Source organism: Rattus norvegicus, chromosome 20 (assembly GCF_036323735.1).
Source record: "Rattus norvegicus strain BN/NHsdMcwi chromosome 20, GRCr8, whole genome shotgun sequence".
Taxonomy (NCBI): Eukaryota; Metazoa; Chordata; class Mammalia; order Rodentia; family Muridae; genus Rattus; species Rattus norvegicus.
This window is the reverse complement of record NC_086038.1, coordinates 29,586,654-29,650,983: the sequence shown is the minus strand read 5'-3', so window position 1 is coordinate 29,650,983 and position 64,330 is coordinate 29,586,654. Positions and strand designations below refer to the sequence as shown.

At 44.6% G+C, this 64,330-nt stretch overlaps 2 protein-coding genes and 1 non-coding gene across 9 annotated transcripts in view; 2 read left to right on the top strand and 1 right to left on the bottom strand.

Moving 5' to 3' along the window:
- The first annotated feature begins 4,315 nt into the window (after positions 1-4,315).
- On the top strand, positions 4,316-4,399 carry Trnas-aga16 (transfer RNA serine (anticodon AGA) 16). The gene has a single exon. It is a non-coding gene; the product is annotated as a tRNA-Ser (tRNA).
- Positions 4,400-13,919: 9,520 nt separating this feature from the next.
- On the top strand, positions 13,920-60,332 carry Sgpl1 (sphingosine-1-phosphate lyase 1). 5 transcript variants are annotated; one of them, XM_008772871.2, is made up of 15 exons: positions 13,920-14,131; positions 15,274-15,343; positions 34,188-34,353; positions 41,874-41,941; positions 45,460-45,607; positions 47,626-47,702; positions 49,106-49,234; positions 51,341-51,429; positions 52,704-52,809; positions 53,368-53,466; positions 54,434-54,583; positions 55,613-55,851; positions 56,256-56,402; positions 57,251-57,371; positions 57,926-60,332. In XM_008772871.2, the coding sequence occupies exons 1-15, from the start codon at positions 13,935-13,937 to the stop codon at positions 58,064-58,066; spliced, it is 1,947 nt and encodes a 648-aa protein (XP_008771093.2). In that variant the 5' UTR covers positions 13,920-13,934; the 3' UTR covers positions 58,067-60,332. The 5 variants fall into 5 exon arrangements, with proteins under 5 accessions (XP_008771093.2, XP_038954394.1, XP_063135058.1 ...); XM_039098466.1 differs by having other exon boundaries at positions 14,010-14,100; XM_063278988.1 differs by having other exon boundaries at positions 14,059-14,191; positions 15,150-15,343.
- A 3,470-nt stretch (positions 60,333-63,802) lies between these two features.
- Positions 63,803-64,330, bottom strand: part of Pcbd1 (pterin-4 alpha-carbinolamine dehydratase 1) — a 13,820-nt gene continuing 13,292 nt past the window's right edge. For 2 of the 3 annotated variants that reach the window (XM_063279085.1, XM_006256414.2), the window contains exon 7: positions 63,803-64,325. In XM_063279085.1, coding sequence (XP_063135155.1) covers positions 64,227-64,325 — 99 coding nt within the window. In that variant the 3' untranslated portion in view covers positions 63,803-64,226. The remainder of the gene's footprint in view (positions 64,326-64,330) is intronic. The other variant, NM_001007601.2, reaches the window with a different exon arrangement.

Here is a 64,330-nt window from a genome sequence, read left to right as displayed (position 1 = left end):
TAAACAGAAACTTATTGTCTCGCAGCTCTTGAGGGTAAAGGTCAAGGTGCCGGGAAGGTGTAGGTGCTTCTGAAGGCGGAGGAGAAAGGTGTTTCCTATCTCTTAGCTCCTGGCGATTTGCCGGTGACCTAGCACTTTTGCCTTATAAAACCCATCAGCTCCATTTCACGTCTGTTCAAATTTCTCCTTTTTAAAATTTAACTTAAATAAAGGATTATTGTGTGTGCACATACATGGGGTATATGTGTGTGTCTGTGTGTGTTAGGGGATGGGGTACATGGAGTCAGAAGACAACTTCACAGAGTCAGTTCTCTTCTTCTGCCTCTACATGGGCTCTGAGGTATCCAACTCAGTCTGTCTGAGTAACACGCGTCTCTGCCTGCTAAGCCTCTAGCTGACCATCAGTTAACCCTTCCTAAGGATGGATATCAGTCATTGGGGCAAGGCACCTAGCCTGTCCAGCGACTACACGATGTCTACAATAATTTTCATTTTCTAATAGTTACAATCTGGGAACCTGAGGGTTAGGAGTTCAACACAGGGATTGTCAAGGGCATAACTCATCCCCAACAGAGACGGTCTCAGCATCAGCACCAGACACCACCTTGTTGGTTACCGGCATACTGATTCGGACTTACGGGAAACCATAAAACCAGAAATGTGTTGGTTAAGGGAGAGGCCCCTATTGTGCTGCAGTAAGTTAAAGGCAGAGCCCATTAGGGATGGGGAGAAAGCTCGGTTGATAAAGTGCTTGCTATGCAGTGTAAGGCTCTGACTGGCGCAGCACTTACCTGTCAGGTGTGAGTCTTTGGATGGGATTGCCAGCATTGTCTAAAATAAAATAAAATAACAAGATTCTGTCTTAGAATAGTCAACTAATAAGTAATATAGGTTAGTAAATAAAATTGAGAAAATGTATGGAGAGTTTCTATTTTGCCTTGGAAAATCTACATACTAATCCTCCTCCTCCTCTTCCTCCTCCTCCCTCTCTCTCTCTCTCTCTCTCTCTCTCTCTCTCTCTCTCTCTCTCTCTCCCCCCCTCCCTCCCTCCCTCCCTCCCTTTTGGTTTTTCGAGACAGGGTTTTCCTGTGTAGCCCTGGCTGTCCTGGACTCACTTCGTAGAGCAGGCTGGCCCTGAGCTCACAGAGATCTACCTGCCTCTGCCTCCCAAGTGCTGGGATTAAAAGTGTGCACCATCATGCTTGACTCCCCTGGTCTATTTAAAGTTGCAGTGTCCATGACCTCTAGCACTAAGCCCTACCCTCTATTCCCATACTTTTCTGCTTTCTTTCCAACAGCCCCAGCACCTTCTAACAGATCATACAGAATCAATAAACATTATTTTTTATGATTTATCTCTCCCCTCCCACCAGAGCAGGAGCAGAGATCTGTCTTACTCAACCATATGCTCCACACCCAAGATGTTGACACCTTGCAGTTTTCGTAGTTGAATGAATGGACAATTGAGTCTGCGGCCTACATTCCCAGATGGCCGGTCATTTGACCTATCTAGGGCTCCTGAAGGCAAGTGCATTGCTCATATATGGCCCTACACATCTGTGGCTGCATGCCAGGCCCTCCTTTGGTCTTTGGCCACACCAACCTTTCTTCCCGGACCAGTGCTGGAACAAGTATACTTTGCTCAGCCAGAGCCTCTCCTCTGCTTGGCTAGTCCTCATTTGTCTTGTGTCCTGGATCTCTGTTCAGATCGATGCCACTCAGCAAGGAGAGGAACGGACTTTAGAGAAGATTCTTCACATATAATTTTGTGGGGTGTGTGTGTGTGTGTGTGTGTGTGTGTGTGTGTGTGTGTGTGTATATACAGACCAGTGTTCAACCTTGAACGTCTTCTTCAACTGTTCTCACAACACTCTATGAGACAGTCTGTTACTGAACCTGGAGCTCACTGATTGTCCTAGACTAGGTGGCTGCCCAGCTCCAGGAACCCTTCTGTTTCTGCTCTACCCAGTAGAGGATTACTCACGCATTACTATTTTCCAGATTTTTTTTAAAGTTAGTTTATTTATTTATTTATTTATTTATTTTTATTTTTTCGGGGTTGGGGATTTAGCTCAGTGGTAGAGCGTTTGCTTAGCAAGCGCAAGGCCCTGGGTTCGGTCCCCAGCTCCGAAAAAAAAGAAAAGGAAAAAAAAAGAATATTTATTTTTTCTTCAGCTGACAGCAAGAGGGTTTATTGTACACGAGTTACACTTGGCCACAAGAGAGAACAGAACTAGTCCAGAATGCCAAAGGTCCAGGGCAGAGGGCCAGCGGGACTGTTTTGGTTGTGAGGAAGGTAGTCATTTTCCCAGCTGATCTCGGCGAGGTGACATTCCGGGTCTACTGAGACTTATTACCGACAGCAGCATACAGTCCAACTACTTGTTCCGGCGTCCCGGGCTTCAGCATCCCTTACTTCTGCTCCCGCAGGCTTCGTGGGTGCACAAGATGGTTTACTTGGACCTCTGCTAATCTTTCCTCTCTTGCGCTTCAGCCTGCGCATTCTCTTCTTCCGCCACTTCGCTCTCATGGCGCAGGAGTCTCAAGGAAGATGGCGCTAAGGCCGAGAGCTAAAGTTTTTTATTTATGAAGAAGTTATTTTATGTGCACGGATGTTTTGGCTGCATGTGTGTGCTGTGTGCCACTTGCTACATATGGAAGCCAGAACAGGGGGTTGGATCCCCTGAGACTGGAGTTAGGAATGGTTGTGAGCTGCCATGTGGGTACCGGAGATCAAACCTGGGTCCTCTGCAATGGCAGCTGAAGCTCTTTTTTTTTTTTTTTTTTTTTTTTTCGGAGCTGGGGACCGAACCCAGGGCCTTGTGCTTCCTAGGCAAGCGCTCTACCACTGAGCTAAATCCCCAACCCTCTAGCTGAAACTCTTAATCTCAAGCCGTCCCTGTGGCTGGTGTCCAGCGTTTTCATATGTGTTGTGGGGAACTGGAGAGTTGAACCCTCATGTTTGTATGACAAGTACTCTACTGACTGATCATCTTCCTAAAGACTGGGTGGCACCATGTAGCCCTGGCTAGCCTGGAACTTTGCTACACAGACCATGCCGGCCTTGAACTTGCGCTGGTCCTTCCACGCTCGGCTTTTGCTTTCAGTCTGTAAACATGATCTTGTAAAGAGGGATGGCTGCTGGCTTTCCTGACCTCTGAACTGGAGAACTCTGCGGTCTTGCTTTCCGTGAGTCCAGTCCAGTCCCTCTGAGTCACCCTGGAAACTGGTTCTACTGGAACATACCAGAAGAATTCATGTGCCCAGGGATCTTAGATAGATGAAGTGACACCGTGAGCAAGCAACTCTTATAAGGGACAACATTTCATTGGGGCTGGCTTACAGGCTTAGAGGTTCAGTCCAGTATCATCAAGGCAGGAGCATGGCAGAGTCCAGGCACGCATGGCAGTGGAAGAACTGAGAGTTCTACATCTTGTTCTGAAGGCAAACAAGAGAAGATTGTCTCCCATGCGGCTAGGAGGAGGGTCTCCAAGTCCACCCCTACAGTGACACACTTCCTCCAGCAAGGCCACACCTCCTATCAGTACCACTCCCTGTGGGTCAAGCATATTCAAACCACCACATCAGGCTTGCAATGATTTTTATTGGTCTGTGTTAACCCAGGACTTAGTTTACCCTGGTTTCTTCGCTAGGCTGTGTCTGTGTGAGGAAGGCAGGGAGCCAGCCTGATCTCTCAGGACATCTGCCCATATGGTTCATGCTCCCAGCAGAATTAGGGCTGGTGCTTCTTTTAGATAACCCTTCCTAGGACGTGGAGTTGTCAAACAGAGACCTCTGGGAAGGGAAACCCAAGTAGCCATAGATAAATCTAGACTACAGACATAGAGAGTCTTCACCTTTCTACCTAATCATTATGTAATCGATTGATGGTTGATTGACTGGCGGTGGTGGTCTTGGTAGAAGGAGTGAGACAGGGTTTCACTGTGTAACTCGAGCCTTCAGTTAGAGATCCCCCTGTCTCAGCTTTCTAAAAGCTAGGATTACAGGCTTGTACCAATACACTCAGTTTTGAGATGAGGGAATTGAAACCCAGAGAGGGTAAATGGTGCATCAAAATCATATAGCACGTATCCATAAAGCCAACACAAGAAACGACAACATTGCTGGGCTCTGGGGCTAAAATATCAGAATTCTGGGTTTAGACTCTGCTGGCTGCAGGACCAAGGCATAGGAAGGGATAAAGCAAACTTTGCTTGCTTTGATCCAGATGTGAACAAGCTGCACATGGCCAGGACTCCATTCTTCATTCACTCCATCTGTAGGAGAATCTCAACAGGTGGACTTTGAAAAGCTCTTTGGAGGGGTTGGGGATTTAGCTCAGTGGTAGAGCGCTTGCCTAGAAAGCGCAAGGCCCTGGGTTCGATCCCCAGCTCCGAAAAAAAGAACCAAAAAAAAAAAAAAGAAAAGAAGAAGAAAAGCAAAGCTCTTTGGAGGCTGGGCATGGTACTCCCTGCCTGTTATCCTAGCACTTTAGAGTAGGAGGCAGGCCGATTCTGGCTACATAGTGCGTTTGGGGCCAGCTTGGATTGTGTAAGAACCCGTCCCCTGCCTGCACCCTGGAAAAAAATGCAATTCTGAAGACTTGTCTGGACTGTTAAAAAACAAAACAAACAAACAAACAAACAAACAAAAAACCCGCCATGGGCTGATCTTCCAGAGGACCTGGGTTCAGTTCCCAGCACCCACGTGACTCACGATCATCTATAACTCCTGTTCCAGGGGATCCGATACTTTCTTCTGACTTCTGTGGACCCTGCACATACATACATGGTGCACAGATATACATGAACTCTAGGCTCCCTCTAGAGCATCCTGGAAATGAGAAAATGCGTGATTACAATTACAGAAATAGTTCCCTTGGAATTCAGTGACAGAATACAGCACCTCACAATGAAGACTTGCGCATCTTTCATTTTGGCCAAAAGACCCAAAATTTTAGCTTCACTTCACCTACAAAAATCAAGGTTTTGTTTCTTTTTGTTGCTTTTGTTTTTGTGGCTGCTATTGTTTTGTTTCGTTTTGTTTGTTTGTTTTAAAGGAGTTTGTTTGTTATAAAGGAGTTCCAGGCTAGCTTGGAACTTACTTTGCAGCCAAGACTGGCCTCAAACTTGTGATCCTCCTGCCTCAACTTCCTAAGTGCTGGGATTATCACGTTCAGAGTGGCAGTCTTTGTTTTGTTTTGTTTTTTCAGAGTGTGGGTGGGGAAGGGCTGGTTTCATTATTTACTCTTCCAGGAAGAAACACAATTACAGTGTTGCCAGCTGTGTTACAGTGTTGCATATGCTGTGTTTGAAATTTTGTCAACTCTTAATTTTTTTTGAAAGATTTATTTTATTTATATGAGTACACTGTCGCTGTCTTCAGACACACCAGAAGAGGGTATCAGATCCCATTACAGATGGTTGTGAGCCACCCTGTGGTTTCTGGGAATTGAACTCAGGACCTCTGGAAGAGCAGTCAGTGCTCTTAACGGCTGAGCCATCTCTCCAGCCCCCAACTCTTAATTTTTAAAGCTTTACTTTGTGTGTGTGTGTGTATGCATTCGTGTGTGCATGCAGAGAGTGTGTGTTTGTGTATACAAACATGCATGTTGGTGTCTGTGGAAACCAGAAGAGGGCATCTGATCTTTTGGGGTAGGAGTTAACAGTTGTGAATTGCCTGTCATGGATGCTTGGACGCCAACTCGTTTTCTCTGCAAGAGCAGCAAGTATTCCTAGCCACTGAGCCATCCCTCCAGCTGAAGAAATTGTCCATTTTGTAGTTTTGAGAAATTACATGCCTGGTGACAAGACTACTCACATAGCAATTGAGTCACCAAGACGCCATTGTCTCTGTCTGGCCTGTCTGTGTGGCTCGCCTCTTGGTGATAATAGCATGTTATTGGTTCTGTGACAACTCTCCTAGAGTCTTTATGGCTTTGACAAGCTGAGCACTTTGAACTGAAGAACAAGGTGCTCCTGCCCTCCATCTCCCCAAAGCCTAAGGAGGGGCTCTATCTTCTGAAGGCTCCTAATCTCCCTGGAGATCCAAAGAAAGACTCAACTGTCACATGCTTCTCCCTCCCCAGCAATACCATCACCTGGGGCAGAAGGAGACTCCAGACATTGTCAGGCTCAGTCACCTGTTCTAATGGATACCCCCAGGCAACTTACATTGCCTGAGCGATCTTTTATGTGCTTAGCCAGACAACCTTCATTGACTGTGTGTTCCCTCTCTTCTGCCACACCGAGCCTTGCCTCACCATCCTTGGGTAACCTCTCAGGATGTTAGGTAAATGTCAATCATCCAGATTTCTTCAAGGATTATATTTGTGGGGCTCCTGCTTGGAATCTCATGATCCTATGGTTTCTCTCCTAATCACCTACCTTCCATCAACTTAATAGGTAAATCATCAAACCTGCAGAAGGTGAGAGAGAGAGAGAAAGAGAGAGAGAGAGACAGAGAGAGACAGAGAGAGAGACACAGAGAGAGACAGAGAGAGAGACAGAGAGAGGGAGGAGAGGGGGACAGAGACAGAAAGAGACAGAGAGACACAGAGAGAGAGACACAGAGAGAGAGACAGAGAGAGGAGAGGGACAGAGAGGAAGAGACAGAGAGAGGAGAGGGACAGAGAGAGAAAGAGCGAGTGAGAGAGAGAGAGAGAGAGAGAGAGAGAGAGAGAGAGAGAGAGAGGCTGTTTTTCTGAATTACTATGTGATTTTGGGTGCCTGGTAAGATGACTCAGCAGTGAAGGGTGTCTGATACCTGAGCGCCATACCTGGGATTCACACAGGAAAAGGGGAGAATGTCTTCCTGGTAGTTGTCTGCACCTCCACATGCACATACTCTGCACGCACATGAACACCGTAGCACACACATGAACATCGTAGCATGCAGCTTCCCCTGCAAAATTATATCAATACGCATCAAACATTGTTTAAAAAGAATTTGACTTTGGAATAGTAAAAAGGAGTTATAATGTTACGAGTATTGGATTTGAGAGGTTTGAGGATTTACTGATCTCCAAATAGCAATACCTAAAGGCCTGGCAACCCACGGGAGCTCTGTAAGGGCTTAGAGAGAGGCTGATGGGAGGGACTGAGCAACTTGCTAAGATAAGGTCCTCAACTGCACTTAGCTCATCTCAGAACTCTGACAGGGATCTGGCTATGGTGGAAGCAGGTGGAATAATGTTTGTAAATAACAACTGGAGAGACCGGCCCTGTGTGGGCACTGGGCACAGCTGTAGGAGAGACGGGGCGGGTGTGGGCGCTGGGCACAGCTGTAGCAATAGGCCCAAGCGTGGCATTATAAACTTTGATTTGAGAATCCTGGAAGCCCAGCTCAGAGAGTTAGATAGAACAACTTGCCTGCCCCTTACCCCATCCGACATATCTGACAAACCCTGCATGGCTGAGAGGAGAACTCTGATAAGACAGAAACAAGAGGAAAAACTCAATGTTTTCCAAAGGAGCAACAGAGTCAGACATGATAGTACACGATGTGGCCCCCCTGGAGGGGGAGGCAGGAGGATTAGGAGTTTAAAGCCTCCTCAGTTACACATAGAATTTAACTATAGAATTTCAGTCTGGACAACATCCTATCTAAAGACAAAGACACACATGAGTGCGCGCACGCACGCACGCACGCGCGCGCGCGCGCACACACACACACACACACACACACAAATAAAATAGCTTGTGAGTATAGCTTAGTTGGTAGAATGCTTGTTAAACAGGTGTGAAAGCCTTGGGGTCAGTCCTCAGCACTTCGTAAACTGAGCATGGGGTCACGCACCCATAATCCCAGCACTTGGGAGGTGGAAATAGGAAGAGATCAGTTCAAGGTTGACTGCAGCTGAGTTTGAAGCCAGCTTGAGATATAGAAGACTGTGTCTCAAAAAAACAACAAAACCAGATAACCAGTGAGTTGAACAAGGTCCACGGTATGCATTCAACAAACGCAGCCCTTCTCCCTTCTTATCGAAGTGTAACGTTAGTGTTCTTGTGACGTCAATTCTCTCTTTCCACCATGTGGATTCCAGGGATTGAACTCAGGATAGCAAGGATCTTTACTTTCTGAGCCGTCTCACCAAATCTCACTTACATAACTTTGTAGCATGCAGAGACCTTGGACAGAGTTTAAAGGATGGTGGTGCAGTCCCTTTCACCTCAAAGACTAGAGAACACATTGGCAACAGACACCACATCCACCCCTTGCATGGACCTGGCTGGCAGTGAGGAGAAGAGCTTGTGTGTTATCAAAGGAGGATGCTGGGTAAGAAGACAGACATCCAGGGTAAGAACCAAGCTATTTAAGCTCTGTGGCAGGCCGAGACGTGCAGTTTAACCTGAGTGTCTTTTATTGTTGTTCAAGTTTAATTATTGGAAAGTTAAAAAAAGAAAAACAAACACTTCTGTATGTGGTGGCGTGGGGGAGGGGCTAGTTTCAAACCTCCTGGTGTGCGGGCGTCTGAGGACAGGCCACCTGTCTTCAAAGTTGTTTTGTTGTGGCTCCTAAATGGTTTCCTTCTGCCAAAGGAAGTTTCTATTTGTTTTACTTTTTGATAAAGTTAGTGTTTTCTTGTTGGTCCACAGTAGGTTTCTTTGGGAAGGGTGGGGCTTCCTTGGAAAATTAGTTTCATGAAGGCTTGGTCACAAGTGTCTTTGGGTTTGAATACCTAGGTAGAACAAGGGGTCACTCAAGCCATGGTGTGTGAGTGTGTGTGTGTGTGTGTGTGTGTGTGTGTGTGTGTGTGTGTGCGTGCACACACGCAGCAACTCACTGCTCCTCTCTGCTGGTCATGTGGCGATGACCAGGTACTTGCTTTGTTCTGGGGCACATCCCTTTTACACACACACACACACACACACACACACACACACACACACACACATGCCTTTCTCCACTGTGTCCATCTGCCATGCCTTTGGATAATCTCCTAGTCAGTGGCCAGTAAGGTGGAACCCAGTCTGCTCCTGGAACTGAATGTTCACTTCTAGCCCCTGTCTGGATTCACTGGCCTTATAACCCCTCTCTCCTTTTTTTTTTTGCGATGACTTCTCTGTATTTCTGTATTCCAGGCTGTCCTGGAACTCACTATGTGTAGACTAGCCTGGCCTTGAACTCAGAGCTCTGTTTACCTCTGCCTCCCTAGTGCTGGTGTTAAAGGCATGTACTAACTGCTTATGGACTTTTTGCTGGATTATGCAAGTTACTTTCCCAAGTTCTTCAAGCCTCATATTTGTGGAGCTCCTTTTTGGAATCCCATGTTATAATTCTGCGGTTTCTGTCCTGTTCCTCTGCCTACTGTCAGCTTATCTGTACCTTTCCAGATTCCTTTCTAGCAGGGTCTCAGAAGTCACAAATCTCAGATCTCCCTTTGTACACACATGCACGCACGCATGCACGGGGGTGGGGAGAGAGAGAGAGAGAGACAGAGAGAGAGAGAGAGAGAGAGAGAGAGATATGTTTGCCTTTAGCCTAGCATTTGGGAGGTCAATTCAAGGTCAGACTGGTTACTACACAGCAGGTTCCAGACCAGTCAGGACTACGTAGCGTAGCGAGACCTGAGACCTCATTGTTGGTGAATCTTTTGTGCTCCTTTATTGGATTCTTATAGCCACCACCCTTCCTACCTTTATTCCATGCTGATCTCTTTCCAAACCCTCAACATTAGGTTGGAGAGAAAGAAGGTTAGTGGGAAAAGGGATGTAGATCTCTTTAGACTACTTCCTGCTAATTAGGGACATTGGGTTCCTTCTTTGCCTCTGTCAGGATATTCAATTTCTTCTTCTCATTTCTTTGCTCACAACATTTGAGAAACTGCAAGATCAGGAAGCAGCAGCAGCAGCCACCATAGACCTTCTCGGGGCTCTCCCATTTATACACTCTCCAGTGTCCTCAGAATTATATTATCTGCTGCTGGCAAAGGTCACGCCCCCTCCTAGAGCACAAGGCAAATCATAATCATCTGCTGTGAAGCAGCCTCTCATCCCACACCTGGGATTAAAACAAAAACATATTTACATAACATAACTGGGTTTTTTAAGAAACCAAAATTGTCACTATACCCTTTCAAGAAAAAAAGAGGGTGAGGTGGGGGGGAATGTGCCTGTATATAGAGTAGATATCACTTATTAGGCCATAGGTGGCTGTCACTTTAAGTAGAACCAGATGTGCTGGTGTGAATACTTTTCCCCAGTTGGAAAGTGCAGACACTGTAGTGAAATCTTCCCAGTGTAAACTGAACACACCACACGATGGTGTGTGTGTGTGTGTCCCAGAGAGGCTTCTTTTCTTCTCTCAAACTCGGCATCAGGGAGACGTCCAGCTATTCAGTGGTTCTCAGCCACATTTAGTCCCTCTCAACCTCTTATTATCTTAGGAGGCACAAAGGGACAGCTTGGGGACATAAGTTCACCCTTCAACACAAATGACCCATGAGTGTTCTTCATTAAACTCCATAAACAACTACAAACAAATACATTATAGTAACACTAGCATTCTCTGCAAACGATGTGTGTGTGTGTGTGTGTGTGTGTGTGTGTGTGTGTGTGTGTGTGTTTTCTCAGATCTTGTTATGTAAAGATCAACATCAGGGGAGCTTGTTACAGTGTAGGTACTGATTTGGGCCTAGATTGGGGCTTAAACCCCCCTGACTTTTATTTAAAAGATGTTTTTGGGGTGATGTCAAAGATGTTTTTGGGGAATGACGATTTGCTCAAGGTGGTTTTAGGCAGCCCTACCACTCTCTCACCAGTCAGCTAAGTTCTCCTGGTGTTATTGTATAGATCGAAGAACTCTTTGCTCCCTATCCTCACTCCACCCTTTCTTTATCACACACACACACACACACACACACACACACACACACACACACACACACACACACACAGAGAGAGAGAGAGAGAGAGAGAGAGAGAGAGAGAGAGAGAGAGAGAGATATGCACTAGGCCGCATCAGAGACTGACAGGAACTGCATTCAAGTCTGCAAGCCTAGACCTGTTTTGTAGTCTCCACTCTGCTGAGAAGTGCTGGGAGTTGTAGCTCTTTCCAGGCACAGTTTTGTCGTGTGTGCTCTCTAGAATCCATCAGACAAACAGCTAAAGGCCCCTCTCACTCTTTGTCATTATAAAAAAGTCTCCCCAGGTTTCTTTGAAGTCTGAAGCCTTGCCCTTCCAGCTAAACTCCACTTCTTTGGAAGATGCCATCTCTTTCTGGTCTCTGTGTCCTTATTTGTCAGTTGCAAAGGAGGGATTAAGAGTCAAGGGACCTAGGCAAGCCAGAACACAAAATGAGCATGCACACAGGGATGCTTACCATAGTATAGTTCTTGCCAAAGAAAAGATCAGTCAAAATGGTTGGCCTATTTCCTATTTTTGGGAAGGATCAGAAGCATGATGGGGAATCAGACTGGAGGATCAGACCCTCCAGTCACCTGGGTGCATGAATTCTAGATTCAACAGTGAGGGGCTAGGGAGTTTGCTTGGCAGGTGCCAAGTAAGAGGACTTCAGTTCGAATCCCCAGCCCCATGCAAAAAGCCAGGCATAGCCATGCTCCCCAGTGTTGGGGTAGGGGTGCAGGGATCAAACAGGTGACCACTGGGTCCTGATTATCCACATATCATCTGCAAGCCTCTGCACAGGTGCATGGTATGCACAGCCACACACATTACGCACACAAAGAGGGGAGGGATATTCTTAAGTATTAAATAATTCTACATGTATCTGACTGCTAAGGAGAGACCTGGAGACAGTACCTCTGATCTGAAGAAGTCCTAAAACAGGGGACCGTGAGTATGCAGGGCGGGTCTTATGTAACTCTTGAATTGCAGGCAATGGAAGGGATGTATGTCCATCAGGAGGCTATCTCAGGGAATCTGGAAGGCGGAGAGAGGTGCCTGGGGCTTTTGGTTGTATACGGGCAAGGAAGGCCCCAGCCAGATTTCTTCAGGGTCTTAACTGCTATGAGGGGGAGACTGGGTGCTGCCAGGGGAGACAGAGGAGGCAAAATATCTGTCCCATCCTGGACAAACCAGATAAAGATAAGGAGTATCATTTGAGTATCACCATTCCCAAGGGGGTGAAGGTGGCTGTCATGGCTGTGATACCTGCTCCAGCACACACATGTAGTCATACCCATTTGAGAGTCGTTCCCCCACCCCAACCTGGTGTGAAGGGCGGGTAACCTTTGTGACCCTGGTGGGCCCTTCCACTTGAATTGTAATGACTACCCAGCTTTGCTTCTGAAAATACCATTTCTGCCCAGTATTTATTCCATTTGCCCTCTATTTATTTCCTTCAGGGGCATGAAGGCTGGGTGGCATTATTTTCCATTAACCAAGATGACATGCTGTTTTTCATCAGACATCTATAACATGGATGGGAAAATCAAGTTTCTAACACAGAAAAGAGATCAAGGGCCAATCCCTTGCTCATTCAGTGAATTTAACACAAGCTCAAGTCATCTGGGAGGAGGGAATACCAATTAAGAAAATGCCTCTATGAGATTCAGGCTACAGGCAAGCCTGTAGGGCATTTTCTTAATTAGGGATTGATGGGGGAGGGTCCGGCCTGTTGTGAGTGGTGCTATGCCTGGGCCAGTGGTCCTGGGTTCAATAAGAGAGCAGGCTGAGTCAGCCATGGGAAGCAAGACAGTAAGCAGCACTCCTTCATGGCCTCTGCATCAGCTCCTGCCTCCAGATTTTTTTTTTTTGATGCTTTTTCTTAAGATTTATTTATTTATTATATATAAGTACACTGTAGCTGTCTTCAGACACCAGAAGAGGGCATTGGATCCCATTACAGATGGTTGTGAGCCACCATGTGGTTGCTGGGATTTGAACTCAGGACCTCTGGAAGAGCAGTCCGTGCTCTTAACCACTGAGCCATCTTTCCAGCCCCTGCCTCCAGATTTTTACCGTTTGAGTTTCTGTCCTGACTTCCTTTGATGATGAACAGTGCTCTGGAAGTGTAAGCCAAATAAAACCCTTTCCTCCCCCAAGTTTCTTTGGTCATGGTGTTTCATCATAGCAACAGAAACCCTAAAGCACTCAGTAAAATCTCAAAGCTTTTCCTTTAAAGACCCAGGTCAGGTGGTTGCTTAACTCAGTTTTGTCTGCAGATCCACACTGGCTGGAAGTGACCAACTGTGTCCAGAATGCAAGGGTTGAGGGGGTAGGGTTTTGAAGCCCTGGTTGGCCTCAGAATTACAGCAATATTCCTGCCTTGGCCTCTTGGATGGTGGGATTCAAGGGCAGTTTATAGCTCACAGGACCAAGTGAGACCCTATCTCAAATGAATAAACACTAACCATCCCCCAAACTGCTGAGCGTAGTGGCTGGTACACCTCTACAATCTCGACATTTGGGAGGTGGCAGGCAGGAAGATTGTGAGTTCAAAGTTATCCTAAGATACACGACCAGTTTGAGGCCAGCATGGCTTACGTCAGAACTTGGCTCAAAATAAAACAGAATTGTTAAAGATGTCGTCCTAGCTTTTTGGAAGGCTGTGGTTGAGGTGGGAGAATACCTAACTCAGAGCCTTGCCTGCCCTAGAGAAAGAGCTCAAAGCCAGTCTAGGCAACTTAGTATAAAAGCCTGCATCATAAAACAACAACAAAAGACAAATAAAAAAGAGTAGTTTGAATAGGTTGTAAAACTGGCTCTAGGCGAGACCCTTATACGCCCTATCCGGCTTAGACACAGCCCCTAACCCGCCAGCAGGCGGCGCGCACGCCTACACTGCTCTCGGCGCTCCGAACTTCGGTGCCGAGCCTCTGAACCCTGGCGCCACTACTCAGTCCTTGCCACAAATTCCGCCCGCGTCTCCCCCACGCCACAGATGGGAACCCACACCCCTCAGCCGGGTTCCCCATCAGCCAAGACTCAGCAGTCTGTGGGCAGAGGGTTACAGGGCGAGCCCAGCGCAGCATGGGGCGTGCGCGCGCCCTACAGCGTCGAGGCCGCGCACGCCAGAGGCCCCTGGAGGCGGGCCGGTACCCCAAGGCCATTTCCGGGAGGGGCGGGGCCGGGGGCGGTGCATCTCCAATCTCTGCGGCGGCGGCGGAAGGGGGAACCCGGGTCCTGCGACCGGCGAGTGAGTCGCTTGCAGAACCGAGGCGCGTGAGGTGGGCGGCGGCCAGCTGAGCCCCTGCGAGGAAGAAGGCGCGGGTCCACGGCTTGTGGAGGTGGAGCCGCCGCGGTGGGCCAGACAGGGCTGGAGCAGTGGGGAACCAGAAGGAGTTGAAGGGATCTGGGCCGGGGCTCAGGGGAGAGGAGGGAGGTCGAGCTGAGGATTGGGGGGCCGAGAGGGAACCAGGTTGTGGAGAGCTCGCGCTGAGGGTAGTGGGTCTGTGGTTCGGGGAGAGCTGGACTGAGGGGAGCGGGTCCCAGGCTGAGGGGGTGCTGGGTTGAAGGGAGCAGGGCCCGGGCTGAGGGGAGCCCAGCTGAGGGGGAGCTGGGCTGAGGGGAGCCGGGCTGAGGGGAGCAGGGCCCAGGCTAGGAGGAGCTGGACTGAGGGGAGCAGGGCCCGGGCTGAGGGGGAGCTGGGTTGAGGGGAACCTGGGTCGGGGCCAAGAGGAGCAGGGTCAGGACTGAGGGGGAGCGGTCTGAGGGTAAGCAAGGCTGAGGGGAGCAGGGCCCGGTCTGAGGGGGAGCGGGCTGAGGAGGAGTTGGGCTGTGGGAGAGCCGGGCTGAGGGGAGCAGGGCCCAGGTTAAGAGAGAGCCTGGCTGGGGGGGAACTGAGCTGAGAGAAGCAGGGCCCAGACAGAGGGGAGCAGGGCCGGGGCTGAGAGGGATCCAGGCTGATGGGGAACTGGGTTGAGGGAAGCAGACCACGGGCTGAGGGGGGTGGGTCCCTGCTGATGGGGATCCGGGCTAAGGGTTGTGGGTTCTCAGCTGTGCCGTGGAGGTGACACAGGCGGGAGTTTGGGGCCAGGGCTGAATAGTGGCGCGAGGGTTCAGAGGCTCGGGGCCGAGGTTCGGGGCGCCGAAAGCAGTCAGCGGCTGAGCGGGGAAGCAGGTCGGGCTGGAGTAGCCCAAGGTCTGGCTTGTGGAGAGGCGGTGGGGCCGTGGGCTCGGAGAAGGGGCGTGTCCCCCGTGTGGACTCTGCTGAGTTCTTCCTGTTCTGGGTTCTGGTCCCGCCAGAGTGCTCACAAACCCGGCAGGGAAGCCCCGAACCTTCCAAGGGGCCAGCCAGGAAGCAGATCCCGCAGAGTGGCAACTCCTGCTGCGAGTCTTAGGGGTCAACAGCTGAGTTTCCCCTTTTCAGACGCAGTAGCAGAGGAGCCCTGAGGAGCCATCTGCAGAGGAAGATGCCGAGTACCGACCTTCTCAAGTTGGTGAGTCCGACCAAGTCTTAGTCAGAAGGTTCTGAGTCATGTGGCCATTTCCCCTCTGATGCTTGCCCTTGCTCAAAGCTGAGCATTCTTGGCCACCTTTCTGAAACTGGATTTAAGGATCTCGGTGAATAAATGGATGAATACATTACATAGAACTTATAAATTTCTTGAGAATCTTTTGACAGCCATTGCTGATGACTTTTCTCTCTTCCTGCTCCTACCACTAGAGCAATTGCTTTTGTTTTGTTTCTGAAACAATGCCTGCCCTTAGAACTCAGGGTGGCCTCGAACTCAGCAGGTACACTTGGCCGTGAACTTTTAGTAATTTTTCCTTCCTTTACCTTCAAGCGCTAGGATTTTTGTTTGTTTTGGTTTTTTGGTTGGTTTTTTGGAGATAGGGGCTCGTTGTGTGTAGTCCAGGCTAGCCTGGAACTTGACTATGCAGATCAGGCTGGCCTGGAATTCTAAGAGATTTACTTGCCTCTGCCTCCTGAGTGCTGGCATTAGATAAAGGAGTAGTCACAAGCTTGTTTTGGTTTTGAGGCAGAAGCTCTCAATGTAGCCTAGGATGGCCTCGAACTAGCAATCCTCCTCCTAACCACCACCTAAATGCACCGTCATGCTGGGTTCTTTGAGACAGCATATCACTAAGTATACAGGATGTCTATGAACCTTAGAAGGATGGAGCTGACCTTGAACTCTGTACAGCAGATGAAAGACAGGAGTACTTGTTTAGTCTTCAGAGCCTAATGAAAAGTACACCCAAAATAGAACTCAGGGTCCCAAATTTCATGAATTTTCAGTAGGTAATAAATAGCCTTAACTTCAATTTTTTTTTTTTTTTTGGGTTCTTTTTTTCGGAGCTGGGGACCGAACCCAGGGCCTTGTGCTTCCTAGGCAAGCGTTCTACCACTGAGCTAAATCCCCAACCCCAACTTCAAATTTTTATTACAAGAGAATTAATTATGCTTAGAAATGTTGGAAACTGGGGACTGGAGAGATGGCTCAGTGGTTAAGAGCACTGACTGCTCTTCCAGAGGTCCTGAGTTCCAATCCTAGCAACCATATGGTGGCTCACAACCATCTGTAATGGGGTCTTCTGGTGTGTGAAGACAGCTACAGTGTACTTATAATAAATAAATCTTTTTAAAAAAATGTTGGAAACTAAATAAAAGGAATCTAATCTCGCCATCCCACTGCACCTCCTCTTTGCCACAATCTGTTACCTAGAGACAATTCCTTGGATTTGGATAGTTAATGGAGAACAGTTCTTACAGTGAGAACTGAGAAATTTTTTCCTCTGATATGTTGTGTGTGTAAATGCTGAATTCCCATACAGAAGTAGAATTTTTTTTTTTTTTTCCGGAGCTGGGGACCGAACCCAGGGCCTTGCGCTTCCTAGGTAAGCGCTCTACCACTGAGCTAAATCCCCAGCCCCAGAATTTTTTTAAAAAAGATTTATTTATTTTATTTATGAGTGCACTGTAGCTGTCTGTCCTTAGACACACCAGAAGAGAGCATCAGATCCTATTACAGATGGTTGTGAGCCACCATGTGGTTGCTGGGAATTGAACTCAGGACCTCTGGAGGAGCAGTCAGTTCTCTTAACCGCTGAGTCATCTCTCTAGCCGCATAATATTTCTTCCTGTGCTTTTTTTGGGGGGAAGGGTTAATACACATTTAAGTTTAGGACTTACGTTCATTTAGTATATTTGGAATTATTTTTGTTCTGAGGAATTTCTCTTACTGTCATCATCATTGATACCTTCCTGGTACTGTAGAATGGAGATTTTGTTCCAACTTACTGCAATAAGGAATTGACACAGATATGAATGATCCTTGACAAGTCATTTGCTAAAGATATCAGAGATTGCATAGAAGTGCTTTCACTAGAAAGGCTATCATCTTTCTTAACTATAGTGTGTTATTGCCTGGGGCTAAGAAATTAAAAAAAAAAAGACCAGACCTAGGTTTTCATAATACATTTTTATTATGATCTGAGTTCAAGGTTCTCTTTCTGCTTTTTACAATACATAAAACTGTTGTGCCAACTGGAAAAGGGGACCTAAGAATGTGAAAAAAAATAACCTCAGTACAGGAAAATATTTCATAATCTTAAAGTGTGAGTGTGTGTGTTTTCAGGGTCTTACATGCTAGGCAAGTACTATACTTAGATCCTCATCACTTCTTTTAATATTTTATTTTGAGACAGGATCTTACTGTCTTAGGTAGGCTTCGAACTTAGAATCTTCCTGCTCACCAGGCCCTGATTAGAAACGATCTTAAAAGTCATACGAAAAAAAGGCAAGAAGAAAAAAAAAGGGGGTAGGGAGTAGTCATACGGTGAGCTTAATATCGTACATGAATCTAGATACTCATCCCTTCTTATTCTGTTAGCAGAATAAGATAGACAGTAGGTAGGAAATCAGTACAAGGTGGATTCTGGTATAATATAGTTCTTACAACTCCCATCAAGAATGTATTAGATGGGAGTTGGGGATTTAGCACAGTGGTAGAGCGCTTGCCTAGCAAGTGCAAGGCCCTGGGTTCGGTCCCCAGCTCCAAAAAAAAGAAAAAAAAAAAAAAAAGAATGTATTAGATGCAGAAAGAGATAATCTATATACTTACTAAATTTTTACCAAAAATCCTGATAAATATGCTGACATCCTCCTTTAATAAGTGAAAAAAAATAGACTCTGTTGAGTTCCACAGCAGTTAAGTAGCAAAGTAGTTGAATGATTTCACCTTTGTAATACTACCTTTGGAGCAGATTTCTGAGAGGTAGAGATTATTGATCATTGTGGCTGACAATGGAGGGTTTAAGAAGAACAGAAATTATAATTATTTGGGGGGGTTCACTTTGGAAATGCATGTGGGGAAAGATTCTTGTCTCCTAGTATTATCTTGCCTTAAAGTCCCTGATGTATTATAAAATTTTGTGTTCCTTTATATTGCAGTTAAAGCAATGAAAATTTGAACTTTGTATCTATAAGTATAATATCAAAACACTGAAGGATGTTACATGTAAAGGGATTATTGAGTGACAGGGCTGAAAACTGCTGTGAGAACGAATGTTGGAGAGAGAGTGTGAAGCTCACCCAGAGTCTGCACATAATCAAGGAGTTTGAGCTCTGTGCTCTTGCCCCCAGTTTTGTCTGTCTGGTCTTTTTTCCATTTAGTCATGTGACGTACCATGGGACTGTAACACTTTCCATCCATGTCTCAGGGAGAATAAATGAGCATGTTCCTCTATAGAGGCCATCTCAAGAGGGAATTGAAGTTAGGCAATTTTGTAGCAGCCTTTCTTAACTCTGGCAACATTTTCATCCATATTCTCCTCAGTTTCACCTACTGATGATCACTTTTCAAGATAAAATATATAATTTTAAAGGCAAATTATTTCCTAAAACCCATATATTTCATAGGTGTCTTTTTTTTTTTTTTTTTTTTTTTGGAGTTGGGGACCGAACCCAGGGTAGGCAAGCGCTCTACCACTGAGCTAAATCCCCAACCCCCATAGGTGTCTTTGAGGGATAAGTTTATAGGTTTCCAGGTAAGACAAGCTTACCTTATTTCTGCTTATTTATTTATGCTTATTTATGCTTATGCTTATTTAGGTAAGTTCTTAACCTAGGCAGTTTCGCTTCTGAGGAACTTTTGATGACCATGGCTACTAGCATCTACTAGATTAAAGCCAGGAATAAAATCAAGTATCCAGTAATGACCATGACCTCCCCAACTAAGGGTGTGTCTTAGAATGTCTGCAGTCCCCAGGTTGAAAACCCCAGTTGCAAGTCTCTAATATGGCTGCCTGCTTATCTGCAGTCTTTATTTTCCTGTGAGTAGGGGAGTGTGCCAGCCTTGTGCAATGTTACTTGGGTTATTTTGCCCATGACTCAAGCCTTGTTATCTTGGGATGTATCTGGATGCTATAGTGCGATCATCTGCAGGAGAAGAGAATCCTGAAGAAATTAATGATTTACTGTTCAGCATTTCTGCAACACTTTGAAATTAAGCTGCCATCAGTTTTTTAAATAAAATAATAATAAGTTAAAATCTTGGGGCTGGAGAGATAGATGCCTCAGCAGTTAAGATTTCTGGCTGCTTCTCCGGAAGACCCAGGTTTGATTTCCACATGGTAACTCACAACTATAATTCAGTTCTAGCAGATTCAATATCTTCTGACTTCTTCCGCACCAGGCATATAAGTGGTACCAGACATACCAGCAGGCAAAATACTCATCGTATTAAAAAATAATAAAATAAAATCTTTCCAGGTCTTTGAACTTGATTCATGACCTTTGACTTTTAAAAATTATTTTTATTATTTTGCATTTTTATTTTATGTGTATGGATGTTTTGTTTTGTGCAGTAACACAGAGGCCTGAAGAAGGCATCAGATTCTTTGTAACTGGAGTTAGAAATGGTTGTGAGCCACCAAGTGGGTGCTGGTGATTAACCCAGGTCTTTTGGACAAGCAACCATTGCTCTTAGCCACTGAACCCTTTCTTCAGCTCTGCCCTTTGTCTGTCTGTCTGTCTGTCTGTCTGTCTGTCTCTTTCTCTCTGGGGGGATACTTTCTGAATCTCAAATAGAGTTTAAGAATAAACTAAAAATAGCTTTTGACCCAGGTTTTTTGATTGTAGGATTAATTGGAAGAAAGGGAAATTTCATTTGATGCAACACTTAAAATTGTGTGGGCACCCTGGAGAAAATTGTAGAGTAGGCACAGTATTTTATATTGTTCCAGTCTTACTCTTAATAATTTATGCAGCCTTTATGCAGAATTCTTAATAATTTCTCCAGCCTTTAGTCTAAAGAAAAGTGGGATTACAAATAGATAAGCTACAAACCCCAATTTTGGCTTAGCTTTGATTCTATGTGCCAGTAATTTTTAGTAACACTTGCCTTCTTAATAAACATAACTGTTACTGTTTGTACACATAAGAGGCAGAATTTAGAAGCAACCTGGGGTTAAGAATTTTCCATGGGGGATTGATTTGTAGTGAATCCGTCTTCATGTATAAATACACAGAGTCTCATTACTGAGAGAAAAACCCATGTAGTGAATGGAATAGCGAGGGCCAAACTGGTATGGCTCTAACAGTCACCTGGCACATTTAGGATGTGTGTTGTGTTCAGGGACTACTTGTTCACCAAGGCAGGGTAGGCTTAAAACTAATGGGGAGTCATGAGTGGTGGTACATACTAGTCAGGTTGATGGTGTGTATTAGTCAGGGTTTTCTCTAGAGGAACAGAACAGAGAGAGAGAGAGAGAGAGAGAGAGAGAGAGAGAGAGAGAGAGAGAGAGAGTGTGTGTGTGTGTGTGTGTGTGTGTGTGTGTGTGTACCTAGCTACCTATCTAAAGAGGGGATCTATAAGAGTTATAAGAGTTCCTTTACAGGTTGTGGTTCAGCTAGTTCAACAGTGACTGTCTCCTACAGAAAGTGTAAGAATCCAGTAGTTGTTCAGTCACGAGGCTAAATGTCTCAGCTGGTCTTCAGTATACATAGGAGTCTCCAAGAGCTAGGTTCTAACTCCAGGGAAGCAATGACTCAGCAGCAGGATATATGAACGACCAAGGAGCATGAGGGCAAGCAGGTGAAAAGCAACAGCTTCTTTCTTTAGATAAGCTTGTCCTTTATATAGGCTGCCATAGAAGGTGTGGCCCAGATTTATGGTGGGCCTTCCAACTTCAAATGATTTGGTCAAGAAAAATGTTTTACAGGTATGCCCAGGTGCTTAGATTTTTAGTTAGTTCCAGATATAGTCAGGTTGACAACCAAGAGTAGGCATCCCACCCATCACCCCAAACTCAAGATAGTTCAACTATCTTCCCGGTCCCAAAAGCTGCAAATCACAATTGTACAGATCAATATTATATGTAAAATAAATATATACTTTATCCTTACTACCTAGATCAAAACAAAAAAGAATTCCTAGTACTCCAGCAGGTTTCTCATGTCCCTGCCACTCCTAGTTGATGTTCATTAAAGGCAGTTATTTCTCTCACTTTAGATTTACTAGGTTGATTTTCAGAATTGTAAGTGGAAACATATTACTTTATGAGTAGCCATTTTGTTGGGTGTTTTGTATCTTTATGTTTTTCTTGTTACTGTGTAGCATTACAATGTATAAATATATTGCAATTTATTCAGTTTATAGTTGATAAACATGTCTCTTGTTTTTGGGTGGTATGAATGACATTGTTACATTCTTGAACTCATATTTTATAAACAGCAAACAAATTTTGTCAAAATGTATAGTGCTAGATTTGTATAGCAAATTTAAACAAATTTACACTTCTATATTGTTTTCCTTGTTTCTTTCTTTTTTTATCCATTAATTTCCATGCCTCCTTTTCATTCTCTTTTGAGACAGGTTCCCTGTAGTCAAGGCTAGCCTCAAACTTCATTCATAGTTAGGACTGGCTTTGAACTCCTTATCTTCTTTTCTTTCTCACAAGTGCTGGAATTACAGGCAGGCATCACTCCCACCCCTAATTTTTTCTGTAGTTTTGAGACAGAGCCTTCCTTACACTGTAGCCCTAGATGGCCTTAAACTCATGACCCGAGTGCTGGGGTTGCACATGTGTATCACTCCCTGTTGCTTAATTCATTTTTGTTTTCTGAGTTGTCAGCTCTTGTTTGTAGTTGAGGATGACCTTGACTTCCTTCCATTCTCCTGATCCCACCTCCAGAGGACTGAGATTACAGTCATGCCCCAACCACACCCAGTTTATGTGGTGCTGAGAGTTGAACCCCAAAGCCTCATGCATACTCGGTAACCCTTCTACCAGCTGAGTGACTTCCTCAGCCTTTAATTTCTTTCTCTCTATTTCTGAGGCAGAGTATCACTGTGAATCTTAGGCTGTCCTTGAATTCCTCATATTTGCAACTGGAATGACTATTCACTGTACATTTTTTATAAAGCCTGCAAAGTCATTGTTTTGAACTGCATTTGACAGATAGGGCTAAAGTGGAATAGATCCATTGTTTATTGATGTCTTAATGGCCCTTAGATTTAAAAACATTAGAAGCAAATATTTGTGGAAATTCTAATGGATGGATCTAGGGCAAAGATGTCATGGCAGACCTGGTTTTTGTCTAGTGTTTTGCTTTTGTTTTCTTGTCAAGAGTTGAAGAAAACAGGGTTGGGGATTTAGCTCAGTGGTAGAGCGCTTGCCTAGCAAGTGGAAGGCCCTGGGTTCAGGGTGGGGAGGGGGTGGGGTGGGGTGGGGTGGGGTGTTGAGGTTGAAGAAAGCCTGTGTGATTGTTTTGCTCAGTCCTTTTAAAAAGTGTTTTCACACATTTTCCCAGAATCTGTTTGGCTGTCAGAAACATGCAGGTTTATGACCTGCAAGCATAGAAGGCAGCTGATTTAGCTCTGTTTTGTTGGTATGTTAAAAGGCACTTGCAGCTTTCTGATTGATTTATTTGATACTGAAGGTTAAATATTGTTGTAATTTATTTCTTACCACACCAGGGCATATGGCTATTAAAGTATATTCTATTACCACCTCCTGAAAGAAAAATACAATGTTAAGCTTAGAAATTAAACTACTTAAGGCCTTTCCCAGGTCCTGACTTTTTTTTTCATGGTTTCTGCAAAGGCTTGTTTGTGAAGAAGGAAAAAAAGTTAACATCAGATAAGTCATTTGTCAAACATTTAGTAAGTGTTGATTATCAGTAGCGATTCGTTATGTTTTTTTTTTGTTGTTGTTGTTTTGTTTTTAACACAGGGTATTAACTCTGTAGGTGAGGCCAGAACTACTCCCTCTGCAGCCCCAACTGGCTTGGAACTCAAAAAGCCTGTTTTAGCTTCCCAAGTGCTGTGAAGCCCCATGCCCAGCTTCTATAGTGATTAAAGTGTGTGTGTGTGTGTGTGTGTGTGTGTGTGTGTGTGTTATATCAGTAAGTCAGAGAACAACGTTGTGGAGTCAGGTCTCTCCTTATACCTTACCTGTATGTGGATTCTAGAGATTGAATCTAGGTCACCAGGTTTACTTGGCAAATGCCTTTCTTTACCTGCTGAGCCATCTTGCTGGCCTTTAATTTTTTTTTCCTTTTAATAGTATTTAATATCCACAGAAACCTTGTGCAAAGGTAGAAGCCTTTTTATTTTTATTTAAAAATTTTTTATGGTGACTCACCTGATAAATAAACACGCACACAAATAAATAAATCATTTATTTTGATTTTATTTAAATGGGGATAGTCTTGGTATATAGCTTCAGTTGGCCTGGAACTTGCTATGTAGACCAGGCTGGCCTCAAAACTTACAGAGATCCACCTGCCTTTGCCTGCTGAGTGCTGGTATTAAAGGCACATGCATCACACCTGGCTCACTAAATGGATATTTGAATAAGAAAAGTAACTGTGCCAGAAATTCACCTGCTCTTCCAGTCTAGTTCTTATCCAGAATGGGAGTAAGAGTAAAGGGGGAGGGGAGGGGAGGGGATTTTCTAGTTTGTATTTTTATTTTGATGTATTTTTTTCCTTAAGTGTGTGCTTTAGAAAAAAAGGTAAAATTATGATTCATATCCAATATTAAAATTTAATATTAAAGACTTTGGGTCATAATAGGGAAACTTGTCACTTGTAATTAATTCAAAAGAGAAATCCTAAAAATACACATATTTCTATAGCAGAGATACTGAAAACGAACCCAGTGTGGTGGCACACACCAGTGATCCTAGCAATTGGGAGGTTGATGGAAACAGGATTTCTGTGAGTTTGAGACCAGCCTGGACTTCATATTAAGTAACGGGTTAATCAGGAACCACATAATAGTTAAGTCTTTGTTTCAAAGGAAAACAAAAAAACTAAGAAAAGAGACCATGGGGCTGGAGAGATGGCTCAGTGGTTAAGAGCACTGACTGCTCTTCCAGAGGACCTGAGTTCAATTCCCAGCAGCCACTTGGTGGCACACAACCCTCTGTAATGGGGTCCGATGCCCCCTTCTGGTGTGTCTGAAGAGGGCGACAGTGTACTCATATGTGTAAAATAAATAATTCTTTGAAAAAAAGAAAGAAAGAAAAGAGGTGAGACTGCTTTCTGCAAGTGGCGGGGATGAACCCTAACAAACTTTGTTGTTTACATGTGAAAATTTGTTTGCCTGTCCATCAGTTATCTACAGGTTAGAGAGCACTGTAATGTTACCGTAGGGTCAGAAGCCGTAACCCAGAAGGTGACCTAGATAATACTGACTTTCCTTGGAAGCAAACATTTCCCTGTTTGTTTTTCACAGATTATTAAAATACCTGAAACTCTGTGAGATGTTACTTTTAGACTGACTTCTTCCTTCACTGCTTATTTCTGTTGTAAGATGGGATGGTAGACTTAACAAAGGGTATCTGTGTATGTTGTAGGTCAGAGAGCAAGAATAAGTTCCTGTTCGGTTCTTGTGAACAGGATCTAAAGTCCTCAGTGCCTGAGTGACTTTGGTAGGTTGAGCATGTTAAGATTTCTTGCTCTAACACTAGCATTTTCATTGTAGGGGGAAGACTTCCACAAATGGTTAAAAATTTAGAAAGTCAGGCCAGGAGAAATGCTCAGCAGTTAAGAGCAAAAGCCCTTTTTTTTTTTTAAGGGGGCCCAAGTTGGGTTCCCAGCAACCGAATCAGGTGGCTCACAGCTACCTGTATCCAGCTCTAGTTAAATTTGATGCCTCTGTAGGCACTCGCACTCATGTGAATCATCTCACACAGACATGACATACACATGTTCACATCATTAAAAATAAAAATAAATCTTTGGTCTGGACTTCTTAATTCAATGATTAAATCTAGTATGGTAATTATATTTATCTAATTTATGATCTTCCTCAGTCATGATAAACTCAAAGAAATAAAAACTTTTATGAAGAATATAACATTATTTTAATGGATCTTACTTATTCAGTAAATTCATATTTCTAGTGTTTAAGGATTACTTTTCTACTTCTCTGCTAAGATAACACAACCAGTGCAACTTTTTCAGAAGGAAGAGCTTACTGGTGGCTCACAGTTCAGAGGATGAGTCTGACCATCACAGCAGTAGGCAGGCAGGCATGGCATTGGAGCAGTAGCTGAGAGCTTGTATCTGATCCACAAAGTGACAGGCAGAGACAGCTAAGTGGAAATGGTGTGGGCTTTTGAAACCTCAAAACCTAGTTAACACACCTCCTCCAGCAAGGCCACATCTCCTAATCCTCTCAGACTAGGGGCCAAGTACTCAACTATGTGATAGCCTATGGGGCCAATTCTCATTCAAACCCCCACCAAAGGGCAATACACTTCCTTTACATTTTAAAAGGTAGCCTGACTGGGTCTGCACAGTAAGCCATTTAATTATGATAAAATAGTTCAGAGAACTTTTAATAACACATTGGTGGAAGTTTGCATAGGCTAAGTGTGCAGTTTGCTCTTGATGGAGCTTGTCTCTTCTGTATCATCGCTAGTTGGTTGCAATGGCTGTTTGGTTTGTTGCTCAATTCTCACTTCTTCTTTAATGACCCCAGAGAGTTTTTCCTTTGGGCTTGTGATTTGCTTTTGCTGATTAACTCTGCTGCCTTTTGAGGCTTCTAGAGATATTTTCTTTTTTTCTTTTACCTGTTTACTCTGTGCTCTCAGGTTTTATAGAAAATGATATGTCAGAGAATCAGATTCTGGGCCTTAATTATAGCACTCTCAGTAGGTGATCTGGGTAAAACAGGTTTTTCTTTTTCTTGGTAGTTAATTTATGCTCTAAAGCTCAGAGTTTTTTGTAGCAGGGGAGAGATACAAAACAAATGGGGTTGGAGTTGAATGGGAAAAGGAAATGAATACTTTTCCTACCAAAAGTTAGGTCTATCATCCCCCCCCCCCCCCCCCCCCCGTCTTCCCCCCATCGGAATGTGTGAGAAACAGGACCTTCACTTTGTAATAAATAAATTAGGTCTATCATCCTCCCCCCCCCCCCCCGTGTCTTCCCCCCATCGGAATGTGTGAGAAACAGGACCTTCACTTTGTAATAAATAAATTCGCCATACTGATGAAAACAGAACATTTTGTTTGTTTGCTTGCTTTTTGTTGAGACATGGTTTCACTCTATAGCCTGTCCTGGAGCTCAAACTCAGAGTGAAACAGTTTTTGGTTTTTTGTTTGTTTGGTTAGGTTTTGGTTTTTCTTTTCTTTTCTTTTCTTTTTTTTTGGAGCTGGGGACCGAACCCAGTGCCTTGCGCTTGCTAGGCAAGCGCTCTACCACTGAGCTAAATCCCCAATCCGATTTTGGTTTTTCTAGACAGGGTTTCTCTGTGTAGCCCTGGCCATCCAGAAGTTCTTTCTCTAGACCAGGGTGGCCTTGAACTCACAGAGATCTGTCTGCCTCTGCCTCCTGAGTGTTAGGGTTAAGGGTGTGCACTACCACTACCTGGTGAGAAACAGTTTTTAATATACAGTTCTGCAGAAAAGGGTGCCAGCATAGAGAAAGGTAAAAATGGTTGGTGTGGTGATTTGGTTCAAGATAGTAGGTTTGGTTTTGTTTGTTTTGCTTTGGTTTTTGGTTTTGTTTTGTTTTTGAGACAGGATTTCTCTGTGCAGCTCTGGCTATCCTGGGATCTATAGACAAGACTGGCCTTGAACTCAGAGATCCACCTGCTTCTGAGTGCTGGGATTAAAAGCGTGCACCACTGCCCAGCGGCGGTTTTTAAAGTCTCCCATTGTGAGAAATTTTAGCCTTCTTTTTCCTATAAGCTGGTATTTCAGAGAGTTATAGTCTTCACATTCTTCCTGCATAGGGTGCTCTCTAAATTTCCTATCCTTTAGGATGCAAAGCCTCATCTAATTTTCTAAGGCCTATCTTCCCTGACTGTGGACAGTCAGTCAAGAACTCTTGAGTTCTGAGGAAGCTGCCAGAGGTGAGAGAGAGGCCTAACACCTCAGCTTATCTGTGCTATTTTCATGAGATGAGCACTAAGTATACACTTGTACTAAAAATGTGTGGTAATGATTTATTTCTTGCCAAGGGAATAGTGGTTTTTCTTATGCTGGTGGTTTTACTTAGGGCTTTATGTATGCTAAGGCAAGGGCTCTGCCACTTCTATGCCTTTCTTTGCAGGATTTCAAAGTAGAAGATTCGCTGGGGATTTAGCTCAGTGGTAGAGTGCTTACCTAGGAAGCGCAAGGCCCTGGGTTCGGTCCCCAGCTCCGAAAAAAAAAGAACCAAAAAAAAAAAAAAAAAAAAAAAAGAAGCTCAAAGTAGAAGATTCAAATTTATAATCTGTTTATTTATTTATTATCTGTTCAAAGAATAAATATTAGGAATAGTTGATCTAGTTGACCTGGTGGATTGATGTGACTGATTTAGCACTTCTTAGGAAAGCTTGGTGAATTTATTTTCCTTCCTTCTCAAGAGCTGGTCTCAGTAATATAAGTGGGCTGTTTGCTATTTCCCTAAAAGAAAGAGATGGGGAAAGAGTCCTCTGGTTTTCCTTACACCTTGTACCAGGAATTGAACCTAGGGATAGTCAAGTGTTCTACCAAGTAGCTACCTTCTCAGCTCTCTCACCTTTCTGTTTGTGTTAATTTACTTTGAGACAGAGCTCACTAAGTTGCCCAGGCTGGTCTTGAACTTGTGCTCCTGTTTGAAAATCAATGTTTTGGGGTTTTCTGCACTAAGTTAACTTCTAGTGGGGTATTCTGAACCATGGTCCTTGAGTAATATTGATGTACTCCGTTGGTTTAGTAGAGAGTGGTGAGCAAGAAGTTAAATTCTTATCTGGGTTTGAGCGGAGGGGAAACACATTTTGAGATTAGTTTTGGGGCCTTAGCTTCTTCATTATTGAAATGAAGATTAAAGTAGATGAACTTTGAGATTATTTTAAATGATAACTTTTTATGACTTTGGAGTCAATAATTAAAAGAAAATAAAAGATTTTATCTGGATGATGTTTGCCTGTATGTATATCTGTGTACCACATGTGTACCTGTGGAGGCCAGAGAAGACTTCCATATCTCCTGAAACTAGAGTTACATGCAGATGGCTGTGAGCAGCAGTGTGTGTGGTTGCTGGGAACTGAACCTAGTTCCTCTGCAAGAGCAGCAAGCTTTCCTAACTGCTAAGCCATTTCTCTAGTCCCCAGAGTACTTTCTGAATTAATTCCATTTTTTTTAGTAGCAGGTAGCAGGCATGTAAGTTTGTAGTTTGAGAAAGCCACACCCAGAGTACTTGGCTTGTGTAGATAACCATTCTTGTCATTTGACAGTGTTGACTCTTTTGGTTGGGGATGAGGTAGTGAAGCTGTGGGTCCTTGCTTTGGCCATTAGGATTAAGTGAGATCTCGGGAGAAGCTAGGGGAACTACAAGTGTTGAGCCAGTGGATCTTCTGGTTTGCACCACTGATGGTTTGATTCTGAAGGGCAGATGATAGAAAATGAAACAGGCTCGTATCCCCTCTCAACCCTACTTTGCACTATGATCTTTGGATCTCAGTACTTTTGTTTGTCAAGGACACAATCTGCTCTGATGGCCTGTGATATGGCAGCTTGTGACTTGTCAGTTGAGTATACAGAGTTCAAGTGACCGGCCTTTCTTTTCCATATTCAGTCCAAAGCCACTGTGCCCTGCACAGCTTCAGTGGTAAAGATGTAAACATTCTAGGATCTTGCAGAACCCGAGTTCTAAAAGAATATAAGTATTACAATTATTTCACTTCAGTTGAATAAACGTTGAATTCCTAACATGGTAAAGCTGCTTTCAGGTACTCTAGCAGATAGGAGGCTAATATCCAACATATTTGTATTCTTCCTAGCACCGGGAGACCATGGATTATAAAATCTTTGAACTGTTCTCCCTCGTTGGGCTTAGTCTGTTCTCCCTTGTTGGGTTTAGTGCTTTGCTTCAGGTCAGACTAAATCACAATGCCCCTAGGCTGATACAGTTTGGCTGTGATTGTCTCATAAGAAATGGCCAACCCATCAAAGCATGCTAGATAGTTAGCACATTAGACATTCAAAGAAGACATTGTACTGTGGTGTAAGGATCAACCTTCTGTTGGAAAGTAGTTTCCCCAAAACTCTGATTTTACAGTAATATATAGAGATCAAGAAAATCGTTACCATTTGAATGTCTTCCTGGGTTAGTGGTTGATTTACTCTCTGCCTGAGGCTACTCTCAGCTGTGGCCGGATGTGTGCTTTCAGACACACAGGCAATTTGAGAGGTAGCTAGCTTATGTGTACATTAATATTGACCATGCAATCTTAGTTTATGATCCATTATTTAAAAACCAATAGCCAGTTGTTATAGGAGACAGTAATAGGGATTAAGTGTTAGATTGGGATTGAATGAGGCGATGTGAATATGAAAAAGAATAGACGGATCTCTTCTGAAGCAGATTGTCCTTAAACCTTAACAATGAAGCAGTCTCTACCAGGGAATGGAGACTGTGCCCAGGTGCTGGGGCTTGGAGCTTTTGAGGGCAGAAAAGGGAATTTTTAGGGGTGGAAGATTCCACATGCACAGTGGATCACCTGTAGTCTCAAGGTTATAAATACCAATGGAAATTGGTATGTTGATTTCTTTTTTTTCTCCCCCCCCACCCCCCCGGAGCTGGGGACCGAACCCAGGGCCTTGCGCTTGCTAGGCAAGCGCTCTACCACTGAGCTAAATCCCTAACCGGTATGTTGATTTCTTATGAGTCCATGGATCCTACCATCCTGAAGAAGATGTTATCAGAATGTCAACTTTCCTATCCAGAGTTTTTCAACGATAGTTTTAGGTTATTAGTTCTTAATAGATTTTTGTGCCGGTGGATATTGGTAGGTAGTTAGGTCTTTATACACTATGTACAACTTTAATTAGATGTGAATGATACCGCATAGCTAGAGTCGAGTCTGCCCTGAACATAAATTAGAAACAGAAAGCTCTGGATGTACCATTGAATATAATGTGTTATGCAATTTGCCCAGGGACACCGAGCACTGAAAGAAGACTGGAAAGGTTCGTTAGGGTTGCAGCTCAGTGGTAGAGTCTATGCCTGGTATTCGAGGAGACCTTGGTTCCGTCCCCAGAACTGAAATAGCAAGAGAGAGGGAAGGGGGTCGAATATTGAGTTAGGAAACCTAGGCTTCTGGCCTTTTATTCTGTTACAAACCTGTTTTTAGGAGCACAGCATATCATTTCAAACCCATGGGGCCTCTGCTTAAAGTCAGGATGTTTATGTTGTACTTGATCACTAAGGCTCCCGTTAGTTTCTAGAGTCTATATTGGAGTGTTGCATCAGGACCCAACCTGGGGCTTGTTCTGGTTTCAAGACCCAAAGGAGCTGCCTTTTTTTCCCAAGGAGATAATACTAGGCTACTCCACAGGACTGTTCAATGGGCTGTCCATGTGGTGAGGTGCTTCTTCATAGGGGAATGAGCCTGTTGTGTGTAGCAATCCAAAGAGGACATTAGGATGAAGCCAAAAGTAATTTCCGTGGTCACTTAGTTGCCTACAAAACACTTGTCACAACCTGTTTTACTTTGTTATTATTCTGTCTTTGGAGATAGAGAATTTACAGGACTCATTGTCTAACTAAGAACCAACAGGGTTGGGTCTAGAGAGGTAACTAAGGTCTAAGAGCGCTGATAGAGGACCCTTGTTCAGTTAGTTCCCAGCACTCACGTTGGGTGGTTTATAACCACATGTAACTTGGAGGGATGTAATGTCTCTAGCCTCTTCAGGCACTTACACTCACATGTGTCCACATGAAAATTAAAAATAATTTTAAAAAGAATTATTGGCACAGTCACACTCTTGCTGAATTTAATTTTGTAATTGAGTTAATGAGTGATGTATTTATACTGTATTAAGGCTTTTGAACATTTGGTTTTCATTTCCTGGTTCTTTGCTTTGCCTCTAATGTTCTGTTATTTTTCATTCATTGCCATGAAGAATTGGCCTCTGATGTCATCTTTAAATCACTAAAATGTAATTCTATGTGAGTTAAAAATTAGTCCCACCACTTATAGCACACGGTTTGGTTTATCTCTGTGCTTTGATCACAGCTTTGTCCTGTGTCGTCTCTGGTAGAAATCAGAGCTTCCCTTTGATAGTGACAGACTCCTTGGTCTCCCCCAGCCTTTTGCTGGAATTGCTGTTGCTTTGTCAGATTGAAGTTGTTGATAGCAGCAGTGGACTCTGGGGAATGGCCACCTGTTGTAGATAAGTAGTTTCCATGGGTAGCCCTCAGGGAACCTAAGACTTGCCTAATGTTAATTGCCTGTCAATAATCCAATTACTAAAGGTATTGTTTTAGTCCATTTGGAATGCTGTAACATAATGCCTTAAACAGAGTGGCTTAGAAACGACAAAACCTTATTTCTCTGACACTGGTGGAAGCTCAGAAGTCAGAGATCAAGGCAGCATACATAAGTTGAGGGCCCACTTGTAGGAGATGCCACTCAAAAGAGTTCATACAAAGGGTGCCTAAACTGTCTGCTGTGACCTCACTTAGAAGGAGCAAATCATTCCCTGAAGTCTCTCTTCTTGTAAGGGGAACCAGTTGTACTCAAGGTGGCTCCTCTGACTTTATGGCCTCTGAGGAGTCTTACCTCCTGATAACACTGGCTCAAGGATTTGATCTCAGCAGAAATTTGGTGGGGGAACGGAAGCGTTTAGTCCATAGCTGCTTCTAGAAAGACTTGTTAATTACCTGTTCTATTTGTGAGGGTTCATGTTCTTAATAATAAATACCCAAGAGGAACCAATCTCAGATCAGTACCATCTTTTTTCTTTTCTTTTCAAAACATCCTCTAACTGCTTTAGCTTTATTTTCCTTCTAGTCTTACTGTAGTTAATGGTACACCACTTAACTGATCCCTCAAACTTGAATTCAAAGTTTGGAATCATGTGAGTTACTCTCACTCCATAATTCTCGGAAAGTTACTGTTCTTGTTTCCTTTCCGTTAGTTACTATGATAAAACACTGACCAAAAGCATCGCTGATTTGGCTTACATTTCCAGGTCACAGTCTGTTGTTAATGGAAGTTAGGGCCTGAACTCGAAACAGAAGCCATGGAGGAGAACTGCTTGCTGGCTTACTCACAGACTCAAGTTTAGCTAGCCCAACACACACATCAGCCCCTTTCTATACATTTCCCTCTGAAGGCTTTTGTCATTTATATATGGATGTATAAAATATGTATACAAAAGTATAGGGGCTGGAGAGGTGGCTTAAGAGCACTTTTTGCACTTGGCAGGGGACTGTGGTTCAGTTCCCAGTGCCTACATAGTGATTTATAACCATCTCCAATTACAGGGCATCCCACGTTCTCTTCTGACTTCCTCTAGCACCAGACATGCATGGGATACACTGATACACATGCAGGCAAAGCACAGAAAATAATTTAAAATGTAGATACATCCCCCCTTTAGGTTATAAGTTCACTGGGAATAAGGAACTATGCATTTACCCGAGTTTATGCCACCTTTGGTGCCATCAAAATGTTGAGTGAATAACAAATGATCTAATAAACTAAATTTTCAAGATTTGTAAATAGGGTTAAGAACAGAGCCTTTAAAAAACCACAATGAAAAGGACAGTCTTAAAGGCCCTACTTGGGGTAGGGGATTTAGCTCAGTGTGTTCAGTCCTGAGCTCCAGTTGGGGGGTTGTGGGGGAAGAGGCCCTACTCAACTTTGTAGTCAGGGAAATAAATAGATGATCAGATTGCAAGTCAGGCTGTGATAAGCCTATCATAAATTAATTCTTGACAAACTTAAAGGAACTTAAAGGGAGAGATTAATTTTCATGAGTAGCCAGATACGGTAGCTCCATTCTGTAATCCCACTACTTGTTAAGTTTAGGAAAGAGGATTTAAGTTTGAGAGCTGCTTTGCTTATAAAGTGAGTTCAGGACTAGCCTGGCAACTTAGTCATACTGTCTCAAAATTAAAAGTAAAGAAGGGTTTGGGATGTAGCTCAGTGATAGAATATTTACCTGGACCTGGCGTTCATAAAGGAGGTCCTAAGGTCAATCTCAAGAAGGATTTTGACTGATCCTGGTGAGTTTACAGGTGACAGTTTTGTTGTTTATCTCAGACACTGTATGGGATACAGTAATAGTAAAATACTGTGACAGACTCCCAGTAGGTAAGTGAGCATTTAGAGCAGGATTAGTTGAATCTGGCTCTGTGAACTAAGAATGACTTTTACTTTTTTTTTTTTTTGAGACCGAGTCTCATGTTGTCTAGGCCGGCCTCTGAACTGTGGTACCGTTCTGGCCTCGGAGTGCTCGGATTGTTGACATGAACTTGATTTTTACATTTTCAGATGGTTGGCCAATAAAGACTATTTTGTGATACAGCAATCATATGAAAGTCAGATTTCAGGGTGCACTTAATTATGCTGTGTAGGAACCTTAGCACGCTGTGCACTGTCCCGCAGCACCAGAGGTGAGTAGCTGTAACAGAATTAGTTCATGGCGCCAAAAATCATCAGTCTGGATCCACACGAGCTATTCTGTTTATGGCTAGACTAGAGAAGGGAGGAATTCAAAGAGTAGAGAAAAGGTAGTACTCACATTGAGAATTGGGTACAGAGGAACTGTCGGGAGTACAAGCAGTGAGATAAAGGTGATGGCGCACATACATGGACTTGATCTAGATTAGTCCTCTTATTTTACAAAATGAGCAGATCAACGCTGTATCAAAGTCCAGGCGGCACTGTCAGGCTGGAGCGCCTGGTGTGTAAAGTTGAGGGCGTAGAAGACGATAAAACGATTGCTGAGATGGAGCCTCATCAGAGTAACAGCTTTGCCCTTGAAAAAATGAGAATTGGGCAGAACAAGAGCAGACTTCCCGTCCTGAATGTAATGTTTCTGTTTTTCTTCTTATATTTCTAGAAGGACTTCGAGCCTTATTTGGAGATTTTGGAAGCATATTCCACAAAAGCCAAGAATTACGTGAATGGGTACTGCACCAAATACGAGCCCTGGCAGCTCATTGCGGGGAGTGTCCTGTGTACTCTGCTGGTAGTCTGGGTATATGAGCTTATCTTCCAGCCAGAGAGTAAGTAGCCTGCCCCTTCTGTAAAGGTGGACAGGAGTCTCATCATGGCCAGTGGGTTGGAAGCATCTCTTTTGGTTTGGTTCTGCTTTTTAAAATCTGTTTAGGTGGAAATAGACCCTAATTTAGGAACTGTGAAATTGTTAGGACTTTTGGGTTAACTGTTACTATTTATGGTTTTGTGGAGGGGTTTTTGTTTGTTTGTTTGTTTGTTTGTTTTCATTTGTAGTTTGGGTAAAAATTCCTTAGGTATTAGTTACTGTAAAGATTCACAGATGTCTCAGAGTACATGTTTTTCTGGTACTAGTTTCTTCCTACAGCATAATTATGTTGAGATTTCCAGAGTAGGAATGTATTGCTTTCATTTGTGGCCTTCCTTTTCATTAAAGAGCAGTAGCAGCACTCATAAAGCCACCACCTGGCTACCAAGTGGCCTCAAGGATGTCTGTGTAAGTAACACATGCACAGCCCTTCTTTGGAGTTAACTTCTGCTAAGGGACAGTAGTACTGACTTGTCAGATGGACTTGAGAAGAAGAACACTTTCTCAGGGGCTTCACACTTCTGAAGTGTGAACAGCTCCTGCACACCCATCCCTTCCCCACCTACGCCTCTAGGTGACTGACTTGACGCTGTGAGTGATTTTCTCCCCGCAGGCACTGCTTGGGGAGCTACTTGATTATCCTCACATCTGTGTAGTAGATGTTAGCAGTGGCTATTTTGTGACGTTCCCTGGCCTTTCCCCACACTGCTGATATCTTGAGTAACTTCCTTGGGAGAAGAAATAAATAACTGAAGAAAATCAAGCACTTTTTGTTTGCTATTTCTCCATTGTTTCACTTTCTTAGTGGCATCATCTGTTGGGGTGCACTTTAACTGTTTTTCTGCTTTCTGTTTTCCCACGAACTAGATGGTTTTAATCTTTGGGGGGGTGTGGTAGGGGGGTGAGACAGGGCTTCTCTATGTAGCGTTGGTGCTCCTGGAGCTTGCTAGCTCTATAGACCAGGCTGGCCTCAGACTCAGAAATCTGTCTGCCTCTGCCTCCTGAGTGCTGGGATTAAAGGTGTGCGTCACCGCCAGGTGGTTTTCAATCTGTCAGTCAAACGTTGAGCTATTTGAGTAACATTACAGTTACAGCATCGTGAACATTGCAAAACATTACAGCCGAGAGGCAAGTCCATTGCTTTAGAGCTTTTTAATTAAAGTGGAAATGAGACCAGACTGTCCTGTCTCAAATTATAGTTCACCTCAGCTTTAAAACATGGTCTTCAGTTTCTGTTCCTCATCCTTGCTGGATTTTCTCACTGTTAACGAGACTGGCCTTTCACTTCAGCTTATGGTTTATATGTGGCTACAGCCTTGGTTGCCTATTCAGGTGTACTCCTTACCCAGGAAGTGTTTGATTCAGTGAGCAAGGAGCCTGGCATATCCGTTTATTCATTTATATTCTCTCTTGCTTCCTCCTCTCCCTCCCTCTCAGCCTTCCCTTTCCCATCTCATTGGCCTTGTCTTGTTTTATTTCAACTTGAGATAAGAGTCTCAACTATGTAGACCAGGCTTGCTTATAGCTTGCAGTGGTCCGTGGTCCTCCTGTCTGTGCCTCTTGAATGCTAAGATGTGCAGGTGTGTATCACCATGCCTGATTTTTTTTAAACGATAATTGTGTGTGTGTGTGTGTGTGTGTGTGTGTGTGTGTGTGTGTGTGTGTGTTGCCTCTTCCTTTTTTTTTTTTTTTTTTTTTTTTCCCGGAGCTGGGGACCGAACCCAGGGCCTTGCGCCTGCTAGGCAAGCGCTCTACCACTGAGCTAAATCCCCAACCCCTGTGTGTTGCCTCTTAAAATCTATATTTGTGTGTATGTATGTGTGTGTGTGTGTTGTCTCTTAAAATTTATTTTATATTTTACGTCTAAGGGTGTTTTACCCATGCATATACATATGTCTATGCACTACATTCATGCCTTATGTTACCCTTTTAAGCCTGGGAGGGGTCATGCTGGGATCAAACATTGGCCTTGTGCATGCCAGGGAAGTAGTCTATCACTGAACTACTTCGGCCTCTCATTTTACTCATTTTAAAGTATTCAGTTTAGTGGTATTCACATCTAATTAATGTTCACATTATTATATATAGTCTCTATCTTCAGAATTTTCTCTTTAGTTCAGATTGAACTTTCAACAGATAAACAATTCCTGAGCCAGGCCTCGTGGTGCAGCTTTGAACTCCTAGCCCTTGGAAAGCTAAGGCAGGAGGATTGTAAGTTTGAGGCAAGCCTGAACTATACTGACTCTCTCTCTCAAAGCCCAGAAAACATTTAAGTCTCCATTTCTTATTTTTCCTAAGCCCTAAAAATCACCATTCTGGGTATTTTCCATTTAAAGATTGTATATTTATAAAACCGGACTAAAGTTAAGAGCTGTTGACATTCCTACTTATTTATTATAATTAGTATTAACTTTAGGTATTTACTTCTTTAAATTAAAGAGTTTATCTAACTGTAAATATTATTTAGAACATGTTGTCTTGAAGTGTGCGTGTACTGCATGATGGCGGTCTGAGCTGGTTAACATTAACATAATAAATATATAATAATATAGTTAACATAACCGCTGTGTCTTCACAGTCAGACAGCTCAGTTGTCAGCTGGTTGTGCCATGCACTGTGCTGAACCTGTAACCTAAACACAGCCATCTTGGGTGCTGGTGCTTGCTTGCTGACCCTGAGTAGTCCATCCGAAAACTACCAAAAACCCTTATATTAGTAAAGTATTCTATTTAAGTCTGTGTCGGTTGAACTCAAGTCATTTTAGCTTTTAATATATACTTTTATTAAAAAGCAGCCTGTGCTCACCATAGGAAACTTTTATACAATATGAATAAGCCACTGAGACCAATTAAAATCTTGCCACTAGAGTATACCAGTTATACTAGTCAGGGTTCCTACAGGAACTAGACCAAAAAAAATGAATACATATTATGAAAGATTCGCAGGAACAGCTTAGGTGACAGGCAGCTAGTAGTTCTAGTAATGACTGTCTTTGTATTGGGAAGCTGAGACTCCAGTAGCCGTTCAGTCTCAAGCTCGGTCTTTCAGCAGTCCCAGTCTTGTACTCACAGCCTGCCTAGAGGATTCATGAGAGCCACTGGTCTTAGTCCACTGTGGAGAGCCAAAGACTCTAGGTTCCAGTGACTGAGAAGGATTGGCAAAAGACAGGTCTGTCTTTCCCTAGGTGCTGAAGGTGTGGCCCACTCTGGAGAGGTTCTTCTCCTAAACTTAATCCTGTCAAAAGGCTTGTTCTCTGACTTCCACAGATGACGTGTGCACCCCTCCCCCAAATGTGTTAAAATAATTTTTTACTTTGTTTATTTATGTAGAATAAGGGTCTCATGTAGCCCTGGCTGGCCTACAACTCACACTTCGTAGACCAGGTTAGCCTTGACCTCACAGAGTTTGCCTTCCTATGCTTCCTCCCAAGCTCTAGGATTAAAAGCATATGCCGCCACACTTAGAAATTTTAAATTCTTTATTTTATTTATTATGTATGTATGAATGTGTGTGTGTGAGAAGATTTAATTCTATATTACATTGTCTAGAAGAAAATATTCTGAAAACAAAATTTTGCCCACAAATGAGTGGCTTCAGTCTCTTTTCTTGTTGCTTCATCATAGTCTGGGGCTCAGTGGTTTTGTCACCAGCTGTCTTAGTTAGGGTTTCCGTTGCTGTGAAGAGACATCACATGGCAGCTCTTATAAAGAAAGACGTTTAATTGGAGCTGGGCCTACAGTTTCAGAGGTTTGGTCCATTATTGTCATGGCAGGAAACATGGCAGCATGTAGGCAAACATGGTGCTGGAGAAGGAGTTTTCCACCATGCTTGGGTTTACTGACCAGTTCCCCAACTCAGAGGCTCAGCCTGGGCCCCTCCTTCACCAAGCAGAGTAGTGACTAGGGCAAAGGAAGCCAGGCACTTACCCTACATGACAGTGTGGAGGGGACACCAGAGAACTCTGTATCAAGCAAAGGAGACTGTTTGCCATACCAGGCATAGTTTGAACAGAGGGCACCTCAAAGGCCACAGTGGCACATCCTCTGACAAGGCCACATCTCCTAATAGTGCCACTACCCTGAGGAACACCCCCACTGCACCTATGGACCAAACATGAGTCTATAAGTGATATTACTGTTCAAACCGTCACATTCCAGTCCCTGGCCCCCATAGGCTTGTAGCCATTCTGTAATGCAGAAATGCATTCAGTCCAGCATCAAAGGTCCCTATAGACTATAACAGTTTCAGACTTGCTTAAAAGTCTAAAGTTCAAAGTCTCTTCCCTGATTCATTCAATCTCTTATCTAATCCCTTGTAAAATCAAAACTAAGCAGATTACATACTTCCAAACATGCAATGGCACAGAACATACATTACCATTCTGAAAGGGAACATAGTGAAGAAACACTAAACCCAAGCAGGACTGAGAAGGAGCTGGCAAACTCCAAACTCTGTGTCTCCATGTCTGTGTCAAAGTGCTCTTCAGAACTCCAACTCCTTTCAGCTTTGTTGGCCGTAACACGCTTCTTTCTTTTGGGCTGGTTCCACTCCCTGTTGACAGGTATCTCATGACCCTGGCTTGGGTCTCCAGTGCAACCCAGGTTTCACCTTCACAGCTTCATACATTGTCTTCTTTGGTCTCCATGCAGGGGCACCCCCACTGCACTGCATGCCTGGCCTCAGCAGCTTTCCTTAGTCTCTGAGGAAGGTTCCATAACCCCTTTCTTCTCTCTTGACTCTAAAGCCAGAACCATGTTAGGTGAAGCTGCCAAGTTCCGCTGCTTGCTGGGGCTGAAACATGGCTCCCTTGTTCAATTACACCCTCACCACCTCTCTGTTTTCAGTGGTTTCTTTCACTGCATAAGCTTGGTTGTCCTGAAATTTGGCTCTGTAGACCAGGCTGACATTGATCTGAGTGCCTCTGTTTCCTGAGTGCTAGGATTAAAGGTGTGTACCACCACACCTGAACTTAAACTTCTTTAATCCCTTTTTGCAAGATGGAAGCTTAACTGGGTTGAAGCATGCTCTGAGGTCACCACCCCCTTTATTACATTTAATATGGAGGTCACCACCCCCTTTATTACATTTAATATGTTAATATGAACACAGGATTTAGTTCTTCTACTTCCTGGTGCCCCCTTCCTCCTTGAACCATGCATTTTGTAGTATTTCTTTTCATCAAAACGTTCTTCATAAGGGTGGACACTATTAACCACGTGACAGAGTCTTAGACTAGGCTGTGTTGAGATTTCCTTCACCAATTCAGCTCATCTAAATCTCTTCACTGTAGCCTCAATCTTCGGGCAAGGCCAAAAAGCAGCCATATATTTCATCAAAATAGTCACAGGAACAGTCACCAGGCCACATACAACATTCTTCTCCTCTAAAACCTCTTGAGCCAGGACCCCACAGTTTAAATCATCTCAGCACTGCTATCTCCCAAGCTCTACTAGTGTGAGCCACCAAGCAACACTTAAAGTGTCAACTGCTTTTCTAATTCAGAGTCCCAAATCCACGTTCCTCTAACAAAAGCATGGTCAAGCCGATCACAGCACTACCCCAGTCCCTGGTACCAACTTCTGACTTAGTCAGGGTTTTATTGCCGTGCAGAGAGAGATACCATGACCACAGTTCAGAGGTTTAGTCCATTACTGTCACGGCAGGAAGTAAGCCAGCCTGCAGGCAGACATGGCACTGGAGAAGAAGCTGAGAGTTTTATATCTTGATTCACAGGCAGCAGGAAACTGCCATGCTGGGCATAGCTTACGCACAAGACACCTAAAAGCCCCCCCCCCCCCATTGACACACTTCCTCCAATAAGGCCACGCATTAATAATGTCATTTCCTGTGGGCCAAGCATTCAAACACACGAGTCTGTGGGGCCATTCCTATTCAGACTGCCACAGCAGGATTTACAGTGTTGATGGGACACAGCAGTGGAAGGCCAGTGCTACCTAAGCAAGCACAATGAAGCCAGGACACAGGCAGGCCTTGATGAGTACCAGCCGGGGAGTAGACACACTGTGTGCACCACCGTTAGGAGTGGCCCCACCCAGATCCCTGAGGAATGCAGCAACAGTGCTTTATTCAGTTCATGCCTCAGAGAAAAGTTGGTCTGGGGTCTACTAGGCTGACCTGGATAGCAGAATAATCTCGATGGTGCGTTTGAGGCAGTGTGGACTCCTAGACTACGCTCTCACTGCTCTGAACTGTGCCTTGAACAAGTTCTAGTTCTCCAGTTCTCTAGTTGCCTTTTATGCCTGTCATAGATTACGCCTTCTAGCCCAGCCTTAAAATGCCGCTGCTGGGATCAGTGCATTCTACACAAGTGTCCTTCCAACTTGTTGATTTATTTATTTATTTTTTTTTTTGGTTCTTTTTTTTCGGAGCTGGGGACCGAACCCAGGCCCTTGCACTTCCTAGGTAAGCGCTCTACCACTGAGCTAAATCCCCAGCCCCCAACTTGTTGATTTATAATCACTGCAGTTGACAGGATCAGAATTCTTTGTCCTTTGTAACTGCCTGGAAGCAGACTCTGACGTGTGTTGTTTTCACACTTCCTTTAGGTCTACAATAGCTGTCTGGGTCAGGGTTGTTTGACAGACATGTGTTTTGGGGACAGAAGGACATTTGGACATTTGGAAACCTTGGGAAGGTCAAGAACTCTGGAATATGTGGCAATTCTGCCTCTGGGAATTTATTATATGGTTATACTACAGCATGTATTAAAACATTTTTAGCATGGTTTGTAACAGCAAAAATCAAGACGAACCTATATGTCCTTCAGTGAGGAGAGGTTTAATAGATTACGAAACTTTTCTTTAATGGAATGTACACGTGTATGTGTGTACACTGGCATGTACATGAACAGGCAGGGGCACACATCTACTCTTACCTTGTACACACAGACAGGAGTGAATGAGGAAATACTAATCTTCACTATTTCTGAGTGGAAAAACAAGGTCTAGTGTAGTACTACGGTATACTACCTCTTCAGTAAAAGGAAGAAAGGAACAAGAGTCTGTCTTTGCTGTTACTGGTTAAATGCATCAAACTCTGGAAGTGTATGCTGGAGACAAACCTTATGTAAGGGCAGGATGAGATCCAGGTGGGAGGAAATGAGGGTGAAGAGACATTACCATATGTGTCTGTCTACTGAAAAGCTGGGCCACATAAATACATTACTCAAAAACTAAAAGGTTTTTTTTTTTTTTTTTTTTTTTATAAAAAATTGAAAAACTTTCCCTGTGGAAGAAGTGAAGTTGTAAGAGACAACTGAATGGTTGCTGCCTGTTTTTGTTTTTTTTTGTTTTTTTTTCCTTTTCTTTTTTTCGGAGCTGGGGACCGAAATCAGGGCCTTGCGCTTGCTAGGCAAGCGCTCTATCACTGAGCTAAATCCCCAACCCCTGGTTGCTGCCTGTTAACTGGTAGGTTATATTCATGGAATTTCATGTGACTTACAGAACTATTTGTTTCTTGTAGGTTTATGGTCTCGGTTTAAAAATAAATTATTTAGGCTTATAAGGAAGATGCCATTTATTGGACGTAAGGTAGGTGTAATCTCTTTCCGTGTTCGGGGTGTATTACCTCCTCTTCCTGTTGCTAGATCAGTATTCTCAAAGGAGAGGAATGATTTTTGTCTGCCAAACTTGAGAATTTGACAGTGTTTGGAATCTGCTTAGGTTGTGACAACCATGATAGCAGGCTCCTGGAGTCTGTGGGCAGTCTGGGCTGCTGTAAAACACTCCTGGGGCACAGTATGGACCGCCCAACAGTAGATACGGCTTAAAAGGTTGGAAAGGCTCAGAGCTTCCAGGGACTAAGCCACTACCTAAAGACTATACATGGACTGACCCTGGACTCTGACCCCATAGGTAGCAATGAATATCCTAGTAAGAGCACCAGTGGAAGGGGAAGCCCTGGGTCCTGCTAAGACTGAACCCCCAGTGAACTAGACTATGGGGGGAGGGCGGCAATGGGGGGAGGGTTGGGAGGGGAACCCCAATAAGGAAGGGGAGGGGGGAGGGGGATGTTTGCCCGGAAACCAGTAAAGGGAATAACACTTGAAATGTATATAAGAAATACTCAAGTTAATTAAAAAAAAAGAAAAAAAAAAAAAAAGGTTGGAAAGGCTAAGCCTTAGCTAGAACTTTCTGCAACATATTTGGCCAAACTCCAGATGAGAAATCTGCTAAGGAGTAACTTGAAATTAGAAAACCCAATCAAAGTGTTACTGTGCTTTACAACAATATTTGGTTGGACTGAATTTAGATACTCATCTGGGGATTAAATCATGGGTTGGCAGACTTTCTGTGAAGAGGCAGATAGGAAACATTTTTGTCTACTCTGGGTCCACGTAGGAGGAACATAGGTAAGGAATGAACCTGCCAGTTCCAGGGAAACTCTATTCACAAAAACAGGTAGGCCTCTGGGGATAGTTTCCTGATCGGAAACTTAGAGATAACAGCTGTTTTCTTGCTCTTTGCTCCTCTTTACAGCAGAGTTGCTCTCTTCACTGTGTCTGTCCCCTTTGCTATCATTCTGGGATAAGATACTTCTCCTTGGGGCTGGGTTCTTTATCAAGGGGGAGATAAGCAGGACAGGCTCCTTACAAGATATAAGAAAGGCCTATGAATCCTGAGTGTCTTCAAAGCCCCAGTGCCCTGCTCTGACCTGTCTCTCACCTTCTCTCTGGCTTTTCCCAGCTTTATTTACTTTGAGGTTTTTCCTAAACTTTCTGAATCTACTGGAATCAGGGGTGGGGGGTTGGGAGTGCGGGGTGAATGGGGTGGGGGTGGGGAGGGAGGCTACTGTAAAAGCTAGGCTGTGACACAAAGGAGAGCGGGCACTTCCTTAGTATTCCCTGATACTTTAATATCTCCACCTTTCTCCTTCAGTTTTAAGACTGATTTGATTTGACCGATTGATTGATAGATTGGTTGATTTTTTTTTTTTTTTTGCAGAGTTGGGGATCAAATGAGGTACCTCTATACCACTGAGCCCCATTCCCAAAGAAACATTCCTTCTTTGGTGGTGGTAGTGGTGGTACTGGGGGTCGAATCTGGAACCTCACCAATGCTAGGCAGGCACTTGACTGTTAGTGTCTGTAAAAAGGTTCCTTCTGTTGAGGTTTGGTGGTGATGATGGTGGTGGTATTGATGTCATGGTGGTGGCAGTGGTGGTGGTGATGTCGGTGGTGGTCATGGGGACCTCAGACACGCTGGGCAGGTACTCTACTGCTGAGCTGCACTCCTAGCCCCTTCAAAACTTTGAGACAAATAAATGCTAGGATTCTAGAACCCATTCCTAAATTTTTGAAATGATAGAATTGAGGCCATGTAATCAAATCAGACCTTCATTTTTCAGAAGCAGATCTGAGGCTTGGAGACAGGAAGTTACTGTGCATATACATGTGCATTTGTGCCTCATTACTTATTCAACACGTTTATCGAGCACTTCCTCAGTCGGAGTTCTTTTTACTACTTTGCTAGGGAAACAGTGTTGAATGGCACCGAGTCCCTCCTTTTATAGAACTTGCATTTTAGTAGAAAAGACAGAAAGCAAACAAACATATAACATTTGCATTTCAAAATGAATTTTAGAATGTAACCGAGGCGAGACCTGGGAGTGGGAAGTACAAGCACCCGCTGTGATTTTTAATATACTCCCTAGTGGAAATTTTTGGTGTTTTCCCCCCCTTCTTAAACAACATAATCTACGCATGAGCACTCAGCTTTCACAGTTTGTTCATGCTGCCCATGCACTGTGCATGCAGCATGTCCTTCTCTACGACTTTAAACATGCTGCCTCTGTGTCCGTAGCATGCCGCAACATTGTCCAGTACTGTGTGGACACTGCTACTTATAGTGCTGGCATGCTTTAAAGGGGTCACTTTCCTGGGGCTGCACTGAAAGCTATGTAGAAGAATATTTTCTCTTGTATTCTGGTCATCTGTGGCCAGGATTGAGAAAAATATGAATGGTGGGTGTGAGGTCTTGGGCACCAGACTTTACTGACTATATTGTGGAAGTCACAGCACTGTATCACGTAGATAGATACTGTAACACACAGCCTTTCCCTCTACATTTGTCACCCAAGAGTCTCAGAAGTAGCAGCTCCTGCCATTTTGTGTCCGTAATTTACTCTTTTTTTCTCTCCTGAGCACCATTAGTAAACTTTTCTGTCTTTCTTGCTAAAAATAAACTTCCTGAGATGAGGGCCTTTTTCTTTCTTTCTTTCTTTCTTCCTTTCTTCCTTTCTTTCTTTCTTTCTTTCTTTCTTTCTTTCTTTCTTTCTTTCTTTCTTTCTTTCTTTCGTTTGTTTGTTTTGTTTCTTAATGGCTGTATCCCTAGCCTGTAATAACAGTTCAGCAAATATTTGTTGAACAAATGAGTAAGTAAATGAGTAAAAGAAGTGGCTCAGAAAGCGTAGCAATGAGGATGGAGAAGAACGTAGTTGATCAATTACATGGCAGAAAGGACCATAGGTTTTCTGAGCACTCGTGGATCGGGTGGGTCAAGCTACCTTAAGGAGGTGCACGATAGTCACCGCGACAATGATGGAGCCTGTGTGGGTACCCGGGAGCTCTGGGTCTCCATACTTGTGGTTCCGCTAAAGTATCTTTTGAAGTTAACTTGTCAACTGCACAACAGCCAGGATCCCCTTTTACTGTAGCTTGGCCTGTTTCCTGACTGTCTTTATCAATCACAGTATTGCTGTTGCCAACACAGCCATGGGGACTAAGGCTGCACTCAGGCTAGGCTGACTTCAGGGCCGTGAAGTGTTGGTGACATCAACACAGCCCAGAAAAAGGGGAGATTTAATGCATCTTTGACTTTCAGGAGGAAAGCTGGCTTTTTAAATCCTAAGAGGCATTGCACACGCAGGCTGGCTAAACAGATAAAATGTTCGTTTTCCTTTTAAAAAAAAAAGACAAACCCTTCTAATTTAGTAACACCTATGTTGTGCCTGGTGTTGAGACATTGACTTGGTCTCAGGGATAGCCTTTCTACTTCTGTGTTTCACTCTTTTTACCGTCCAGTTAACTTTTTTTTCTTTATCCTTGGAGATACAACAGCAGCTTACCAAAGCCAAGAAGGATCTTGTCAAGAACATGCCATTCCTGAAGTTGGACAAAGATTATGTGAAAACCCTGCCTGCTCAGGGTCTGAGCACAGCTGAGGTTCTGGAGAGACTCAAGGAGTACAGCTCCATGGGTAAGCCTTGGCCCAGGGTGCTGTGCTGCCGCTGTCCTGAGTGGCTAATGTTGGCATAGGTCAAGGATCGCTTGGCGCTTACTACGTGTACAGGGGGATCCATTCTCTACTTCAAAGACCAATTTTCATATTGTAGATAGAAGTACAGATTTATGTCAAAATTACGATGCCTGTTTCAAGGCACAGAAGACAGAAAACACTGACTGTAGCTTCAGCATCCGGAGATGAGCACAGAGTTCTAACGTCAGTACTCAGGAACCTGGGACAGGAGGATGGCTGGGAGCCCAAGGACAGCCTAGGTTATGTAGTATCAGGACAGCTAGGGCTTATGTAGATGCTGTTTCAAAAAACAAGCAAAATTTAAAAAAAAAAAAATCAAAGACGATGACAGAGGTCAGGAGACAGGACCTGGAGAGATGGCTTAGCTCTTAAATACACTGGCTATTCTCCCAGAGGCCTGGGGATTTAATTCCTAGCATCCACCAGGTGCCTTACTACCATCTGTAATTCTAGTTCCAGGGTTTCAGTTCCCTCTTCTGGTCTCCCTGACAGAAGGCATGCACATGTATGCACAGACACGCATGCAGGCTGTCACCCTTTCTTCCTTCTGTCGTCTGTTTGTTTTTATATTATTTACTGAAGCTGTCTTCAGACACACCAGAAGAGGGCATCAGATCCCATTACAGATGGTTGTGAGCCACCATGTGGTTGCTGGGAATTGAACTCAGGACCTCTGGAAGAGCAGTCAGTGCTCTTAACCACTGAGCCATCTCTCCAGCCCTGTTTATTTGTTTATGTCACAACCCATGCTGTATTCTTTGGAAGAATCAAAGAGCAGGATATGAAACCAAGTACCTTCTATCCTTAACCATGGTTACCAGAGGCCTAAGACACATGGGGTGCACAGCCATGTCCTATGAGAAAAGAGTGAAAGTCAGACTGGAAGAAGGAAGGGGTTTGTCCATCCATTTGCTGGCCAGCTTTCTGCTCTCGTGAGAACTAAGAGAGCTCTGCTTTGAAGAGCAGGTGGCTCTGTGTACTTTTCAGTCAGTATGTTTGGGTGACACTCCTCTCACAGACCACTTTCAATAGGGTGTGGCCTTGCGGTAGCAAGGACTGGAAGGACCCATCTCAGATTTATTACTGTAACAGAATGCTTCTGAGACAAGGAGCCGAACTCCGGTGGGGAACCCTTCTCAGCCTTCTTTCATGGTCCCTTCCATGCCTGCTCTTGAATGTCAGTTATGGCACAGGAAGTGGCTAATATAGTGTGCATTTTCAGGTCTGAAGTGAATGTGCCCCTCCACTGGCATGCTTTGTGCTCGGGCTACAGCTCTAGAGTCCATATAGCAAGATTTCACGGTTGCCTTTTCTGTCACCTCTGCTTGTAGCAGTTCCCATGACTTCCTGTGACTAGATAGGGAAATGAGGGGAGATACTACAGAAAAGGGCCATATTGGGAACAGGAACTGCGAGGAGGCAAAGGGCTGCTTTTATGCTGAGAGAAGGTAGCTGAAGGAGAGGGCAGCATTACTGTCTGTCTTCACTGAACCTTGATGTGCTTCTGTCTTTTCCTACAATTGTTGGCACTTAATGAATGACCTTTCCTCTCCCTGGCTGTGGTAAGTCATTACCGAAATTCCTTTGTTCTTAATAGAATGGGATTGAGTAACTACTCAGTTTACTCTTTTACTCTTTTTTAAAGTACTTATTTCTAATTAGATGTGTGGGCATGTGTCGCCGTGGAAATATGTATACTTGAGTGCAGATGCCTTCAGAAGCCATAAGAGGGCACCGGGTTCCCTAGAGCTGGAGATTCAGGAATTGCCTGCTGTGAGCACTGGGAACCGAACTCCAATCCTCTGCAAGAGAATACATGTTCTTAACTGCTGAGGCATATGTCTAATTCCTGAATGTTTTACTCATACTCCCTGAGGTTTCCGTCTGTCCTGTCTGTATCGATCCCTGTGCTCCCGGTGATGCCTGCTCGCTGACAGTGACCTTAACTTTTTCTGCAGATGTCTTCTGGCAAGAAGGGAAAGCCTCAGGAGCTGTGTACAGTGGGGAGCCGAAGCTCACCGAGCTGCTGGTGCAGGTGCTTATGTGCATGTGCTTACGTGCTTATGTGCATGGGTGCCATTTCTGGTTCATTTAAATATTTAATCTCGTTCTCGTAGTAATAATCCCTTAAGGGAAATTTACTACTGAAATAAAACCTTAGAGATTCAAAGGTTTCTTTTCACTTAAAAAGGTAAGTGTGCATACTAATGTCACACACATCTTCAGACTGGAAATGTAAAGTCACTTATATCCCTGGACTTGGCTAGGCCCTCTGAAGAAGCAGTATTTCTAGTGAAGGAGCCTGCCAATTTGAGGATACTATTTGTTTTTTGCGACTGGGTCTTCACATGGCCTGGGCTGTCCTTGAACAGCTGTAGACCAGCTATTTCAGACTCAGAGATCTTCCTGCCTCCACCTCCCAGTGCTAGGACTGAGGGTCTGGTCCGCTGTGCAGGGCTTCATTTGAGATCTTCAGTGCTAGAGCCAATGTTTGATATGGGAGTCAGGGCAAGGCTGACTGAAAGCATACTCCACAAGATGAGCCTGACTTTAGCATGGGACGTAGCTGCTTCCATTTCTAATCGACCTTAGCTTTGAAGCCCACTTCTCATATGAAATTATGGTTAGAGTTGTGATCTCTGGGATCTTGTGTTACGACTGTGAAACCCCACACACCTTGGTGTTAGAGGTACTACTTAGTTATTTCTTGGTGTAACGGTCATAAGTCTATGTTTAAACTTTTCATTAACTATAGATGAAGCCCAGGTCCTCACGAAGTGGGAATGAGGTGTCTCTTACATCCCAACTCCCACCCATCACTTTAACCATCCCCGTTACCTTCCTTGTCAAAATGGATCCTGTTCTTTCCCATTTCTTTCTCTCCTTTTGCATAGGATGAGTTTCCATTCATCTCTTCACGGTCCTCTCATCAAAGCCCTTAGAGCACTCAGGATGCTAGCCGTTCCCCATCAGGGTCCCTTAGCACATGCAGACAGATGAACTCACAGCAGTGACTGCTGCTTTGTGGCAGGCAGACTAGTGCTTCCATGTTTCATTGTCATTTTCATATTTAATTATTGCTAGGACCCCGTAAGGTAGATACCATCCGTCCCCTTTGCATATGAAGAAAATGGGGCTCACAGGGTGTATTTGGCCTGTATGGCTAAAAGTGACAGGCAGAGGTGCGACTTCAAAGTGATGGCAATCCGTTGGTGTTACAGTTTAATACTCCTGTGTTTATATTTCTTCCCTCATGTTGTAAAATCGTTTATTTTCATGTCTTATCTCTTACATCATATTCTGGTTCTTAAGCTAGAAAATACATCACACCCTTTTTCTTACTGTTGGACCCAGTACCTGAAAACCGCACTCAGGACATGTTTCTTTGTCTTGTTTAGGATAACAGCCTGTCCTGTACCCCCTTGTCTTTCTTTGCAGGCTTACGGAGAATTCACGTGGAGCAATCCACTGCACCCAGATATCTTCCCCGGACTACGGAAGTTAGAGGCAGAAATCGTGAGGATGACTTGCTCCCTCTTCAATGGGGGGCCAGACTCCTGTGGATGTGTAAGTAGCATGTAATAGAAGTTCTAAGGTAGTCCATTACACAGTTATAGGACTGTTGTAGAATGGTCTAGATGAAGTGAAGTTTTAAAATGTTAACTTGTACTTTTAAAATACTGAGTGTCAGCATTTTGGTGTATCTTCTAGGTATTTTTCTCTTCAACTTCAGATTTTCAAAAAATGTTCAGCCTATATAAAGTTGCTAGGAGAGTTTAAAGAACACTGCGTTCACCAGATATTGTCTCTACTAGGCTAATCCTCTCCCTTTTTCTTACCTGCTTTTTCATCCATATACCTATTGATCACCATTTTTCTACTGCTATGCGCACGCGCGCGCACACACACACACACACACACACACACCCCTTTTCCTTTTGGTATTTTGTGATAAAGTCTTATAGCCCAGGTTGGCCTCAGACCTGCTTTGTAGCTGAAGATAATCTGGAACTCCTGATGCTCCTCCCTCCTCCCTATTGCTGTGATTGTAGGTGTGTGGTACTACAGTCCTAGCTCTCTGTACATTTCCTTCTTTTTTTTTTTTTTCCCCCCCGGAGCTGGGGACCAAACCCAGGGCCTTGCGCTTGCTAGGCAAGTGCTCTACCACTGAGCTAAATCCCCAACCCCACATTTCCTTCTTTTAAAGTGGTTTTTTCCTGACACTAGTGTAAAGTTTTAAAAAGCCACCTTCTTTCACATTAGTGAGGTTTATTTCTTGTACAGGGAAGGGTTTGAATTTTCTGCTGTCTTCTGTTGCACTGGAGTACACTGTTAGAGGGGAAGATCTGGCTTTGGTAGACTGCCTTGCAGAACACTTGGTTATGTTCTGTTTTAGGGCTTAGACAGTTCTTAATGTTAGTTCAGTAATGGATATAATTTTTTTTAATGCTTTGTCAAGCTTTTTACTTACTTAGGGTATTACTGTATGTTGTTGGAAATAGAAGGTCTGTCAGTTTTTTCCTTACATGATAGGCCTATATCAATTGAAAGTTCTTGTTCCTCCGAATCTTCCTGCCCTCACGTCTTTTTCAGGTTATTCAGGAAGTTCACTGTTGAGAGAAGCAAGAAGGCGAGGCCAAATTAAAGAGAAATCTTTAGGCTGAAACTAACTGGGGGTCTTCAATACTTCTGAGATTTTTTTTTTATGCTTCAAAATTTCTTTCCCTATATTAACTTCATTCACAGAGGCTTAAAAGGGCAAATTCATGTACTAAAAAGGTTTTATATATGTTCAAAGAAGCTGATCGACGAGAGTGCCTCGAAGCCTCTGTTTTTTACCTCACAGCTAAACTTCTGTCCTGAAGACAGGACACATGATGTAGATGACTAGGAATTTGGAAGTTTTTCTGTTTAGGTCATTGTCGGGCCTTGGTAAGAATGTAAGGCCTGGTAATTCCCCAACTTTCTACACAGCTGCCTTGGTACCTCATGTGACAACTCTGAGGTTTTAGGCTAGACCGCAGGGTGTTGTTGCTGGTCTGTAGAGTCTTTTCCATAGAGATCTACAAACAAGGGTCCCCTGTCTACCTTCCGTGAGCTATTTAAGGAGGGTATTCACATTAATTCCTCAATTTTCTGAGTTAATCTTTATAACTCTTGACCAGTGGGGTTCTATACCCAATGGTATCTTTATTCTGTGTGTAGATATAGGGAAAATTTAGTAAACACTTCTCATTCTATCTCAAGTTGACACATAATCTACAATTCGGAAGGTTTTGCTTATCAGCAGATGTAATGGGTAACACTGGATGATCGCTTAGGGCCTTCAGCTTCCTCTTGAAAGAAAACCCCAAGATGGGGTGAACCTTCACAGATGCTGACTCTGAGATGACATTTGCCAGCTCTGTGCTGCAGCCCTTGGCTTTTGGGGAAATTATTCAAGCTCAGTAACTACTAAAAGATTGTGAGGTGACAGGATGTGTTTACTGAATGTCAGGTTGGGTTTCAGAATTGTTCACTGCTGATCCTGTGGCATACCCTGTAATCCTTGAACCACGCTGTCTGTTCATGTCTGCCCGTGTCTGTTTCTGTATCAAACATTTTTAAGTTCAAAGCAAGCTACACCTCCTAATATCCACCCTTAACTTACTGTGGCTTCTTTTCTTCACGTAGGTGACTTCTGGGGGAACAGAAAGCATCCTAATGGCCTGCAAAGCATATCGGGACTTGGCCTTAGAGAAGGGGATCAAAACTCCAGAAATGTATGTATGTGTGTCTGCTTCCCCTTGATGGTGTCCTGGGCAGCGAGGCGTAGAATGAGCCCAACCTGCTTCTCTGCTGCTTTTCTTCCTCCTACGATTCCAGTCTTCTTGCCCCTGGCCCAGCACCTCCTCTACCTTGTCCCGTCACATCCAGTAGCTGGTTATTCGAGCTTAAACATGGTGCATGTTTTTAGCAAGAATAGCATCCTTTTCCCAGAGGCGACAGCTAGAACTTCATCCCTGAATCTTGTGTTGTTAATTTATCCAGAGCCTGAGGGAGACTGCCTGTGGAGACCGTCTTGAGGTTGAGTGAACATTTCTGAAGTAACTTAGACCACCTCCAGTGGTCCCCAGGAACATTTGCATCTGAGAATTAGTTCTAGAAGGGAGAATTTGAAAACAAGGTTTTTGTTTTGTTTTATTTTTGAGATTTAGTTACATTGTTATTCGTATGATTCTAATCTTGGTTCCTGGCTGAGTTTTCTCTAAACCACCTTCTGTATGATGTATTAATATTACACCTCCTGGGCTGATTTTTTTTTTTTTCATCTCCAAGTATAGGTAACGAAGTAGTTTTTGTTCATCCAACTGTGACCACTTTGCCTAGGAGAATAAACCGAGCTGCTGTTACTTTGTTCAAATGTAAACTTTTGATGCCTGGTACTTAGTGATTGTGGAGATTTTTCTCCTTTAAAGGAAACAGTAGCGGCTGGAGAGGAGTAATGGGGATACCTGTGACTCTGTTTTCTCCTTGAACATTATTTGAAAACTATTTGTAACCATGTAGGAGAGAGAGATTTTCAGTTTTTATAGGTTGGTGATTGTTCAGGGCTGGCAGGCCACTTTGGCCTGAGATTGACTAGCGACTGCTGCTTCTGTCTCTGCTGGGCAACCTCACTGTCTGCTAGAACAGCATTTTGCTCTTCACAGAGGTCTTCTGTGTGATCAGCCCTCCTCAGGAAGTTCTGCCTCATACACCCTCGTCTGAACCCTCTGTCTGTTGACTTTTTCCTGTCTGGCCCAATTTATGGTCTGTGTCCTTTTGTGTTCTGAGTTTTCCTTCCTGTTGCCAAAATGATTTTCTACATAGTGGAGAGAAGTTGTCTACAAAAAATCAGTGTGCTTCTTTTTGTTTGCACCAAGAAAATATTAACGTAACAGTGTGAGGAAAAGTACTCAGACTTACAGTACCTGGTGACTTAAAGTGCTGCCAAGTTCTCCTGGGTCCTGTTGTGCTTGACCTTTCATTGGCCCCCTTCTCCTCCACCACCTAGTGTGGCTCCTGAGAGTGCCCACGCCGCATTCGACAAAGCAGCTCATTATTTCGGAATGAAGATTGTACGCGTTGCGCAGAAAAAGAACATGGAGGTGGATGTGCGGGTGAGTCTGGAAGGCTTCAGGAGCAGGATATCACGTTGACTAGAGCAGCCAGAGCAGAAACTGGACTGGCAGTGTGACAGGGCAACCATGTTTCTGAGTTCTGAAAGGTGGACGATCTGGACCCTGATGGTGTTGAGCTGGACTTTACTTTCCCCTCTTTCACTTCCTTTCCTTTATTTGTAAAATGAATATGGATGAACTCGTCCCACCACTCCCTTTCTCAGACCTAAATGTGTTTTTAATGTCTCACCTAAGGGTAGGGACATTTTTTGTTTTATTGAAGTCGTAAGGAAAAGTCAAGTTTTTGCTGAATCATCTCTGGTATACTGTGGCCTGGGACTCACAGTTCACTCCTTTGTCTCCTAGCTCAGTATGGCTTCTGTTTCCATAGCGTTTGCATACAGTTACATTTCCATGTGGACTTGTGTGCTCCCTCCATAGCAGAAGGCAGTCTTCTCCCGAGGTGTAGAGACTCTAAGTGGTCCACATCGTCCTCACAGCAAAAGGTATGAGCAGCTGTGACTAAGGTTCTTACTTCTCTTAAACTTTACTCCCTAGGCAATGAAAAGAGCCATCTCCAGGAACACAGCCATGCTGGTCTGTTCTGCCCCACAGTTTCCTCATGGTGTGATAGATCCTATCCCCGAAGTGGCCAAGGTGAGAGATTTTAGCTATGCAGATTTGAGGCATGCAGGTTAGCACTTTAAAATAGATGGTGCAGGGCTTTGTGAGGAGAAAGGCTTTTGTTTGATGTTTGACCATAGCAGACATTGATAGTGCTTATCACCCTAAGGCAAGTCCTGCACCTCTTTTGGGAGCTTCTGAAGGTCCCTAGCCATCTTTATTGGGAGAAGGGTAGTAGAGGACCCGACTGCCTTTAAACAAGGTATTTTGAAATAGTACTGACTCTTGTTTCCAACAGGCAGTAATGTGTGCCTACTATACAATGACTACAGTAGGACCTGACCCTCTAGAGGTTGTTAAATCAGAGCTCTGCTGTTTCTCATGTGACGGTTGGGAGAGCCTGAGGTACATTTTTAAGTACACATTACGTGAAATGTATTTCAGGTGGACACTTTTTAAAAAATATTTATTTTATGTACATGAGTACACCACAGCTGTCTTCAGACACACCAGAAGAGGACATCGGATCTCATAAAGGATGGTTGTGAGCCACCATGTGGTTGCTGGGATTTGAGCTCAGGACCTGTGGCAGAGCACTCAGTGCTCTTAACCACTGAGCCATCTCTCCATCCCCCTAGCTAGACACTTTTGAAGATTAAATATACATGAAAAATAAACTTCATTTAAAAATATCAAAAATAACCATTTGGATCTGTGGGTCAGTTGGTAGAGTCTATTCAAGGCTTGTATGAAGCCCTGCATTTGGTCCTTAGCACCCCATGAAACTGGCCATTGTTATATATACTGGTCATCTGAGGTAGGAGGATCAGGAAAATTCAAGGGCTGGATTGCAAGTTCTAGGCTGGGATAAATGAGACCATGTCTTCCAATAAATATATTAATGCCCTTTTAACGCCTGTGAGGTAGTACAGACTAGCCCATCTTTCCGCTCCTGCTCTGCCTAGGGGTTATTTACATTTTCATATGTCTTTTTAACTAGCTGGCTGTCAAATATAAAATCCCATTCCATGTGGATGCTTGTCTTGGGGGCTTCCTCATTGTCTTCATGGAGAAAGCAGGGTACCCACTGGAGAAACCATTTGATTTCCGGGTGAAAGGTGTGACCAGCATTTCAGCAGATACTCATAAGGTGAGCTGGGGGGGTAACCAAGAGCTGACAGTTGGTGATTTCACTGTTCTCCAAACACCTTGTCTTAGGGTTTCTGTTGCTGTGAAGAGACACTCTCATAGAAGAAAACATTTAACTGGGGCTGGCTTACAGTTCAGAAGTTCAGTCTATTTTTGTTGTGGCAGGAAGCATGGGGGCACGCAGGCAAACATGGCACTGGAGAAGCAGCTGAGGGTTCTATATCAGGATCCGGGGACAGCTGGAAGAGAAGGTCACACTAGACCTGGCTTGAGCATCCGAGACCTCTAAACTGTCCCCAGTGACACACTTCCTCCAACAACACCACACCTGTTCTAACAAGGATACACCTCCTAATAGTGCCCCTCCCTGTGGGCCCACGGGGGCCATTTTCATTTCAACCACCACACATACCAACATATAAAGTCGGACTCTTGTCTGTCAGCCTGCGGAGTGACAAGTCAGGGAGAACAGGAGCTCCTGCCTTTCCGTATCCTGGGCTGAAAGGGTTTCCTGCCAACCAACTGTCTAGCTAGGGCCTTTGTGACAAAAACCGCCAAAGTCTTGAAATTACTGGTGGTGCTGAGGGTTGATACCAGAGTCCCTGAGCCTACGTGACAATATGCGTATGCTGATGGCAGGGTCCTTTTGGGAAAAGAAACCCGTGTGTTCAGGAGCAACCAGCTTATAGTGTTTGATATGTCTGTGCCTGCCTAGAATTCCTGATCCCTCCTTCCTCCAACTCCCATGTGTATGCCACTACGCTCAGCTTCCGCAAGATTTTAAGTAAGGAAAGCCAAAGGCTGAGTAAGAAAGGGGGGAAACCTAGTCTTAATTTTTCTCTGGATCTCAGATGGCTCACCCCTTACAGTGAGAACAGGAATCCTTCCCTTGAGTCCCTTCTGTCTGTTAACTCCATGAAGTACGAACCTCGCCTGAATAGGAAGCCCCTGTGAGAAAACAGCCACACTTCTGTTCTGTGGCAGAGCAGCCAGGTCAACCACACTCTAACCTCTTTGCCTCTCCCCTCAGTACGGCTATGCTCCCAAAGGTTCATCAGTGGTGATGTACTCTAACGAGAAGTACAGGAAGTACCAGTTCTTTGTTGATGCAGATTGGCAAGGTGGCATCTACGCATCTCCAAGCATAGCTGGCTCACGGCCTGGTGGCATCATTGCAGCCTGTTGGGCCGCCTTGATGCACTTTGGTGAGAACGGCTATGTTGAAGCTACCAAACAGATCATCAAAACTGCTCGCTTCCTCAAGTCAGAGTATGTGTGGAAAATGGGGTTCTGCTTTGTCTCTTCTCTCTCCCCTAGTTGGCCCAAGGCATCTCTGCCTGGTAGCACTCCCTTTGACCACTTACTGTCTCCTGATAGACTGGGATTTAGACCAGCCCTTACTAGATGGTGCTGGGAGAAGAGAAACTTGCATTCTGTGCGTGACTTGGAGTGGGGTAGACTGGGGAAAGTCAGTGGTTCTGGATGGAGTTTGGAACTTGGAAACTTTCTGATGTTCTGTCTGGGAGTCTGATCTCCAGAAAACCCACCCATCCTGGCCTAGCCTCCTTGGTGTAAGAGACAAGTCAAGTCCCAGGAGAGTGGGCTGTGATCATCAACTGAGATAAGGGCTGACAGAATGCATTTGCTCAATTTCTACCTTTGCTTTCTTTTAGACTGGAAAACATCAAAAACATCTTCATTTTGGGGGATCCTCAATTGTCAGTTATTGCTCTGGGCTCCAACGATTTTGACATCTACCGACTATCTAATATGATGTCTGCTAAGGGGTGGAATTTTAACTACTTGCAGTTCCCAAGAAGGTAAGCCTAAAGCCTCTACCCCTTCCTTCATTTCATTACCCGAGGAGCTGAGGTAACAAGGTAACCTGATACTTAGCTTCTAGAACCTGGCATATTGGTAGCAACTGAAGTTCATAGATGTAACAAACAAGGTGGTTTGCTTTAAGCTCAGGTAGAACTGGCTGCCAGCCTCCTGAGACAGGATGTCACTTGTAAGGTTTTTCTCAGTTCTTTCTGTGGCCTCTGTATTCTGTGATCTTTCTTGTGTGTAGCTATCAACTTGCTTCTCTAAGATTCCATTATGTGGGTAACGTTCCCTCAAAGCCCTCTAAAAGGTTTCTGGTCGTGCAGGCATGATGTACCCTTCCATGTGCTTTTCTGACTTAATATTTCACTCCAGCTAGATGGGTCTGTACCCATATCTACAACCTTCCTTCCACAGTTACAGCCCTTGACAACTCCAGCCTTTCCCAGAGCGAATTAGGGTTTCTCAAGAGCACTGAGGTCCCTCAGGACTCCAGCTCTATGGTTTTCTTCCCACCGGGGCTTACTCTCTAAGATGAAAACCTCTTTGTTACCCTTCACTGCTCACACACGGTGGAAGTAGCCACCATTGACAATTTGTGGGATGGAGACAGGACAGAGCCGCCAGCCATGTTCATTTGGCTAAGCTGGTTCTTGGGCATGCTAAAAAACGAATCCCTGATTTCCTAGAATAAAAACCCATAGATTTGAGAGCCTGTCTCGTCTCCCAGGTCCAGAAATAGCAGCCCTGTCAACCAGTACATCCCTCCTCAGGAGTGGCTTTGTTTTAGGGTTTCTTTATTTTCCAAGATCTCCCTCCCACCCCCCTCTCTTTTCTTCCATAGCATTCATTTCTGCATTACGTTAGTACATACTCGGAAGCGAGTGGCAATCCAGTTCCTAAAGGATATCCGGGAATCGGTCACACAAATCATGAAGAATCCTAAAGCTAAGACCACAGGAATGGTAAGAGTACCAGGGCATCCCCGCTTAGAAACATGAGGACTGTGGGAGGCTGTCCCAGTGTTCATGTCTGTCTCTGCCTCTGCTCAGTGCACAGACTTCTCAGCAGTTAATGCTGCTGGTCCCTGCTTCCCGCTTGTTAGGGATCTCAGGAGAGAGAGAGAGAGAGAGAGAGAGAGAGAGAGAGAGAGAGCGCGAAGGCGCATGCAAAAGCTGCTGAACAGAAGCCGGGTTACTCTCATACTGTGTGTGTTTACAAAGAAACTTGACACAGAAAAGGCAATGAGCACTTGGGTTTTGTGTGTGTGTGTGTGTGTGTGTGTGTGTGTGTGTGTGTGTGTGTGTGTGTGTTTTAAGACAGTAAACCCCAGAGTTTTGGGACCCCAGAGTAGTTCATTTACTTGGTAAGGCAGGCCGGAAAGTACCTGTCACAAAAATCCTGTGGCAGCTGCTTGTCTGATGGAATGGTGCCTGGGCTAGGAATGGGGGCTGGGTGCACAAGGATGGCAGCTGTACTCACATCACTAATGATGATCTATCCTTGGTTGGATTTGCAGGGTGCCATCTATGGCATGGCCCAGGCAACCATTGACAGGAAGATGGTTGCAGAAATATCCTCCGTCTTCTTGGACAGCCTTTATAGTACAGACCCTGTGACTCAGGGTAACCAGATGAACGGTTCTCCAAAGCCCCGCTGAACTTTGACCCTTGATAGATCCATGGAACTTCAGGCCTTCAGAAGGTTCTTGGCATTTAGAACCCACCACACACAACTTGACATCTGGACTGGCTCCTTAGAGCACAAATAGGATAAACCGTAAGATAGCTTCAGCCTCAGGACTCCTTTGTCTCCTTTTGGGGCTTTTAGTTTGAAGACCCTGAAGGATCCCACTGCATAATGAGTCTGCCCTGGTTATTAATGTTGCCCTAGGAATTGTTTTAACCATATTTTCCTCTAACATCTTTAGCATCATCTTCACTTATGCGGCGGCCCTGACCTGTCCTGATTGCTTAGGGAAAATGTGAGATAGCAAGAGGGTGTCTCAACGTTCTGGCTGTCAGGCAGGGGGCATTTATGTACTGTGTTCCCTGGGTGGGTGCTAATCTGTCCCACTCGGGGAGATTTCAGCCTCTGCGTCAGGAGATGCTGCTTGTCTCTCAGGATCGCTCTCATTACAACTTGCTTTACTTTTCCAAGCACAAGTTGGCCAGGTTACTGGCCTCTCTTTTTTTTTAATTACTGGAGTGTGTTCCCTTGACGGGGTTTGAAGTGCTCCTTTGTCTTGTGCACGACCATGGCTGCTGCCACCTTTGGAGATGCCTGTTGGCCGTGATGCTCACACTTGTGTGTTCTTATTACTGTAGGGTAGGAAATGAACGTGTTTTTCAGAGAAGCTTGGGCTTTCTGGCTATTGGCGCTGCCTCGAGTCTGGAGTAGGTGTAGATCACACCTGAGCCCTCTCCTGGGCCAGAGAAGCCAAAGCCAGCCCCTTCCCCATATTTTCTTGAACAGCAGCATAGTAAGCACCTAGGTCATGCACATGTGGGCGGTGGTCTTCCCCTTCAACTTTGCCTTAAGCCTTCGTGTAATGAGAATCCAGTTTTATTGAAGAAAACACTCCACAAGTGTCCTTGACTTCCCTCAGTGGGTGTGAAGACGTTTGGAGGACACTTGCTCCATCAGTGTGTTCTCTGCCCCTTCCCCCCTTTTTTAAGCTTCCAAAGGTACGACGGCATTTTAGCTCCAGGTACTGGACGTTCCTCAGGCCCTGCTAAAGGAAGCAGCATAGGACAAGAGGCATTTTGGAGTAGAAAGGAATGGCTGTAGCCATTACACTTGGGGCCTGGGATTCTTTCGTGAGACTGATCGCCCAGGGTTATACAGGGACACAAGCGATCCCTGGCCAACTTCCCACTTGCTTTTCCCTTTTAGGGATTGGGGGCTCTGAGGAAGACCGAGCCCTGTCCTGCTCTGATGACCATACCGTGTGCCTTTCTACCTAGCAGCAAGTAATAAATTTAGTCCTCACCCAGGCCCTGGCAGAAATGGACCCCTATTTGTGGGGTGTCTGTTTTGTAGGAAAGGACTTGGGACAAATCACCAGAAGCCATGCTCTGTTCCTTCCCCTTCTCAGGGATTCCTGAGTATTTGCCTGAGTATGGCTGGCTGGGAGAGCCAAGCTGTCAGACTCTTCCTCACCTTCCTTGGGAAGTGGTCTTCAGCACTGTTCTGACTCCAAAGCTGTGACCAGCTGGCTCATTGCAGGGCAAGCACATATGTCCACTTCCCTCCTGTGTGCTCTACAGTGCATTCTGAGGCTCAGGGATGGTTGGTGTGACCCATGTCAGAGGGAGGCTGAGTTCCTGAGCTCACACACTTTCCAGTGGTTAGAGCTATGCAGGACTCATCTCTGGGCCTACAGTGCATCATGCTGGAGAAGTCCAGGAACCACCTAGCAGGCACCACTGGCTTGCCAGTGGCTAAAATGGAGACCCATCCTTTATAGTCTCAGCAGAGCCGGGGACCAAGCCGTTCCCTTCCTTGTGGTAGCACTGGCATGGGGTGCTGGTGTTTTTCAGAGGGACCTGCTGCAGCCATTTTAATTCATGATTAGGAACCTTAGTGCAACTTAAGACTTTCATTGTGTGTTTATGTGTGCATGCCATACCTAGCCGGTGACAGGGTGGGTAGGGTGTCTAGTATCATGGTATCATGTGGCTTAGTAGGTGCCACAGTAACTTCTGCAAACATTGTACTGTCTTGTTTCTGTATTAGAGGTAGCTAGTCATGTGGATATACTGACGTGTTCCTTTTAATATTACCAGTTTTATACTTGGAAAATGGTACTTGCCTCTTTGAAATCTGTTTTGTCTCCTCTAATGTCCCCATCGTCTCCAAGTCCTTTCCTAACTGCGGCAATAACTCTTCAGAAGCAATTGAATAATAAATGTCCCAAATCGTAATCATTGGATGGGTGCATTTTTTTTTTATACAGATCACAAATACAGCAGTTGCTGAATGGGAGGCTGGCGAGCATTCCCCCATTGCTGCCCCTCCCCCACCCACCCAGACCTACAACAGTGTCCATCATGTGCGGGCACTTCAGCGGGGAGCTTAGTTGTCTCCAGGAGCTGTGGTTATGTCTGTCTGGAGATGTCTTTTAATCTTGACCCTTAGTTCCCTGGGGCCTTTGTCCTGAACTCTCTAGCCATTGTACCAGAATATACTGATAAGCTGGCCTGCTTGTCTACCTCGTCTCTGGGGTGCTTGGAGCGCAGAGGGCATGCCGCTCATGGGAGGCAGAACACAGTCCGTAATGGGGATCCTTGGTCCGTGTTTTCCTGGATGAGAAACAGTGGAATCTGGGTCAATTGCTGTGGTTCCCAGTCTCCTGTATACCCAGGCACCGCGGACATACAGCTGGGAGTTAGGAATGGGTTGGGGGTTCCCAGTCCCAGTCCCGGTCCATGCTTCTTAGGGCTTCCACATGCCCAGGACTAGGTGGACCCTGGTTCGGTTCCAGCTGAGTGCTGGAGAGTAAGTGTAGAGGGAGTAAACTAGAGAAGGCCTTCTCTGGAATAGAGGCCTTCCCCTGCAGTGATCCTTGATTAAAGAGATGGTCCTGGCTTGTTCAAACTGCTTTATTTGATGGCAAATGTGAATGCATACACTTTACTCTGGGTGAACCGAGGATTAAATACCCTTTAGGGAAGGAATGCTCATTGGCTGAACACTCAGGGCCTATCTAGATACCACATTAGCATAGAGGACTTCAGGTTTTTATGGCTTTCCTCAGAGGTGTGAGCAGGGGATTCCCTACACGAGGTTAGAAGGAGATAACCTGCTTACAGGGAGTCTCCCCGTTTTTCTCCAAGCTTAGAGGCTATCCGGTCATGGTGGACTTTAACCTTAACTAGTACACTTTCCCCACACTGATGGATTAGCTGCCTTGGGTGGTCACCCACCAACTGAACAACATGGCTCTGTCTGACCATTCAAAAGCCCATCATTTGGATCGGGCCTGTAAGCCCTGTTGAATAATGAACAAGTGTTGGGTGTCACATTCTATCTCATAAGGAAAAGAAGGTTTCCAATGGCTCAGGCAGCCCAACTTTAACACCAATGAGCTTTCATGGCATTCCAGCTCAGTCCAGAATGAGGGCAAAAACGTTATCTTTTCCAAGGTTCCTGACAAATGGCCTAGATCCCTGGTCACCAAAAACCCTAAAATCCTCACCAGGACACTTGAAGATGATCAGTAGAGTATAATCTAAGGTGATCGGTCAATCACCGGTACACCCTGGGCAGACCTGGGTAAACTCAAAACAGCATGTGAGATGCTGATGGTCGCATAACTTTGTCCTCTGTGTGGTTCTTGATAGTACTGAGTTGCCTCAGCCATACCCAGTGGTGGCAAAAGCTATGTCAGGCCCACCCTGACAGCCACCCATTATAGCTTGGGCGGACAAAAGTCAGGCTTTGACGACCTTGTTTTTCCCCATGTGATGCTGGGTATTGAAGCCAGAGCCATGTGCATAGTGGGCAAGTGTCCTACCACTGAGCTATCTCTCCAGCCCTAGTTTATTTTGAAGTAGATTCTCACTCAGTGACCCAGACTAGGATTGAACTTGTGGTTCTGTCTCCCAAGTAGGTGGCTTCCAGGCCTATATCACCAGGCCCAGGCTGATAGCCTTTTTCTTGCTATGGTTATTCAGGCTTTCCTTCCTCTTGTTATTTCAAGCAACTGTCTTTCACCTTGTCTCTGTTTAGACCGACAGTTACCTGGGTTGATCTGAGAGAGAGAGAGAGAGAGAGAGAGAGAGAGAGAGAGAGAGAGAGAGAGAAACTGGTTTCTAAAAGCTGTTGCCTGTCATTTGTAGATAGATGTGCCTCAGACAGATGTGGAGCCACCTGGGTTGGCGTTTTCAAGTCCAGATACATAATTAGAACAGGAAGGCCATTAACAGCAGAGCCAGATCCGCCATGTTCTCTTTGTCCCACATGCTCAAGTGCTATATCCGAGCGCATTTGGGGACATTGTCTGAAGTGGAACAGATGATGCCACTGTCTTAAGTCTGGGTGGTTATGCTGTTAAGCTCTGTGGACAGATTGCGAACGTAGAGATAGTCTTTGCTTCTTCTGGCCCTAGGAGGATCAACTTACTCAGGCTGCCTGGGCTCCAGGCCAGGGGTCATCAATGAGGACTGCAGTGGGGAAGGGTGCTCTGTTTCCTGCTCTGGGTGTTCGGTGACACACGGGTGAAGATGAGATTAGATTGGACTTGGCTCCCAATCTTCCCACTGTATCCTTTTTTGTGCATTTTCTATCCTTGAAAATTCCTAGCCAGGAACCTGACCTATGTAAACTGGTCCTTAACCGTTCCAGTAGGAAACAGTCCATCAATCCCTACACTACCTTGTGTCTTCCTGTAGAGTAACAGCAGCCAAGCCCTAAGTCCTTTGCTAAGACTGAGAATTGCAGCCTTTGGAACCAGAGGTCTTAGGATGGTTTTGGTCTCAGTGTATGGGAAAGTCAGAGTGCACAGAAGGGGACACTGGGTGAGGAAATGGATCCAGTGATAATGGAAGTCACGTTGGCTAGCTGGAGGAGTAGTTCCAGCCTAGAGCTCAAGACCTGTGAAGTCAAGAAAGTACTGACATCTCAGCTCAAACAGGAGTCCAGAGCTCTGTTTGAAGGAGGATTGACAGCCTTTTTGCGCTATATAACAAGCCTTCAACTGACTGAATGAAGCTCACTTCCAGAGCTCTGTTTGAAGGAGGATTGGCAGCCTTTTTGCTCTATATAACAATCCTTCAACTGATTGAATGGAACTCACCTGTATTGGAACAATATGCTTTACTTAGGACCAATCCAAAGCTTAACCTCACCCATCCCTTTGTCCTAACATTCCTGGAATCCTATCTGTCTGGTACCTCATAGCATGTCTAGGCTCGTTCATACAGAATTGGCCATGATAGTAGACAGAAGTAATAGTGGCGGGCTGCCTTTTTAGATGTGGGCTCACATGCTAGGTACACATTGCCCTCCTGCTGATGCCCTACCAGCAGTTCTGGTTCTCCGAGGTATAACTGGCATCCTTCCTTGTTACCCCTAGTCGCTTCTTTGTGTCCCCTTAGCTCACGTCTCATCTTGTCTAGTAACCCCCACATGATCATGAACCTGATGCATAGAGTGCTCCGCTCTCTCCTTTCCCCTCAATACTGTGACCCTGCCTGGCTTCCTACCCAGAATAAGTGCTTCCATTCAATTGCATCTTTGGTGGAGGACAGGTTCAGTGCCTTAGTTGGCCAAGCGTGTGCAAAGAAAGCTGTGGGTCTGATCCCCAAAGCCACAAAAACAGAACAGACCCCTCAAAATCAAACACAACACATTCTGGTTTGGCATGACCTATGGAAAAGAAGGTTCTAGAAGCTGAGCCCATCGATAGCATGGTTTTATTGGAGGCATAAAAGCACTGTTTCCATAATATATTGGGGTTTGTTTTAGTAGGGTCTGAATTGGACTTTCTGTCATGCTTTATCACAGCTACTTGGAAAATTAACTAGAACCGGTAGACAAGGAGCAAGAGGCAGCCTGGGACACAACTGAGGCTAGGAACTCTATAGAAAATGGGAGAGCTTATTCAAATTATAACATGGCAGAGCCCCAGTGAGGAGGCTGGCACCAGGAACATGGGCATCGTTCTGCACAGGGAGGGACTCATACCCCTCCCTGACGGAGATGGTGGTCACCGCAAGAGTCAGGGAGCAAGGGCCAGCCTCCTTGGTTCCCTCCCTGGGTTCCTCCTCCAGTCACTCCTTCTCCTTTCCCCTAAGGAAATAGGAGGCAGGGTAGATCTATGTCATAGACACGGCAACTTGTTCGATGAAGCTGGCCAGGTTTATATCCCGTTCAGAAAGACCGGCACATTCGTGGGTGCTCAAGGTGATATGGACCTGAA

What these genes read in the sequence shown, in the direction of transcription:
- Sgpl1 (XM_008772871.2), top strand. Translation starts at nt 13,935, where the DNA reads ATGGGGCGTGCGCGCGCCCTACAGCGTCGAGGCCGCGCACGCCAGAGG. An exon ending in GGGATCAAAACTCCAGAAAT is followed by an intron (nt 51,430 to 52,703) that starts GTATGTATGTGT and finishes TCCACCACCTAG; the next exon opens with TGTGGCTCCTGAGAGTGCCC. An exon ending in CTATCCCCGAAGTGGCCAAG is followed by an intron (nt 53,467 to 54,433) that starts GTGAGAGATTTT and finishes CTTTTTAACTAG; the next exon opens with CTGGCTGTCAAATATAAAAT.